General features: G+C 34.3%; 2 protein-coding genes across 6 annotated transcripts; both read left to right on the top strand.

Moving 5' to 3' along the window:
* The first annotated feature begins 5,570 nt into the window (after positions 1-5,570).
* On the top strand, positions 5,571-15,763 carry LOC111707647 (E3 ubiquitin-protein ligase NRDP1). Its single transcript, XM_023480780.1, has 9 exons — positions 5,571-5,769; positions 6,462-6,549; positions 7,500-7,623; positions 8,240-8,284; positions 9,685-9,768; positions 12,011-12,082; positions 12,330-12,424; positions 12,799-12,872; positions 15,627-15,763. The coding sequence occupies exons 1-9, from the start codon at positions 5,649-5,651 to the stop codon at positions 15,746-15,748; spliced, it is 825 nt and encodes a 274-aa protein (XP_023336548.1). The 5' UTR covers positions 5,571-5,648; the 3' UTR covers positions 15,749-15,763.
* On the top strand, positions 14,257-50,429 carry LOC111707646 (snurportin-1). Of its 5 annotated transcripts, none has more exons than XR_002766493.1 (18): positions 14,257-14,313; positions 19,562-19,599; positions 21,165-21,249; positions 21,823-21,879; positions 23,165-23,239; positions 23,857-23,908; positions 24,481-24,548; positions 24,886-24,972; positions 25,194-25,296; positions 29,084-29,194; positions 29,483-29,562; positions 30,724-30,840; positions 34,677-34,752; positions 35,502-35,533; positions 38,109-38,190; positions 47,343-47,428; positions 48,610-48,772; positions 50,309-50,429. XR_002766493.1 is itself a non-coding variant. In XM_023480778.1 (17 exons), the coding sequence occupies exons 2-17, from the start codon at positions 19,566-19,568 to the stop codon at positions 48,674-48,676; spliced, it is 1,212 nt and encodes a 403-aa protein (XP_023336546.1). In that variant the 5' UTR covers positions 14,257-14,313; positions 19,562-19,565; the 3' UTR covers positions 48,677-49,874. The 5 variants fall into 5 exon arrangements, 1 of the variants encoding a protein (XP_023336546.1); XR_002766491.1 differs by having other exon boundaries at positions 48,610-49,239; XR_002766490.1 differs by having other exon boundaries at positions 48,610-49,630.
* Positions 50,430-61,270: the final 10,841 nt, after the last annotated feature.

Raw genomic sequence — 61,270 nt, 5'->3', positions numbered from 1 at the left:
CTCTAGAAAATTGTAATTTTTTAAACATTTTAGACCAGTAACTGCATCCAGATTTCGACATATGTATTAATCCTAACATTGGCGGAAACATTGGCATTTCGGGACTTAATGTTTCAAGTGTTAATCCTAACTTCTGAACAGACATTCTGATTGCAACTTTAATTGACGTAAAACTTAGATTGTCTGGCAGTTCTCCATATCTGTTGTAGAATTCTTCCGAAGATAAAAATGTTAGGCCGTTTTCTGTTAATTTCATAATGTCGTAAGGATAATCAATTAATATTCCTAAATTTCCAAAAGATCCTCTTTTACAAATCTCATGACCTTTAATGAATATGCTCGATCCCCAAATTGGATAGGTAAGAATTTTTTCAGGAGACAGTTTTATTTGCTCCAGCATGAGGGGACTAATTGAGCGTATACATTCAGACCAGAATGAGCTTGGATACTTTTTAGCAACATTATTATAGTCTACTGTTCCTAGAGTACACATGAAAGAGTTCAAGGATAAATTGCAGGTTTTTGAAAGATTAAGAATAAAAATATTTTTCCAGGCAGATTCGCTTGTCATGAGTCTTCTGAACCATGAGAATTTGAATGCTTTCCAACTAGCTGCAATGTCAGGAAAATTTAAGCCACCTTTATCTTCCGGGTATTTCGAGTCAAGTTTTGAAACCTTTTCTTTGCCCTGCCATATAAACTTATATATTTCAGATTCAATTAGTTTAAGTTTTTGTTTATTTAAAGATGGAAGAACAAAGGCAAGGTGTGCCAATTTTGAGAGAACTAGCGTCTTTACTATACATGCTCTGCCTAATGGAGAAATGAATCGATATTGCCATTTTTTCATAACAGTTCTTATATCATCAATTTTTTCATCATAATTAGACTCAATATTAGAAAGAGTCCCATCAAATTTAATACCCAACAGTTTGAAGTTTTGATCCCACTTGAGTCCTAACTCTCTGCATAAGACATAATCAGTTGGAGGAATTTTACCAAATACAACACACTGTGTTTTTTGCATTTGAATTTGCAATCCAGAAGTATGGAAAAAGGAATTCAATATAACAATAACATTTGACAGATTTAATGAATTATATTCTAAAAAGATAGAACAGTCATCTGCGTAAAGTGATAGAAGAAAGTCTTTGTCATGAATTTTAAATCCTTTTACTTCGCTACTGTTTCGCAATTTAATACATAAGATCTCAATTGCCAAAATAAAGAGTGCAGCTGCAATTGGGTCGCCTTGTCGGCAACCCCGAGCAATATTGAATTGGGGCGAAATATTACCAGCATGATTCATACTCGCTTTAAAATTGTGCAATAAAATGTTGACCCATTTAACGTAATTTGGCCCAAATCCAAAAAAAAGCAGTGTTTTTTCAATAAATCTAAAACTAATGGAATCGAATGCTTTTTTAAAATCAATAAGTAAAAGCAGTCCTGTTTTTTTATTGTTTCTAGCCCATTCAATAATATCATATGTAGACCGTAAACAATCTCCAATATATCTCCCTGGGACAAAACCACTTTGATCACTATGAATAATATTTGGGAGAACTTTATTGATTCGGTTGGCTAGAACACCAGATATTAATTTGTAAATGCAGTTTAATAAAGTTATGGGACGCCAGGAGTCTAATAATTCTTTAGGCTTGTCACCCTTAGGAATCAAAGAGATAATGCCTATAGCCTGAGAATCTTGTAATTTGCCAATTTCAAAACTATAAAGTGCTGCTTTCAGAATGAATGGGCCTAATAATCCCCAAAAAAATTTATAAAAACCAAAAGTAAAACCGCTAGAGCCAGGCGAGGAATCATTTCGTGTATGTTTTAAAGTAATAGATAGTTCTTGTAATGTAATCTCCGACTCCAGTTCTGTAATCTGTTCATTTTTAAGTTTATTTTATAAATTTCCAGGCCCTAAAAATTCTTCTACATTCATTGTGAGTAGGTGGTCCTTGTTTTCATATAGGTCTTCATAATATTTTCCTGTTTCCTTATCAATCATTTGTTGGTCTGTAATTATTGTTTCTATCCCGTTTCTAGTTATCTTAAGTTTCGGTATGTATTTCTGTGCATTGAAGTTTTTTTCAAGATTGCAGAAGAATTTTGTGGGTTTCTCTCCATATATTTTAGTTAATGTTTGAAATTTCCGAAAATTTGTAGCCGTTTTAGAGTCAATAAAATCAGTATAATTGGATTCAGCTTCTAAATATTCCTGTTCAGTATAAGTTGGGTCGTGTTTCTCAAGTTTTTCCTGCTGCTTCTTATATTTGTCATAAAGCTCTTTTTCATGGGTCAGTTCAGTCCTATGCTTAGCTGTGGAGTAACTAATTGTTTCATTTCTTATGTCATTCTGTAACATGTCTAGAAGTAAGTGCGGATTAATGCTGTAATTAAGATGGTGAAATGACTCATAGCTATAGATATCATAATTATATACAGGGTGTCCCACATCAAATTAGACCGCATCAATAGGTCTAAATTACGATTTAGGGGACAAATCCGAAAATTTAAGAAGACTGAATCCTTTTGAAAAATTTAATAAGGCTAATAGAAATTTTTTCTTGCAGAAAATGCTAGATTTTTTGAGTATTATATGTGTATTTTGGCGTTAAAGATTGGAGAAAGTCTGTACTTTCTTCACATTTTTGATAGATGGCCCACAGTTTAAAAATAAATATTACCCAACAAACAAAACACAGGTTTAACCTATTGTTCCATAGAGAACACTATATACTTACCTATTGTTCTGTAGAGAAGACTATATACTTACCTTTTGTTCAGTAGCAAACACTATGTACTTACCTATTGTTCTGTAGAGAACACTATGTAATTGCCTATTGCTTTGTAACCAGATGGAAAATTATTCTTTCATTCCACCGTTTTTCTTTTTTCTACTGTGATGAAACTCTTTTTTTATCCGCAAATGTCTTTTAGTGGAGCTCCAGCATCGGATGATTAAAAACCGTCTTTTTTAGTCCTCAATTAATTGCTGTTGGAGTTTGACTCCATTGTTGGATCAAAACTAATTTATCAGTACATCTGAAGAGCTTTGAGGATGAAAAAACAAACTGTTTCTTCCGAAATGAAATCAAAAAGGATGATAAAAAACGAGGGCCCGCTGAAAAGCAAGCTCATTTGTCAAATCTTAGCCAGTTTAATTCATTTCATCAAGGTTTAAGCATACTGCTCAATTTGTTCAGAAAGTTTCTATATGATGAGATCTGCATGACCTGTAACAATTGCGGTCATGGGATGCTCTTACATAATGGGGGGGGGAGGTAGGACGTAGCACCGAGGGGGGGCCTAGGGTTAGTAACAATGGAAGGGAGTCAGGGTGTAGTACGAGTGGGGAAAGGGGGGGTGCTGCAATAGTCGTCCCAACAAACAAAAACCCGTGAAGAACACAAGATTATTTGGTTTATTTCACACAAGTGACCTGTCATTATCCCGTGATAATTCACGTGTTGTCGAGTTGATTGTCGACGATTTGATCACGGGTCTAGGACCGAGTTTTTACATAGCGAAAACTTGAGTTTATTGCACGAGATGAACATGGGATTTTTCCATGGGAAAATATTTTTCTCCCATCTACTTTAATTACATGTTTAAAAACCCCGGGAAAGGGGGGGGATACATAATTGATTTCTGATATATAAATATATTACAAAATATACTGTGTAAAAGTATATAATTATTACAAAATGTTTAGAAACTCTATAGAGAACACTATGTACTTTCCTATTGTTTTGTAGAGAACACTATATACTAACCTATTGTTCTGCTGAGAACACTATATACTTACCTTTTGTTCTGTTATAGAGAAGACTATATACTAACCTTTTGTTCTGTAGCAAACACTATGTACTTACCTAATTGTGCTGTAGAGAACACTATGTACTTACCTATTGTTCTGTAAAGAACACTATATAAAACTTGTCTATTGTTCAGTAGAGAACACTTTATACTTGCCTATTGTTCTGAAAAAAGCACAATATACTTGCCTATTGTCAGGGGCGTATGAGGGGGGGGCGCCCCCCCCCGCCCCCCTCTATGCTTGCCCCCCCTGAGAGGCTGAGAGGGGGCACCCTTGAGGGAGGCTCTTTTAAAATTACATCTGCTTGCATTTCCCTTCCTCAGGCCAGGCACATCAGTGGCGTACCTAGGGGGCAGTAGTCCTGTTGCCCCCCCTGGGAGTTCCAGACGGGGCACTGCCCCCCCTGGAAAATACAAAATTAAAAGGAAACTACGTTTAAAAAGTAACACCTGACAATGACAAAGACTTAGGATTTGTCTGAATTCACTGTTAATACAAGGAGAGAAAAGTTTTAGCCTTCTAAAGAGAATACTTCATTATACAAGATGTACTATGACGGAGAGCAGACTTAACGATCTTGCACTTATAGCTTTGCACCCTATAAGGCTGTCTGAGCTCTCTACTGAAAAAATCATTGAAATGTTTGTGCAAGCAAATCCCAGAAAATTGTAGCTTAAAAGAGTTGGTGAATATGTAGATTGAGTAAATTCTATCTAAAAAATTCAGAAGAAATTTTGTTTATTAGTAAAAATATAATTTTTAATGATGCTGTGATATTGATTTAGTTAGCTGTGATGGAGTTAATTGTGATAATTTTGTAAAGTTAAAAAGTTAGTTTTTCAAGCAAAGGAATAATTTTTAAACTCTATAAGGTTAGTAACATCCAAAATGTAGCAAATTGTGCCCCCCATAAACAAAATGCCCTCGTACGCCCCTGCCTATTGTTCTGAAGAGAACACTTTGTTCTTACCTATTTTTCTGTAGAGAACACTATATACTTGCCTATGTTCTGTAGAGAATACTATAATATACTTATAATCTATCTATCTATCTATCTATCCATGCATGATCGAATCTGAAATCTATTCATAATTGATTGATAGATTTCAATTATACATCCCTTCCCCCCCCCCCTTCCCCAAATCCTCTTGAATTCCCATCACTCCCATTAAAGAAATTGTTCATATAAACTTTAGTTTAGATTTGTACACATGACAAAAACGTTTGAAATTTATATCTTTAGCGTAACATATCGTAGGTTACTTAGAAAGTTGGAAACGTTAGAGAAACATTAATTATAGGAACTGACTACTGAGTTTATTCATAAACCTCTTATTTATGTTAAATAACGCTTGGCCTGCTTAAGATTTTTTTGAGAGAAGTCTTAACCTAACCTAACCCTCCAATAATGCAAAAATAAACAGCTGGCATAGGTCAGATATTGCGGTAGGTCGGAAAGTTAGTAGGTCAGAAGTTCAGTAGGGGGGATGTTGCGTATAGACGATGTAATTGTAATATACCTAACCAATATTTTTCCGTTTTCAGATTTGTTTTAGTTGCATCAGGGGCCCTCAGACAGAAAAAGGACTTGTGTGTACACTTTTGCAAGATCTGGCTCTAAAGTCTAAATTCTGTGGAACGAAAAGACAAATAATTTAACACAACACAATTTAAAACTTATTAAAAAGTTTAATTTGTGTATTGCCTTCAATTTTTTTTCGTTTTCAGTTTTCTGTTTTGTAACATGTTTGTGATCTTTGTCAATTTCAGACAATTTTTAGGTATCATTTAAGATCCGAGTTCGAACTTGTAATTTTGAATGGGGTTCGACGTTACGAGGTTTGAGGGCGAGGTGGACGAAGAACTTGTTTGTCCAATCTGTTCAGCAGTTTTAGAAGATCCTAGGCTAGCGCCTGAATGCGAACACGCTTTTTGTAAAGGTATGATCACAACTGTTGAATTTTTCTTGGTATAAGAATCACTTTATAGATTTTAGTCTTGAATAATTCTTTTATTATGGCTTCAAGTCATTTGATTACTAGCTGGTATTTTTCAAACTGTGAATTAAGTTGATATGGGTCGTGATCTGTCTTAGTATACGATTTTTGGATCCCCCTCCCCTGGGATAGGGCCAACTTTTTGCGACAGTCAGTAAACTTTTAATAGCTGTATGTGTAAATTGGACCTAGGTATTTTTAGAAATTCAAGCAAATAAAAGTTTAAGAATTTGAACCAACATTGCTTTAAAATTAATAAGGGAAACTACTGTTCGATTATTTCATTCGTGAATAATCGTATTGTTTTAAATTGTGTAAATGTTGATTATCTGACATTATCTTAATAATATGTCACCCCTTTCCGGTAATTTCCTAGTATACGAGCAGCGCTCGGCCCCCTAGCCTATCCTAGCCGCAGCGCTCGGCCCAGAAAGTGTCTTAACATATCCTAACCCTAAATATTAAGAAATAAATACTAATTTAGTCATGTACAAAATTGATAGGAGGGGGGGCGGGCCTGGGTGGGGTCCAAAAATCGTTCTCTAGGACAGACCCTAGATCTTTAAAAGAAGTTTCCAAAAATGTCTTTAAATTTTTTCTAGCAAAAATATTGACAATATATTTCCTTGTTTTAGGATGTATAGTAGAATGGATCGGGCACCAGCCCACCTGTCCAGTAGACAGAAGAACTATTTCTGCTCTGGAGCTTAAACCTGTTCCTAGGTCAGTAGTTCAAAGGGACCGTAAGCGTAATTTCTAGAGACTCTACATGCAAAGATGGCAATGTCAGTTTCAAAACGTTCAGGAAATAATAAATTAGTTGTAAAAAACTTTTTAGAAAAACGACATTTTCTTCCACATTATTGATCACATTGAAGTCTCAAGGGTACCGTTGTAAATCTGGCACTGCCTGATTTACTTGAAATAACGTCTATACTTCATTTTATTTTTATAGTTTTACTTCATTAAAATTTTAACTTCTGCCCATAGATTTGATTAAAGGAATTGTGAATTGACTGTGACACTATATTTAAGAGTTTTCATGTCTGATTCACAACGGTACCATTTTATATGAGTCATAAGTCACGACAAGATGTCATCGTTGTTTTCCCTTGAAAAGAGAGCAATTTAATTTCCCTCCTGCATAATTGTGTGCAAGAAACAATTGAATACAAAACGTAAATTGTTTTTCTTTATGCTGTTAGAAAATTTGCCTGAGAGTGATTACTACAGTGGAGTAAAACTTGACTTTAATTAGTTTATTTTATTGTAAATTTACTGTACAGTACTATAATGTAATGTACTTTTAATGTTCTGTTAATGTTCTGTTAATGTTCTGTTAATGTTCTGTTAATGTTCTGTTAATGTTCTGTTAATGTTCTGTTAATGTTCTGTTAAAATGTACTGTGCTGTTTTGTACTATACTGTGCTGTTCTGTATTGTACTGTACTGTACTGTACTGTACTGTACTGTACTGTACTGTACTGTACTGTACTGTACTGTACTGTACTGTACTGTACTGTACTGTACTGCACTGTACTGCACTGTACTGCACTGTGCTTGTACTGTGCTTGTTCTGTGCTTGTACGGCGCTTGTACTGTGATTGTACTGTGCTTGTACTGTGCTTGTACTGTACTGTACTGTACTGTGTAACTGTACTGCGCTGTTGTAGGATACTGAAGAACCTGCTGTACCGTCTGGAGATTCGATGTGACAATGATCAGTACGGTTGTACAGCTGTAGTTAAGTTAGATGTACTGCCAATACACCTTAAAGAATGCGAACACAATCCCAAGGTTTGTTACAAAGTATTAAGTAAAGGACATTGTTAAAATCAGTGCTAAGGATCTGCAACATTTTGGCTTCCTAGATCCGGATCCATGGATCTGGATTCAAGGATCAAAATATCATCAAAAACTGCAAAAAAAAAAATTGTTCTTAAAGCATAGATCTTCACTGTTAAAAATAAGAGGGATTGTCAAAAAAAATATTTTATCTCTACAAGGTTTTTTCAAGTTTCAGCATAAAAATGATGGAAAAACAAAGAAAAACTGATTTTAAAATTTTTCTGTAATAAAAACTCATTAATTCTTCAACAAATGTTCTTTGCCTGGATCCGGTTCGATTTTTTTCCAGTGCGGGTAGAAAATATCTTCTATTTTGTCAATTATTTTAAAGGTTGCTCACTGAGCTCACTGGAAAGGGGGGGGGGGAGCTTGGTCTGCAAGATCCGAGAAATACCTATGAAGCTATATATTCTCGAGCCCTCATCTCTTTATCAAAATAAAGAAAAGTTTTTAAAAAGATCAATTTTATTTTTTATAAGGAAGATAAACAAACTTCATGGAGGGTCGGGTCTTGCTCACTAAAATATTTTCAATTTCAAATTAACAAATTTAATTTTTTTTGTAGAAACCTGTAGCATGTGTCCAGGGCTGCGGACAAACTGTACCTAAGGTATCATTATTAAATTTTTTATTTTTTTATCAATCAATCAACCATTTTCATCGGCTTTAAAACATTCAAGCACTCAAATTTCATAAACTTTGAAATCAATCTAACATTTTTATCGGTCTTTTAAATAAACGTATCATCAGTTTTGATCAGTCAATCAATTTTTTTCAACTTTAAATCAGTCAAAAATGAATCAGTTTTGTCAATGTGAAAGATTAAAAAAAATTCAGTTTCTTAAATTTTGCAAATTCAATCAGTAGTTTTCCATCCGCATTAGATTATCACATGTTTGGACAAGTAAATCAGTGAGTTCCCCCCCCCCCCCCCCTCCTAATCGGTTTTTTCGGTCATACGTCGAATCAATCAATCAAATTTTATCAGCAGTCTTGAATGAAAATATCTATTTTTAGATGTTTTTGTAATATTATCAAACTTGTCCATTATAGTGTTTTAATCGTCCTATGGGCCTTGTGACATTTCATAGAAAGACATTTCAGAGAAAGGACATTTCATAGATAAGACATTTCATAGATAGGACATTTCATAGATAAGACATTTCATAGATAGGACATTTCATAGATAGGAACATAGATAGGAAATTTCAGAGATAGGACATTTCATAGATAGGAAATTTCAGAGATAGTACATTTCATAGATGGGACATTTCATAGATGGGACATTTCATAGATAGGACATTTCTTAGATAGGACATTTCATAGATAGGACATTTCATAGATAGGACATTTCATAGATAAGACATTTCATAGACAGAGAAGATTTTTAAAGACACAGGAGATTTTTCATAGACGGAGAAAATTTTTTTAACAAATGATAATTTTTTTCTTTTTTTTTACTAATGATTTTTTTTCTAAATTTTTTTTTAATTCACATTTTCTCATTCATATTTTTAAAATATTTTTTAAAACTTAAAAATTTAAATAGACAGAAATGTTTTCACAGATGAAATAAGTTTTTAAAAAAAAACAAAAACATTCTTCACATGTAATATTTTCAAAAATTCAAATTTAAATTTTAAAAAAAATTAAAAATTTCGTAGATATAAAAACTCCTTTGTTTATGAAAAATCTTCTCTGTCTATGAAATGTCCTATCTATAAAATTTCCGTCTATGAAATGAATATCTATGAAATGTCCTATCTATGAAATGTCTTTCTCTGATATGTCACAACTCCGTCCTTTGTATTATTTAATCGTCCATTGTTTAAATAAGTCATCCATTTAACTAGTAAAGGCTTTTATTTTATTTTATTTTATTATGAAAGTCGGCTGCATTGTATTATCCAAATCGTCAATTGTAGATTAAAATTGTCCGTTGCATGATTAAAATCGTCCGATGTGTGATTAAAATCGCCAATATTATGATTAAAATGGTCCTTGTCTAAGGACGAGATGAAGGAGCACAACTGTGTCCGTGAACTACGGCTCCAGGTTCGGGAGCAGAATGATAGGATTCAGAAGTTTACTCAGGTATTCAGGTTCTAACTGTTTCAGTCTAGTGCATCATATTTTGATATAAAGTAGTAATCTCTGTTTGTTTGTATATATATATATATACCCTATCATGACTCAAAAATCCTTTGAGCAATTTTCCTCACATTTTGATCAAGGAACTCGTTAGAACCAGTGGAACTCCTGGACCGATTTGCCTCATACTTTTATCCAAGATCTCGTTAAACGTTCCTCGGGAACGTTCTTCGTTTGGTTTGAAAGTTTAAAATTTAGTAGTTCGATTTATTTTGGGAACGTTTTGATTTCCAGGCATAGATCGGTTTCCAACCTAGTTTTTTGGCTAGGTATATTTTTTTCTTAGTTCTTGGTTCTGAGTTGTTTGTTTAGGCGTCTGTGAAATATTTGTTGTCTCTTGTGAGACATTCTTATTAACTTGGATTCCCCCCTCCCCCCATTTTTTTTTAACTTATTGTCTTCGTATTGATATAATTAAAAGAAAATTATGTTGCCCCAATTTACATTGAAAACCTTTAACCTTTATCTGATCAATAATGTAAAAGGTATCGTCTTCTTGCTACCTTAAAAGTTTCTGGTATAAGAAATCTAAAAGTAATTAGTATAGAGAAACCACAAATAAAAATAACTTAAGAAAAGTCATAGATATCTTACTCACTGCTGATCATACATAGCTTTTAATTTAAGGTTACCGTCAGGAATCGTTATTCAGCAATTTATCAAGTGACCAGAATTTCCATCAATGCCGTTCAGTATCTGGTCACGGGGCTCTGTCGGCCATATAACTTTGACACAGTCTAATATCAATATCTCAAAACAGGGATATCATATAGAACTAATAAACTTCCTGAATGTTTAGGAGATGAGTGATATGAGATATGCTCTAACCTCTCTAAATGTTTAGGAGATGAGTGATATGAAATATACTCTAACCTTCCTAAATGTTTAGGAGATGAGTGATATGAATTATTCTCTAACCTCCGTAAATGTTTAGGAGATGAGTGATATGAAATATACTCTAACCTTCCTAAATGTTTAGGAGATGAGTGATATGAAATATACTCTAACCTTCCTAAATGTTTAGGAGATGAGTGATTTGTAATATATTCTAACCTTCCTAAATGTTTAAGAGATGAGTGATATGAGATATGCTCTATCCTTCCTAAATGTTTAGGAGATGAGTGATATGAGATATGCTCTAACCTTACTAAATGTTTAGGAGATGAGTGATATGAGATATGCTCTAACCTTCCTAAATGTTTAGGAGATGAGTTATATGAGATGCTCTAACCTCCCTAAATGTTCAGGAGATGAGTGATATGAGATATGCTCTAACCTTCCTAAATGTTTAGAAGATGAGTGATGATGAGATATGCTCTAATCTTCCTAAATGTTTAGGAGATGAATGATATGAGATATGCTCTAACCTTCCTAAATGTTTAGGAGATGAGTGAAATGAAATATACTCTAACCTTCCTAAATGTTTAAGAGTTGAGTTTTATGAGATATGCACTAACCTCCCTAAATGTTTAGGAGATGAGTGATATGAGATATGCTCTAACCTTCCTAAATGTTTAGGAGATGAGTGATATGAGATACGCTCTAACCTTCCTAAATGTTTAGGAGATGAGTGATATGTGAAATGCACTAACCTCCCTAAATGTTTAGGAGATGAGTGATATGAGATATGCTCTAACCTTCCTAAATGTTTAGGAGATGAGTTATATGAGATATGCTCTAACCTTCCTAAATGTTTAGGAGATGAGTTATATGAGATATGCTCTAACCTTCCTAAATGTTTAGATGAGATATGAGATATGCTCTAACCTTCCTAAATGTTTAGGAGATGAGTTATATGAGATATGCTCTAACCTTCCTAAATGTTTAGATGAGTGATATGAGATATGCTCTAACCTCCCGAAATGTTTAGGAGATGAATGATTTGAGATATGCTCTAACCTCTCTAAATGTTTAGGAGATGAGTGTTATGAAATATGCTCTAACCTCCCTAAATGTTTAGGAGATGAGTGATTTGAGATATGCTCTAACCTCTCTAAATGTTTAGGAGATGAATGATTTGAGATATGCTCTAACCTCTCTAAATGTTTTGGAGATGAATGATTTGAGATATGCTCTAACTTCTCTAAATGTTTAGGAGATGAGTGGTATGAGATATGCTCTAACCTCTCTAAATGTTTAGGAGATGAGTGATATGAGATATGCTCTAACCTCCCTTAATGTTTAGGAGATGAGTGATATGAGATATGCTCTAACGGAACAGAAACGTGAAATACATCTTCTCAAAGAGATTGTAAAGGCAAACAAAAAATACATTATTGGAGCAGAAAAAATTCATGTTGTGTTGATAGAAAATAAGATTTTTTGATATTTTTTAAGCTTTTAGTTTTCTACGTGTCCTTCTTCCTAGTATTAATTTGAGTTTTCAATTACTTTTTACTTATGTAAAATTATAGATTTACGTTTCATTTGTCATATATAAAAAATATTATAAAAAAGAAACGTTTTTTGAGCCATTTTTTACACGTTTTTTTGTCCCGACTCAGGCAATGCGCTCCTCGAATCCGAACGCGCGTGCACTTACAGATCAGATGGAAGACGACGATGTAGTTCGATGGGCGCATACACTACCTAGAGCTAGGTATTCCAGTTAATTGTTTATTAAGAAACCTCTATTATATATATACTTTGTTTATGGATGGTTAGAATTGGAAAACTTTGTCTTTAAAAAATGTTGACTTTTCAAAATCCACGAATAAAATCGATAAAAGAGGAAGAGTTTTAAATCCAAGATGGGCGCGGGCAGCGCTCTAAAACCCTCGTAATAATATATTCAAATGTAACTGGAAGCGTTTTTTAACTTGTTATAATCTGTCGCCCCCAAAAGAAATTAATTTTTTATCAAAGTTCTTTTTTTCCCGGAAAATTAGATATGATTACAATTCAATTTATTCAAAAGTTGTGAACTAACAAACTTGCTTGATTGATTGATTGATTGATTGATTGATTGATCAGGGTGACACGATGGGGAGGAATGATCTCTACGCCTGATGCGGTTCTTCAAGCAATGATCAAACGATCTTTAAAAGGTAGATCAAGTGTTGGAAAAGGTTGCCGTATGTTTGATCCGAACTATCAAATAATATTTTGGAGACCAACATTTCTGATTTTGTGTTCACGTTAAAAAAATGGTCAAATATTAAAAGTTTGTGCGATCGGGGGCCGGGCCCTTTTTAATCTAATTTAATACCATCGTTTCTAAGTTAAAGAATTCAAGGGTACTGCGTTAAATTTTATTTCTATCGGTCAATAAAATAACGATAACAGTCCCTTTCAACAGGGGTCCAACTGAAACCTACTCAGGGTACTGAATAGGACAGAGTACACTTCATATTGCAAACCTACTCTGGGTACTTAATAGGACCAATTAAGCTTCATATTGCAAACCTACTCTGGGTACTGAATAGGACAGAGTACAACTTCAATCTTCATATTGCAGACCTACTCTGGGTACTGAAAAGGACAGAGTACAACTTCATATTGCAGACCTACTCTGGGTACTGAATAGGACAGAGTACAACTTCATATTGCAGACCTACTCTGGGTACTGAATAGGACAGAGTACAACTTCATATTGCAGACCTACTCTGGGTACTGAATAGGACAGAGTACAACTTCATATTGCAGACCTACTCTGGGTACTGAATAGGACAGAGTACAACTTCATATTGCAGACCTACTCTGGGTACTGAATAGGACAGAGTACAACTTCATATTGCAGACCTACTCTGGGTACTGAATAGGACAGAGTACAACTTCATATTGCAGACCTACTCTGGGTACTGAATAGGACAGAGTACAACTTCATATTGCAGACCTACTCTGGGTACTGAATAGGACAGAGTACAACTTCATATTGCAGACCTACTCTGGGTACTGAATAGGACAGAGTACAACTTCATATTGCAGACCTACTCTGGGTACTGAATAGGACAGAGTACAACTTCATATTGCAGACCTACTCTGGGTACTGAATAGGACAGAGTACAACTTCATATTGCAGACCTACTCTGGGTACTGAATAGGACAGAGTACAACTTCATATTGCAGACCTACTCTGGGTACTGAATAGGACAGAGTACAACTTCATATTGCAGACCTACTCTGGGTACTGAATAGGACAGAGTACACTTCATAATGCAGACCTACTCTGGGTACTGAATAGGACAGAGTACAACTTCATATTGCAGACCTACTCTGGGTACTGAATAGAACAGAGTACACTTCATAATGCAGACCTACTCTGGGTACTGAATAGGACAGAGTACAACTTCATATTGCAAACCTACTCTGGGTACTTAATAGGACAGAGTACACTTCATATTGCAGACCTACTCAGGGTACTGAATAGGACAGAGTACAACTTCATATTGCAGACCTACTCTGGGTACTGAATAGGATAGAGTACAACTTCATATTGCAGACCTAAATCAACCAAGCTTATATTTGCTTGATTCACTTATAAAAGAGGTCTTTCATATGCCGAGCTGCTCTTGAAAAATCTGTCTATTTTTCTAAATGACAGCAAGGAGGCCCAAAATGGCAGATCTCAAATAGAAGTGGCACTGGATAAAACTGCACCTCTAAGAAAAAGTTTTGTAAGGAGTTTCTAAAAATCTCCCTCTAATAAAAATTTTTAGAAGTTATAACAAAGTTTTGAAAGGAGTTCCTAAAATCTCCCTCTAATTAAAATTTAGAAGTTTAAAGTTTTAATTGTTTACCAACACTTAATAATAGGAATAATGTTCCTGCAATAATAAAACTAACACTACTAACATATAATCAAAACTATTCAAATCATAAACACTAACTCTGTTTACTAACAACACTGAGATTGTATTGAAAAAAGAGGCTCAAAAAAAANTCTACAAATACCTGGCTATACTATTGAAGAATCGCTAAGAAAGGATAGACAGGACACAGTGAATGGAATTGGTGGTGGTATCATTGTTTATGTTAGGCTAGGCCTAACGGTTTTATCTACTGACAACTTTAACTCTGATTTTAATCAATACTGTAGTTTTAATGTTTTGACAAGTGAAAGTGGTAGTGAATCAATAAATATCACAGCTGTTTACAGATCCCCAAACTCTAGCAACAGTAACTCAAGCAAACTATGTGAATTAGTAAGAAACATGAATAACAATTCAGTAATGATTGGTGACATAAACCTTCCAAAGATAGACTGGGAAAATCTTTCTTCAGATCTTAAGGGAAGAGAATTTCTAGAAGCAACACAGACCAACTTTTTAAGCCAAATGGTAACGTTTCCCACACATCAGCCTAAGAACCACTCGTCAATCTGACAACTATATGAATCTACAAATAAAACCTACTCTGGGTACTGAATAGGACAGAGTACAACTTCATAATGCATACCTACTCTGGGTACTGAATAGGACAGAGTACAACTTCATAATGCAGACCTACTCTGGGTATGGAATAGGACAGAGTACAACTTCATATTGCAGACCTACTCTGGATACTGATTAGGACAGAAAAATATTACCCCTTCGTAAATGGGATCGGGGTTAAAAGTACGCTTAGGGGTTATGAAAATACACTTTCTGTGTCATTCTGTTTACGTAAATATGTACTGCATTTGGGGTGTTGCCGTTAAAAGATGTAAAAATTAGTAATCAATTTTGATAAACACAATTCTTTCTACAACTTGACATCATACTTAATTATTTACAAATCAGCATTGTTAATTTCGTACTATCAATCAATCGACATTTGGGATCGTATTGGATAGACTTGCCTTAAAATTATTTTTATTTTAGAGTCTGGGTGCCCGTCACATATAGTGTCAGAACTGATGGAGAATGCTCATGAGCGACGATGGCCAGCCGGTTTACAAACCTTGGAGACTAGACAGATGAATAGGTATTATTTTCTTACATAAAAAAAACAAAAATTACAAAATATTCCTAATCTTGTCATTTCCAAAATGTGGTTTGCAATTTTTTGCTCTCAAAAATACCAGAGATTTTGAAAATTTGGTTTAAATTTCAATTTATTGAGATAAATCATGAAAATGTCTCATTCTGAACGAAATCATTCATATCTCCGGTAATAATAAAAGCACGAAAATGGCAGACTAAAATCAAGTTACCTATGATACTAAAACCAAGTTACCTATGAGACTAAAATCAAGTTACCTATGAGACTAAAATCAAGTTACCTATGAGGCTTAAATCAAGTTACCTATGTTGAATGACGCAAACTATTTCCAAGGTCAAATGCGATTTTGAAGTCTTCAATCAATTTATATTATTCCTGGCAAAGAGCTGTGTAATATAAAGAGGGGCATTGGGATTTATACGCAAAACAACGTAATTTGCCGTTAGAAATGCATAACTTTATTATCTTTTCAGATAAACTTTATCTTAAAACAGATTGCAATGTAATTGGTTACAAAACTTAAAATCAAGGCTTTTTCGGGCCTTGCTCACGTTACTGGCCTAGAATTCTGCTCTAGACTATTACAAAACTTTACTTAAAGACATCTAACAAATTTTGTTATAAAATATGTGGTATTTTTCATACAAATGAAATGAGATGGGTAACAAAATCACATTTTTAGCTTTTTATGTTAGATTAAGAGCATCCTATCCTATACCTGATTAAAACAAATTTAGAAGTTTATAACTGTGTCATTATTTTCCCACCATTTTTAGCGCCTACAATGATTAATTTGTTTGATAACTAGAGTTTTAATGCTGATTGTTTGAATTTAATATCAATACTGCAGCCAATGACGTCATATAAAAGTTTACAGAGCGCACACACTATTCGGATAAATTCCGAATGCCCTATCTTCTACTATTCTTTTCTTGTTTTATCATTTTCATGAAAGGTACCGACAGGACCTTCATGCATCTGGTAAGTGTGCAGCGGGTTTGTGGCAGTACGCCATTGAACTTGACCCATGCTTGGTGTGAAAGCATTGTACAAAAATTGACTCTTGAGATAAAAATTCGCAAATTTGTTTACGCACCATTGCAGAGCGCCAGCGGGATGTTTTTTACTTTATTGTCCCAAGAGACAGCCCGCTATTGGGTAGCAATGGGTCGGTAATGTTGGCCAAAAAGCAGAAAAATTGAAGCCCTCATCATGGAAACTGGTGTTCTCTTTGAGTGCGCTCACCCGATGGCGGTCCGAGTTCCCCAACCTCCTATTAAGTTAAAATATTGGGTAATGTGGATGGATTTGATCAACTGGTGCTTTTGTTTCTGTTTTGTAACCTTTTATATTCACTGAAATGTTTTCAAGCATCTCAGATATCTTTTGAAACTGGAGTCTAAAGGTTTTAAGTTTAAAATAGATTTTCTCTTTTCTGTAGAATGTAGATATTAGATTCTTTTTGGAACTTGGCTTCTCGAGACATAAGTGTTTATTATTGCTGTCATTTTAGGTGTTAAGTTTTCATTTACAACACAGAAAATACAAACAATCTATAAATTATTTGTTATAGAACACAATTATTTTTAGATATAACTCCCCCCCCCCACACACACTTTCTGTCTGTAAAATGGTTATTATTATTATTGAAGAAAATTGCTAAATTGCTAGGATTATTTTCCTTATAACTCGAAACCAACTCTTTTTTCTTGTATAAGACTCCATTTTGTTTCTGTGACGCCATTTTGTTTTAGTGACGATATGATACTGGAGCCTGGACTTGTAATGATATTTGCGCACGGGATCGAATAGAAGATTATTATTCAAGTTTTCCCATTCTTCTTTACATTGCACAGGACCAGACCAGTCGAATAGAAGATATAAATAGAAGTATAAATAATGCATATGGTGTCACAAAGTGTTTTTCTTTCAGTAATGATGCAACGCTCATGTGGCTTCTCTCCTTGACTTTCATTTTGTTTAAATGTAATTTACATCAATTGATGTTATATCATTTGTTCCAAGCAAGTGAACTCGCTCAAAAAAAAATGTGCAATTCATAGGGATTAAAAAAGTCTTTTCAAATGAAAAAATTCATTTTTGTACATTACAAAAAATTAGCTTTTAATACTTTTTCAACTCATAAGTATATTTTTTAATGTTCATAAATGATGTCGAGTTAAAAATAATTAAAAATTATTAAGAATTGCTTTTGATAAAAATCTCCATTTTTGCTTCCTCTTTTAAATGTTCCTGACTGACTAACCTCTTTTCGTATTCTTCTGCATTTAAACCAGCAATGTGCATTGTGCAACGTATAATCAGTGTTAAGGGTTCATTTAATTCTGATGCGGATCCGTATCCTGGATCCGCACTGGAAAAAATGGATCCGGATCCAGGTCATGAACATTTCCTTAAGATATAATGCTTTATTTTTGATCAATAGAACAATTTTCAAATTATTTTTTTCTCGTTATTTTTTGCTTGCAATGGTCAGTTGATATCTTCTCCCCTTGATCCGGATCCGTGGATCCCCACATGTTGGCAGAGGCGGATCCAGAAAGCCAAAATGTGTTAATCACGGATCTATTTTTTTGTTTAGTATTTTCTATGATCTACTTGTTTGTTAGAATATATGCTGTATTCATTGGACTTTTCGTTTCAATATTTAAATTATTTTAATCGTTTTCCTGTTTAACGGTTAAAAGAACTTTTTTCGCAATGAATTTTAAAAAGTAAGTTTTGATTATCAATTTCCATTTATTGTAACCTCATTTAAACCATTTAAACACGACCATTTATTGTAGACTGTACGGCACATAAAGTTCGCATTGTGCATACTACGTTGATTGTACAATGTACATACCTTGCACTATTTGTTACTCTGTATATCTGTGTAACGTAATACCAATGTGATTTGTATTTTGTGTTTGTTTTACATAATCACAAGCGGGCAAAGTATCACTAATCTTCACTTCTAGATAAGAATGGTTGTCTGGGGGTTTTGTTTACCCTGCAAGAAACAAGATATGTTCTTATTTCAGACAATGAATGGGACCAAAGCACTCAAGAGACCAATAAACAGTATACAGGCCGCTACTATTGATAAAAGGGGCCTGTATACTGTTTATTGGTCTCTTGAGTGCTTTGGTCCCATTCTTAGTCTGAAATAAAAAAAAACATATATTGATTCTTACAGGGTAAACAAAAACCCCCAGCACTTTTATCACTATTTACTACAATTGTTGTACTGCCTAAGCTTTCGCAGTACAACTTTTGTTGTACGTAACTTGCACATTTCATTTTTAGATCTAATTTAGAAAATTTATTATTTTGTGATCATAGTCTTCCTAATTTTTTGATTGATAGTATTTTAGATTTAGTCGTAACATTAGCATTTTGTTATTTTTAACCCATCATTGTATCTGAATGGATTGATAATGTTTTATTTCTATCCGATGTATCTTTAAAGAGAATTGATTTGAGCCGTCCTCCACAGACCAATTTTCCGGGGTGTATATTTTCAGGAGGGGTTATCAATTTCCGTTACAGTGGGTACAGTTATTTCAGATAGAAAAAGGTGCAGAGTTCTCTTCAGAGTGTATTCGCTAATTATGAATCTTTATTTCAACTAGGTTAATTTGTAAAAGTGTTTTCTTAAAGTTGCACAAATTTAAAGAAAAGATTTTATGAAAGAAAGATAATATTGATGAATCATATTTTGTTGTCCACTCTCGTATATTTTTTTTTATTTGTTCCGATAGTAATTTTTAAAGGGATGTATGGCCCCAATTTTGTTATTTTCTATTTTCAGAAAAATGACTACAGAGAATAAACCATTCCAGAATGAAGGTTAGAAAACAATAAGCTTATTTTTAAGTAAAGATGGCAATGCCGATTCACAACGGTTCCTTAAAATCTTTGTCTGATCATGCATGAAATAGATACTATTACTGATGTTTATAATTTTGAAAACTGATTTTTATCCTAGTTAGGGATACTCAGCAAAAGTGATAAGCGCATTTCTACTGCAGGAAAACAAAGGATCTATCAGTATTAAACGTTTTAATTCTAGAAAAATGGCAATATCTCCCACATTATTGAAAAAGGTTTCAAGAGAACCAACTACCGTTATGAGTCGGGCATTGCCATGAAAATAAAATGAACGCTAGAAATAGTTATTTTATTATTTACATCAGGAAAAGTTATCACACAACTTTTCATTTTCAATTTAATCAAATCTGTAAATGAACTTTGTGTAACTGTAGGGGTTTAGCTTTTCTATTCGCTCAATTTGGGAAAATAAATGAATGAATTATATTATTAACTAACTGAGCTGCCCGGTGTTGCCCGTGAAATTTTGGAAACATTCGAAAAAAAATTCAAATTTTGGAATTTAGCCATGATAAGCCGGGAGGTGCCGACCATAGCACTAACGATCGGGATGTGCATCTTCGAGCAAACTCTGTCCTTCTTACAGGATTGAATCCTGGGTACTTTTACGTTAAGTAAAAGGTTTTTTTAAAAATAAAGTTTTTTTAAAGCCCATGTTACCCTTAAAAACCTCAGCCAATTTGGTTCAGCCGTTGGGCTTGGGCAAGTTATAATTAACATGTGTACAAATATATATGAGCCAAGAGCTTTATTATTAGCTCTGGGACAAAATGATTTTTTTTTCAAAACTTTTTTTTATTTTAAATAAAATGGGTCCGCGCAATCTAAACTGCACCTGTAACCACTGAATATGTTGATATGGGTATCTAAACTGCACCTGTAACCACTGAATATGTTGATATGGGTATCTAAACTGCACCTGTAACCACTGAATATGTTGATATGGGTATCTAAAACTGCACCTGTAACCACTGAATATGTTGATATGGGTATCTAAACTGCACCTGTAACCACTGAATATGTTGATATGGGTATCTAAAACTGCACCTGTAACCACTGAATATGTTGATATGGGTATCTAAAACTGCACCTGTAACCACTGAATATGTCCCAGTTTTTGGTTTTTTGATATTGTGAGAATTAGTTAATTTAGAGTCAAAAACTATTATATGGCGGACTTAGGCAAATCTCCGCAAAAGTGTCCGTTTTTTGCCGATAACTTATTCAATTTTGAACCGATTTTTATGATCTTAACATTTTTTGATTCAGTGTTTCAAGACGGATTTGTTGGTACCCATATCGACATATTTAAAAAATATATATTTTTGCTTGCTCTAGTGGTTTATTGTTTACAAAAACGTGATGCGATGCATGACTTTAAAAATGAGAAAAAATGTTAAACACTTGTTTTCCTTTTTTATTATAGAAACTTTCAAGACACATGCTGAAAGGATCTAAATATTTTTATCAAAAAAGTGGTGAATTGTTTCCCCCTTATAATTATATAGATGTAACGTATTCAGGGTCTGTATCTGCCCCTTCTAATGCTCATCAGAAACCGCCAGAATTTGATCTTAACTTGCGCCCAGGGGTTCAAATATCTAACAGGTCAGTTAATTTTCTTATCAGAACTTTTTTCACTTTTCAAAATGGAGGTTGCAACAGTTCTATTCTTATATTTATTAACCCTATTCCAACTGACGTCTTATCTAATGAAAATAGACTGCAGGGATGTGCTGGGAGGAGGGGGAAATGTCTCCAAGGACCTACTATTTCCTTATTACTAATTCATGGGATGTTATACATTTTTGAACAGCGAATTTAAATACGCAAAGAATATCTTTACAATCTGCTTGCTTTTGTCATTGGCTTTCCTAAAAGCAGTAAAATTTAAAATCCAATGACTGTAAGTAAGTCGAATTTTAGATTATAGTAAAACCGGGCATTCAGGCAGTAATAGTTTTAGAAAGCTTGAAAATACAACTTGTGAAATGGGTCTGTGTGAAATGCACAAAGCTGTGTTTCCGTGATTGGGCCTTGACCGATTTGCCTTAAATTATGTCATATAATGTCCTTTGCGTGGTTTAGAAAGTTTTTAATTTACAGGCAAAGCTGGGTTTTACAGCAAATACATAATATTACATCTGATTTAAAAAAGGAAATAATTAACATGTTTTCCAGGGTTGGGCGCAGCCCGCCGGGACTCCAGCAAGTGCACAACAACCCTCCTGGGAGCAGGTGAACTAGAGGGTGTGGGGGCTTTCCCAAAAAATCCAACTCCCCCCCCCCCATCCTTGAAAATTTGCTAATCAGCCCTTTTCGGTTTTTTCCTTTGGGCCAAATATGACCAAAAAGAAAGATAAGTAGCTAAAATGTTAGATGCAGCCCAGAGTTCTTGTAAGCTAAATGAATATTAGAAAATAATTCAGATCTAACATCACAGACCTCAATTTCATCATGCAAATTGTATTTTTTAGTCGGGGTTATGGAGATATATTTCGTACAGATTAATAAAGAAAGAGACTGGGCGGGTATTACCCTTAAATAGATTTTGAAAATCTTTAAATTTTATATGTTTCTGAAATATATGTTTTTCGAATGTTGTTGATCTTATAAACTGATTTAGGGAACCATAAATACAGGGGGTAAACATGGGAGCATAGTAAATGAAGGAACTGATTTTAATCCCAAAATAAAACTATCTTATCCCTTAGTTTTTGTCCCCCGTGACACCCTAATCCTTTATCCACTAGGACACCTTACTGTACAATCCTCCAATTAGTGGTCACCCTTAAAAACAATCCTCTAACTGGAGGTCACTCTTTAAAACAATCCTCTACCGGAGGTCACCCTGTAAAACAAACCTCTAACTGGGGGTCACCCTTTAAAACAACCCTCTAAGTTGAGGTCACCCTTTAAAACAATCCTCTAATTGATTTGGTCACCCTTCAAAACAATCCTACTGGATGTCATACTTTAAAACAATCCTCTAACTGTAGGTCACCCTTTAAAACAATCCTCTAACTGGAGGTCACCCTTTAAACAATCCTTTAATTGGTGGTCACCCTTTAAAACAATTCTCTCTCTGGAGGTCACCCTTTAAAACAATCCTCTTATTGGAGGTCACCCTTTAAAACAATCCTCTAATTGGAGGTCACCATTTAAAACAATCCTCTAATTTGAGGTCACCCTTTAAAACATTCCTTTAACAGGTGGTCACCCTTTAAAACAATCCTCTAACTGGTGGTCACCCTTTAAAACAATCCTCAAACTGGTGGTCACCCTTTAAAACAATCCTCTAACTGGTGGTTACCCTTTAAAACAATCCTCTAACTGGTGGTCATCCTTAAAAATAATTCTCTAACTGGTGGTCACCCTTTAAAACAATCCTCTAACTGGTGGTCACCCTTCAAAACAATCCTCGAACTGGTGGTCACCCTTTAAAACAATCCTCTAACTGGTGGTCACCCTTATAAATAATTCTCTAACTGGTGGTCACCCTTTAAAACAATCCTCTATCTAGAACAAGTTTGGAAGATCTAGCGGACTCCTTTGCCGCAGGATTTACTGTCACAAATACACCGAATGATACAAACAGGTTAGTTACGGACAGGTAGAGTCACATTCACGGTGTACTAGAGACAATTTGAATTCGAACCGGACTAACCCCTTTACTGACCTCTTAGTGATGCATGGCAAGCACCGGCCCGACCCTATGCTGGCTCGGTTTCAACTTTGATGGCGCGGCCCAACTTTTTACAGAACACGTTCTATTATAGGCCTATTTGGTTTACCCCACTAGCTTATTTTTTGTTAAATACAGTATCAACAGAGAAGGCAAATACGGTCAAATGCTGCACTATTATGCACCATCAAAATAAGGTAAAATGCTGCACTATTATGAACCATCAAAATACGGTCAAATGCCGCACTATTATGAACCATGAAAATACGGTCAAATGCCCTTAAATATCGTCAGAACACATTTAAATACTGCTAACTTCAGTCAAATTAGTCAAATACGATCAACAAGAGATAATTTGGCCAAATACATTCATAATCTTCAATTAATCCATAGTTTTGAGGAGAAAAAAACAGGTTTTATGAATTTAATTGCCTCATGACATACAAGTTACAAGTTGTCAACACAGGGCGTAGTTAGTTCCCCTTATGTCAAAGGATCGATAATCTAATGATAATTGTAAATATTTTTAGACCGCATCCAAGATTCGCACAGTTTAAGATGAAAACCAGTACAATTCCACAGGTGATGATGGATAATTTTTCCAGGACGGTTTTTTTCTTATTATTTGTGTTACAGGAGAAATATTAATTAATTCAAATGATAAATCTAGAATAAAAGTTTACCACTGATCGTTTATTATTATATTATTTTGGAATTAAAAACGACGACAGCTCATGGTGTATTGATTAATCTAGGATGAAAAAGACAGCTCATGGTGCATTGATTAATCTAGGATGAAAGACGACAGCTCATAGTGTATTGATTAATCTAGGATGAAAGACGACAGCTCATGGTGTTTTGATTAATCTAGGATGAATGACGACAGCTCATGAAATATTTATTTATTGATCTAGGATGAAAGACGACAGCTCAGGGTGTATTGATTAATCTAGGACCAAAGACGACAGCTCATAAAATATTGATCGATTTAGGATGAAGGACGACAGCTCATGATCTATTGATTGATTTATCTAGGATGAAAGACGACAGCTCATGAATTAATTGATTGATTTAGGATGAACGACAACAGCTCATGAATTGATTGATTATTCTAGGATGAAAGACGACAGCTCATGAAATATTGATTATTTTAGGATGAAAGACGACGGCTTCTTCTGGAATACCAAAAATCTAGAAGAGACGACCTACTTAATCACGCCAGGTCACAACAAGAAATTAAGATCTTTTTATCATTCTCTTTTGTGAAGTGTTAGGTGCTAAGGGTGAAACTCATCGGATTGCTGCACACATACTCGAGAAAGCACCATCGGACCTACGTTACAAAACAACCAGTCTTCAATTGTCCCACTTTATACTGTATCTTAACATTTTTTATTTGATTCAAAAAATTGATACTTTACTAATTTTCACATGTTTGACATTGAAAGTGGTAAAATTTACTAATTGCCTGCAAGTTATTAGTTTAATAACTTATAAATTTTCCGATTTTTTCTTTCACATTTATTTTACAAACACTCCCTTTAATATTGTTAATCTAGATGCCTGGCCCTGGGTGAGTTTGAGGAGGAAGAGGAGGAGGAGGGGGAGGAGGAAGAGATGGATACCACCACGGAGATAAAACCAAGGAACAATAAATATCAAGCGTTTAGCGATATAGAGTTTACACCATAAACCTCTTTTCAAGTAAAATATGGCTCGGAAAAGTAAGAATTTTTTTTTGAGAGACGTGTCTAAGTCGTAGTAATGTTGCATTGAAGTTCTTAAATCCGACGGAAAACTGGTTATATCCATGAAATCTCTGTAAATTGTAATAATTGTGGTTTATTTGTTGTTATTGTCCCCCTAGGCGGTTGTATAAGAGCTATAAGAACCAGCTAATGCTCTCGGAGTGGTTAGTGGAGGTCCCTGACGACCTCGCGTCCTCATGGATTCTTATTCTCTGTCCGGAGGTCAGTTTAATATTCAGACATAACATTTATTGCAAATTTCTCAGTATTCGTATTCGCTATTCAGACACCTTCAGCTTGAGTGTTATATTAGACATATTTTTGGTTGTTTTTTCGAAGTAAGACAAATAAATGTCGGTTAATCAGTTTCGATTTAAGATATTTTTTGATGCATGGTTCGGAAATTTTTGTAAATGGCAACTTTGAACTGTTTTAAAAAAAATCATCTTAAACTTCCTAGGGCTGGTTCCTCAATTATAAGCATAAAAGTAACGGGAAAAAAAGAAGAAAAATGATATGAAAATTCTTCATCTGTTAAAAATTCAGTAAATCTTAAAGAAGTGTTCATTGTCTGTACCTGGATCCGGATCCACTTTTTTCCAGGGCTGATCCAGGTCCGGGAAACTTTATTGCTAGGAAATATAAAAATTAACTGGACAAGTGACCACGTTGAAATTTGAAATTTTTAAAACTTTGTGTGAAGAATATGAATCCTTAGTTTTTAAATTAAACTTTTTAATTAAAAGCTCTGTCTGAGCATTAAGCAAAGTTTTGGCATCGTTTAGCTCTGGAGATATTCTGGAAATATTCTATATGTATGGTGGAAATATTCTATTTATATATTTCAGAGATATTTCAGAAATATTTCAGAGATATTCCAGAGATATTCCATAGATATTCCAGAGATATTCCAGAGATATTTCATAGATATTTCATAGATATTCCGGAGATATTCATTCCGGAGATATTCATTCCGGAGATATTCCTTCCAGAGATATTCCTTCCAAAGATATCCCTTCCAGAGATATCCCTTCCAGAGATATCCCTTCCAGTGATATTCCTTCCAGAGAGATTTATTCCATAGAGATGTATTCCAGAGAGATATATTTCAGAGAGATGTATTCCAGAGAGATGTATTCCAGAGAGATGCATTCCAGAGAGATGTATTCTAGAGAGATGTATTCCAGAGAGATGTATTCCAGAGAGATGTATTCCAGAGAGATGTATTCCAGAGAGATGTATTCCAGAGAGATGTATTCCAGAGAGATGTATTCTAGAGAGATGTATTCAAGAGAGATGTATTCTAGAGAGATGTATTCTAGAGAGATGTATTCTTGATTGATGTATTTTAGAGAGATGTATTCTTAAGAGTTGTATTCTAGAGATGTATTCTAGAGATGTATTCTAGAGATATATTCTAGAAATATATTCTAAAAATATATTCTAGAAATATATATTACAAATATATTCTAGAGATATTCTAGAGATATTCTTGAACCTAAATTGAATAAAATTATATCAACTAACTGTCTGAATAAATAGGCAAAATATATAATAAAGATGGGACAAGAGAAGTTGCATTTGTCGATAACTTCAGATATTTAGGCATGATATTTTTACTAAGATCATGAGCTCTTAATATCCTACTTTAACTTATAACTATCTCTCTATCTTGTATATAAGAAGAGGACTAATAAACTTTGATTACCTTTCTTGTCTTATCTGTATATATTGGACTACTATGACTGTCAGGGTTGTATTTTTTCTCAAAAAGTTCTCCCCCCCCCNTTTTTCTTTTTTTTGGGGGGGGGGCTTGGTCGCTGTATTGCGGAAAAATGGTTTTTATGGGAAAATAACCTTTGGGTAAAAAGTATCGAAAAAAGTGAAAAACTTGCCTTTTGTTGTCCAATTATTTTTCTTTCCCAAATCATCAAAAAAATTGTTTCCTGCTTGTCTTTTCTGTGTAGAATTGATTACTTAAGTATAACTACCTCCCTTGTCTTCTCTGTGTAGATTGGACTACTTAAGTATAACTACCTCCCTTGTCTTATCTGTGTAGATTGGACTACTAAAGTATAACTACCTCCCTTGTCTTATCTTTGTAGAATGGACTACTAAAGTATAACTACCTCCCTTGTTTTATCTGTGTAGAATGGATTACTAAAGTATAACTACCTCCCTTGTCTTATCTGTGTAGATTGGACAACTAAACTATAACTATTTCCCTTGTCTTATCTGTGTAGATTGGACTACTAAACTATGACTATCTTACTTGTCTCATCTGTGTAGATTGGACTATTAAACTATGACTACCTCCATTGTCTTCTCTGTGTAGATCGGACTATTAAACTATAACTACCTCTCTTGTTTCATCTGTGTAGATTGGACTACTAAACTATGACTACCTCCTTTGTCTTCTCTGTGTAGATCGGACTATTAAACTATGACTATCTCTCTTGTCTTATCTGTATAATCTGTATTTTGAATATGTTTGTGTCATACTAAATTAACTAAATGTGTAGACTTTAGAATATAGATGATATTAAAGTACAGTTTCTAGTATTTCTTATTCTTGAATTTCTTCAGTTTAGGTCAAGGGTTGGTAATATTTTATATTATTGCCCCCACCACCCTTCAGCTAGAGAGGAGAGAAGCAAGCTTGAATTTTTTGAGTAAAAGTTTAAACTTACCCTTTCTATAAATATTTTATTTCTAAAATTTCTTTTAAAAAATTATTTTTTAATCGTGTTCGGAAAAAAAGCTGTTGACGTAATTTTTTAAGTGATCTATCCTTTTTTCTAAGTTATTCAAGAGCTAAAAAGATACTCTATTTTCAAACTAATTCAAGAGCAAAAGGGGTCCTTCTAATCTTAAAAATGCTCGCTAATGGTCTTTCTAATAGTTGCAAAAGCTGGAAAAATATCCTTTTTATTAAGTTTAGTTAAAACATAGTTACAAAATAAAAATAGAAAAACACTTAAATATCTGAGAAACATGAAAATATTCTAAGAGATAAGTATTCAGTATAGTTAAAGCAAAGTTACAAAATAAAAATAGAAAAACACTTAAATATATGAGAAACATGAAAATATTCTAAGAGAAAAGTATCAAGTATATTTAAAACAAAGTTATAAAATTGAAATAGAAAAACACTTAAATATCTAAGAAACAAACAAACTACATGAAAATATTCTAAGAGATAAAGGGTGTTAGTAAAAAGGCATATATATAGATTCTATTACGAGAGTTAAAGGGGGAGTGCGCCAAATAATAAACTGAACATGGTTTTTTTTGGTTGTTAGTAGAACTAGCTAACGAAATCTCACTACTGTTAGATCCAAAAAATCGGCCTTTTCATAGTCCCAAAAAAGGAGGGAAGAAGGAACTTTGCGCGAATAATGTTAGGGTTGGGCGGGTTGTCTTGCTTAAAAAATATCGCTTTAGGCTACCCCATAAAAGGTCAAGTTATCTTTTGGCTTGGCTAGGCGTCTTAGTGTTCCTTAGGCTAAACAAACAATATATCTAGAAGGTTCTTACAGGATACATGTTGCATATTTAAATTACATTAGCGTTCTTATCAACAGTATCATAATCATCATCATGAGATGTGTTTTCATCTTCATCAGTTTCCTCATCATCATCATTAGACCCTGCAGGGTGAATCGATCCATCCTGTGAAAAATACATACATATATATACATATATATTTATTCATATATATATATATATATGTGGTTAGAATTGAAAAATTAGGAATCCTATTTACAATTTCATGTTAAATCTTTCTTGGTCAATTTGGTGAATTGTTGAAGCCAGTTCTAAGCTTTGCATTAGATTTCTTTCTAATTTATGTAAAAATGACCTCAACACATTTTCTTTTGGAAACCTGTATTTTCAAAAAATTTATTTAAACAAATTTTAACAACACCATTTATATATGTATTTATATCTTTGTGTGTGAATAAATCTTGATAATATAATAAATTATTTTAAAACTTGACATTTGCAGGGTCGTCGTAATTTCGTGATAGCATCCAATGGGTTAACCAAAGTGTACAGTAAGAGCGGGAAAATGGTGAAGAAATTTCCGTCTAATCTCCCGGGAGGAAACAGAAATCAGGTGAAATTTAGTTAGAAATGTTAACACCAGGTGTCTCTGATCATTAGTTACTTTTGATATTTGTTGTTCGTCATCTCAGTTTGGGTTTTGAGCCAACCGTTAGCGACTGATTGATTGATTGATTGATTTATACATATATTGATTGATTTATAAATATATTGATTGATTTATAAATATATTGATTGATTAATAAATATATTGATTGATTGATTAATTGATGATTGATTGATATTTGTTGATTGATTGATTGATTGATTGATTGATTGATTGATTGACGATTGATTTTAGATGAGAAGAAATTCTTACAGTATCCTGGACTGTATATACTCGGATAAATCCAAAATGTTCTATATACTAGATATGATGTGGTAAGTACAGTGATAACCAAAAAACAATGGAATAGGAAGACGACATTATCACAAAATTTAAGTTTCTTTGATGTTGTTTTGTTAGACACCTATTAAATCATTAATTAAGTGAAATGGGTCTGTTTGCACTGTACAATTGCTGTGACTCGTGTTATTGGACTTAAAGTTAAAGCTTGATTTATGAAAGTCGTCTTCCTATTTCAGAGTTTTCTTGGTGTCACTGTAGAACAACAAAATTTTCTACTTTAGTTTTAAATTTTCATCTTTTCAGTAATATTCGTGGGAAATTTTTTTTTGTGTTAATACGTGTAAATTTCATATATTGCACCGAGTAAGAAGATAATATTAAAAGAAACATTAATTGGCATAGAAAATTTAATCGAAAAGTAATATTTAAAGGAACTGCAAGCATTATTACAAGGGCCGATTAAACTCTTCTTAACCTAGAAAAACATTGTTGAAAAGAAAAAGGTTTCAAGGCCAGGGTACCGTTGTAAATCGTGCATTGTTATCTTTTGTCTGGATGGTTACTGGAAATTACGCTCACGCCACCTTGTAATTAGTGTTTTTTCGAAATGTGTTTCAATTTAAAAAGAGTTATTTTAAATATTTTAGATATTTTAAATATTTTAGAAAGACTTGAATAATATTTGCTAAATACAGTGCTTTTAAGATCCATTTCATTTTGTTGTAGATCCTGTATCCGGAACCAAGTCATCCTGATTTAATTTGATTTAACCATTTAATGGTTTTTAGAGTTTTCGCTTATGTTTATGTTAAAGCTCGACGAACCATTCAGAGATAAGGAAACCAAATTCCGGATCCTAAGCACTTACTTCCTAGAATCGGATCATCAAAAATATGCGGATTCAAGGGGCAAAATATCAATCGAAAACTGCAACAACAAAATACTTTTTTCTCTCAAAACCCAAATCTGAACTGTTGATAAAAATTTCCTGATCTCTGCATGGTTCATCAAGTTTAATGATAAAAATAAGCCAAAAAAGAAGAAAAATTATTTGACAATTCTTTTATATCAAAAAAAAATCAGTAAATGTTAAAGAAATTTTCATGACCTGGAACATTTATTTCCAGTGCGGATCCGCAATTAAATGGATCCTTAGCACTTGCTGAAGTTCTAAAATATTCTATTTGTTTAAGCTGGGATGGATTCCAGTACTATGACTGTGATACTGAGTTTCGTCTTTCCTGGGTTCAACAGAAATTCATCGAGAACAGAGATCTGATGATGGATAGTTCGAGAACTCATCCATACAGGTTAGAGTCATTCATTCATTTATATATCCATCCATCCTGGTCAGATTTAACGATTTTTCCATTCATCCTGGTCAGACCGTCAGATTTATCCATTTTTTCATTTTTCCTGGTCAATACATTTTTCAATTCATCCTGGTCAGATTTATCTATTTTCCATTCATCCTGGTCAGATTAATACATTTTTACATTCATCCTAGTCAGATTTATCCATTTTTCCATTCATCCTGGTCAGATCTATACATTTTTCAATTCATCCTGGTCAGATTAATAAATTATTCCATTCATCCTGGTCACATTTATCCGTATTTCCATTTATCCTGGTCAGATTTATCCATTTTTTCATTCTTCCTGGTCAGATTTATACATTTTTCCAGTCATCCTGGTCAAATTAATACATTTTCATTTCATTCTGGTCAGATTTATCCATTTTTTCATTCATCCTGGTCAGATTTATTCATTTTTCCATTCATCCTGGTCAGATTTATTCATTTTTCCATTCATCCTGGTCAGATTTATACATTATTCAATTCATCCTGGTTAGAGATATCTATTCTTCAATTCATCCTGGTCAGATTCATTCATTATTCCAAATATGATATATAACATCCTTGGTCCAAAGAACGTCATGAGAGTCTAAATCTACAAAATCTATTAAAAATTATGATGTCTCGAAACTGTAAATTGCGTTAGTAACTTGAGTTGCCACAATTGAAAATAATCAAACTTATCTAGTTAAATCAGGATATCTCCTCCATCATGGATGAGACGAAAAGTACTCTTTAACGGTATAATTTTGAATTTGACAATCCACACTACAATTTAAGGGGGCACTCGAAAATATATCTCTAATCCCTTAAAATAATCCTCAAAATAAATTATAATTTGGTTGAAAAATAATAACCGTTGTGGATGTGAGGTTTAAAACTTTAAACAAACATCAAAATTAAACTTAACTTTAATCAGGAATGTATATTAACCCTTTAAAGTATTCTTTAAAATATTTTTCAAAAAAAACTTTTTTTTGACACATATTTTACCTGAAGTGCAATATCTTTTTCTTAAGCCCATTGAAAGTTAATTGATTTAAGAAATAAAATTCTATATATTTAGATTTTTAAAAATATTTTTTTTTTCGTGTAAAATAGGGAAATTGTATAGCCCTGCTGCAGAATTCGCTTGAAGCAATTTCAGAAAGTTTTTAAATAATTTGAGTTTTAAAGCAATCAAATCAAACCTTTCAATAAGTGATTGTTCACACATGTTCAACCTAGTCTTTTGTAAAAAGAAAACTTGTCAAAGAAAATAAAGAACCCTTGAGACAAAATTTGGAATATTTAAATATAATTGTTAAATTTCTAAATCTCTTTTTTCCCGTCCGGAGACAGGCTTCTGTTCTGTCCCTGTTAGTTTATTGCATTTAAGTCACATAACAAACTCATTATCTTGTATTTTACACTTTACTGTACATATGATATTACATACAAGGTTTGAACTGGAATTTCTCAACCAATCGTTATATATCATGAACGCTCCCTTGAAATCTTAGGGAAACCTCGTAATCTGATTAATTAACTGTTTATTTGAACTTAAACCTCAAACATTAATCTCAATTAACTGGATTGATTGATTAATTGATGATTGATTGATATTTGTTGATTGATTGATTGATTGATTGATTGATTGACGATTGATTTTAGATGAGAAGAAATTCTTCTGATTGTACACTAGCCAAAGCGTACAGTGTGAATTCAATGAAGCTGATTGTACACTAGCCAAAGCGTATAGTGTGAATTCAATGAAGCCGATTGTACACTAGCCAAAGCGCACAGTGTGAATTCAATGAAGCTGACTAATATATTTAATACTCTAAAGATGGAAGGTCAGTTAGATTATGCATACAGTTCTGAAAATTAAAATGAACGATATGATTGAGAAAATTAAATGAGCAAAAACAATAATAAAAAATATTCCAAATTGAAAGGTGAAAAAATCTCAAAATATCTGAGAGGAAGGTATTTTTTTACTTAAACTTCTACTCAAAATTTATTTTCCTGAAAATATGTTGTTGGAACAGCAAATAGGATGATAAAGAGTTTTTAAAAAAGTTTTGTTAATTTCCAAAATGTTGTTTTCCTTTATCAATTTACAAGAGAAATAAAAAATTTTGTTCAAAGTGGACAATTTTGGTTTTTCAGACTTTGGATAATATCTGATAAATCTGTCTAATATCTAAACTATGGATAATATCTGAAAAATATGTGTATTATCTAAACTATGGAAAATATCTGAAAAATCTGTGTATTATCTAAACTATGGATAATATCTGAAAAATCTATGTTTTTTCTATACTTTGGATAATATTTGAAAAATCTGTGTATTATCTAAACTATGGATAATATCTGAAAAATCTGTGTTTTATCTAAACTATGGATAATATCGGATAAATCTGTGTAATATGTATATAAACTATAGATAATATCTGATAAATCTGTGTATTATCTTATCTATGGATAATATCTGATAAATCTGTGTATTATCTTATCTATGGATAATATCTGATAAATCTGTGTATTATCTAAACTATGGATAATATCTGAAAAATATGTGTATTATCTAAACTATGGATAATATCTTATAAATCTGTGTATTATCTAAACTATGGATAATATCGGATAAATCCGTGTAATGTATAAACTATAGATAATATCTGATAAATCTGTGTTTTTTCTAAACTTTGGATAATATCTGAAAAATCTGTGTATTATCTAAACTATGGATAATATCTGAAAAATCTGTGTTTTATCTAAACTAAGGATAATATCGGATAAATATGTGTAATATATAAACTATAGATAATATCTGATAAATCTGTGTTTTATTTATACTAAGGATAATATCTGATAAATCTGTGTATTATCTTATCTATGGATAATATCTGATAAATCTGTGTATTTTCTAAACTATGGATAATATCTGAAAAATATGTGTATAATCTAAACTATGGATAATATCTTATACATCTGTGTATTATCTAAACTATGGATAATATCTTATAAATCTGTGTATACTATAAACTATGGTTAATATCTGGAAAATCGGTGTATTATCTTAACTTTGGATAATATCTGATAAATTTGTGTAATATATAAACTATAGATAATATCTGATAAATCTGTGTTTTTTTACTATACTAAGGATAATATCTGATAAATCTGTGTAATATCTAAACTATGGATGATGTCTGATAAAGCTGTTTATTATCTTATCTATGGACCGAACCCTCAGCAGTGGAACTTGTTGTAAACCCTCATATACTTTATTTAACAAATTTGAATAGAAGAATCCTGTTCATTCTTCCATAGAATTTTCAACTAAGGTTGGAAGGGGAAGAGATCTTAAATTCATCCCCCCCTCCCCAACCAAGTAAAAGAAACTTACACCTGATCGATCAAAGCATATTTTGATTTTGTATTCTACGGAAGTTTGGTAAACCATAGTCATATTTTATAGAGTTTAATTAACAATTATTTATTTCCATTCATTTTTTTGTCAAACGTTTAGAATTAGATGTGCAAAATTAATGAGAGAAAAAAGAATGATTTTTTTATTTTTGGAGAATTATTTTTGAGGGAGAAATAGGGTGTAAATATTACTATTAAGACACGGTTTAAATCTTATCTTTGATCTTTGTAAGAACAAAAAACAATAATCATTGAATTCCCATGGTCCTGGCAGTTTCAAAATGTGGTCTGCCATTATTTTCCAGATTACCGGAGGTCATGAACCCAACATAGGAAAATTCATAAATTTTATATTTAGAATAATATTTATTGCAGGTTTATGCCTTTACCTATATATCAGTGTACCCAGGACTCCATCTCATCTGCTCTTAACTCTTCCCTTCCATTCGAGGTGANATATGGGTGGCTGGGGGGCCGGTCATTTTATGTTTATTTAAAATATGGGTTAATGGGGGATAATTGTAGTTTGACAACGAAGAGAATGGGGACTGGGGAGGTTTGGTATTTTTTATTTTTTTATTTTGGTGAAAGTGTTGTAAATCTTTTTTGGTTCGTTTTTTAGAAAAATTGATATACATTTAAGATTTCAAAACTGAAGTTTATGCTTTCTTTTATTAAATTTTACAAAATCTTTAACCTAAAAAACGATCGTAACCCCACAAACGGTTTTGCATTGCTTTTGGATTCTTTTTGGGGCGTTTTTGGGTCGTTTTTGAGTCGTTTTTGGGTCGTTTTGAGTCGTTTTTGACTCATTTTTGATTCATTTTTGAGTCGTTTTTGGGTAACTTTTGCCAGGGTCCAATTTTGACACCGAAAAAACAAATGTTGAGAATGAAGTATATAATATACATTATGCTAAATTTTGACCCGGAAAGAAAAAATTTATATTTATAAACGAAAAGCGACCCAAAAACGTACCAAATGAGAACACATCGCCAGTTGGAGGGAATTCAATGAAGCTGATTGTACACTAGCCAAAGCGTACAGTGTGAATTCATAGAAGCTGATTGTACACTAGCCGATTGATTGATTGATTGATTGATTGATTGACGATTGATTTAGTAATAAGTTGCGGGGGATCATTAGAAGTTTTTTGTCATAAAACTCTTTTACATGTATTTTAATCAGAAACTGTTTCAGGACAAGTTGGACGGACTCCTTATTTACCATAAGTAAGTTATTAGAATCTATTAGTTTTGCTTTTATTTTCCCTCTTTTTTTGTTAAAAAATTGCGCACGTATTTTTACAGATCAATTAGTTTACGGACACGTAAAAAATTGTTCTCTTTACAAAAAAGTGCTGTTATTTTTTAATTATAAGTATGACGATTTGGGTTAAAAGGCACGGCGAAAGGAAATTAAGGATCGAAGAGTGGTTTCGGTTGTGAATGCTAGGAGAAGACGTCATATGAAAACGTTTAACTCATAGAATGATGAATAAACATTAACAATTTAAAGGGACTGAAGACGTAGTTTTATGTAACCTTCCATTTATAGAGTGGCATGTCCGTATCACAACGTTACCATTAAAAACTTTTCTTTTCTGATTTGGATTTAGTTAAATATCCATGTTTTTTTCCTTTAAAAACTGATAATTATCAATTGTGAATTTTATCCAAAAAAACTTGCGCATTTCTTCCTAAAAACCTAGTTTTACGAATTCCGTAGATTCAAGATTGTCAGAAATAGAAACAAATTGGCCTAAATTGAGTTTTGGGAGAAAATCTATATGAGACTTTGGTTTTTTGTAAGTTTTAATTCTTTTTCATAGTTAAAGTGTTCTAGGAAAAGCAATAAAAAATGAAAACTTAACCATTTTCTACAATTTTAATCTGTATACATGCTTCACTACGTTATACACTGTATAGTGTACACTAAACAGTTCATTGTACACTGTCATGTACACAACATTGTACACTGTATAGTGTACACTACTCACTACTCACTACAGCAAATATTATATTAAATAAAACTTCCTTTTTATTCAAAATATGAAAAATGGATGTTTGAAAGCAAATTTTTTATTTTATTTTACGTTGGTCCAGGTGTTGACATTTGCATACAAATGTTGGTAATAAACTATCTGTCAAGTTCAGACTAGTTTCCTTCGAATATATAAAGTTTAATGTTTTGATAAAAATATAAAAATTATCTTTTTTCCCTGATCAACACATTGAATTCAATATTACGGTGAACCCACTCTTCGGCGCCTTTTTTATTTCTTCAGCGTTGTTTTTTACAAGATGTTTTATAGATGTAATTAGGGATTTAAAGGGACTGTATGTGTAGGGTGTTAAAGGGACTAAATATGTAGGGTGTTAAAGGGACTTTATGTGTAGGGTGTTAAAGGGACTGTATGTGTCGGGTGTTAAAGGGACTATATGTGTAGGGTGTTAAAGAGACTATATGTGTAGGGTGTTAAAGGGACTGTATGTGTAGGGTTTTAAAGGGACTGTATGTGTATGGTGTTAAAGGGACTGTATGTGTATGGTGTTAAAGGGACTGTATGTGTAGGGTGTTAAAGGGACTGTATGTGTAGGGTGTTAAAGGGACTAAATGTGTAGGGTGTTAAAGGGACTGTATGTGTAGGGTTTTAAAGGGACTGTATATGTTGGGTGTTAAAGGGACTGTATGTATAGGGTGTTAAAGGGGCTGTATGTGTAGGGTGTTAAAGGGACTGTATATGGAGGGTGTTAAAGGGACTGTATGCGTAATGCCAAGTGACTCGGAATGCAAAGATGGCATTGCCCCGGGCATCTACTAACAAGGATACCCTTAAAGCAATGTCTGATCAAGTATGAATTAAATAACTAAGTTTTTTTTTCTAGGCTGTTTATTTTTTGTTGTGGGTTCTATGAATATGTGAATTTGCATAGAATCTTCTAATTTTTTTATTATATTACAGTTTTTAGGGTACCGTTGTAAATCGGACATTGCTATCTTGGCATGGAGACTCGCTTAAAATTAAGCTTACAGTCCCTTTAAGTGGGGATTGGGTCTAAAACTAAACTGAAATATTCTAAGGCATTCAATTTGGCTAGGTGTACATTCTCAAATTATTGTCAAATTCCCCCCCCCCCCCCCTCCATTCCCCGTTGCACTTATTTTTCTTGGGTTAAAACAGAAAAAAATGATAACATATAAGTTTTCAATGAAAGAGGCAGCTACTGTCGATTTTTAGACGTGATCCTGTTTTTATGTTCCCTAGAACGGCTGATCCGAGTAGTTTGTTTCTAGTTTTAATTCAAATTGGATTTGCTAAAATGGGGAAAATAACTAAACCCCCTTATAAACAGTGGCTTAGTATTTACAAATTCTTATTTAAAATCTTCATTAGGGTTAGGGGGGGGGGGGGTCATCCTCTCTACCAAAAAATTAAGTAAATTTTAAAAATTTAAATCTATATATACACATCTAAAAATGTAAAGTTATAATCTCTATGTTTTTCCGATCATAACTCAGGAACCCTTTAACCGATTTGCCTCTAATTTTTATTGGGGAACTGGGGAGAACCACGGGAATGTTCTTAGCTTGGTTTTAAGATTCTAAGTTGAGTTGGTCAACGTTTAAAGGAAAAATAGCTAAAATTATAATTTACGACCAAGCGCAGGTCTTACTAACTATGAGTACTCTGGGCAACGCTGGTTCTCAAGCTAGTATTACATATATCCCTTGAAAGACATTTTTTAATTACAGCTTTAAAGATTTTTTTAATGTTAATATCTGTTAATTTGTTTACATATTTAGAAATGTGCACTATATGCCCGGAAAGACCCCTCTTGTTGGCTGGTTGAAGGCCTATATGGTGCCCGAGCTTCTTAGTATTCCGGTCAGTAAACAGTATACATTATACACTGTCCAGTCAATATACAGTATACATTATACACTGTCCTGTCAATATACAGTATACATTATACACAGTCCAGTCATTATACAGTATACATTATACACTGTCCAGTCAATATAAGTATACATTATACACTGTCCAGTCATCAAACAGTATACATTATACACTGTCCAGTCATTATACAGCATACATTGTACACTGTCTGGGGGGTAAGAATTTTAGTCAGTTCTTTGTCTGGTAGGGGAGAGAATGGATCCTTATGGAAACACTGGGGACATCTTCTTGCTTAAAATAGTGGCTGGGACTAACCTTATAATAAGTTTTGTGGTGGATGCAAGGAGAGAAGATTTGGAAACAATCAAATGCCTGGCTATAGGGGAAGGGCTGGATGCCATATGGGACGAACTCTCACCAATCAAGGCTGATAGAGTAGCTTATCTGGAGCCATTCGTAATCTCTATTCCAAAGAACCAGAAGCTGGATGTAAACAAGGAGTATTGTGTAGAGGAAGTCCTGCTTGTGTTAATGCACAAGAAATTGCTTGCCAAGGATAGTGTCCCTCAGGCGCTCAAGAATATTGTTGACCAGTGGATGAAGTACAGCAAGGATGAGTCTGTTTTGATATATGGGCCATCTATTCCATTGGGCCAAGGAGATAGGAGGATGTCTGAGATGGATGCTGAAATGGAGCCCCCCAAATCGTACCCTGATGTGGTTATGATAATGGAGAAATTCAAATCTTTGTTGAATGGAGTTGAACGAGTTTGGGATGACACAACTCGAATTATTAATGATATTCAACAGTTGGATGCCAAGGTTCACAAGATTCTTAAGAGGCAGGAGAGTTTTGAGAGGAAACTAGACTCTGTGGACGTGGACTTGAGGAGTGGGCAGGTCAGGATTGAGAAAAAGGTGGACTTGTGCAAGACGGGCATAGGCAAGGGTGTGTTTGACGAAGTAATAATGGTAAAGGACTCGGGAGTGGGAGGGGAGCATGTAGATGGAGCAGACCAAAGAAAGGATAGGAAATATTCATGCCCATATTGTCAGGAGGACAATCATAGGTTTGCAGATTGTGAAGAAAAGACTGAGTGTATGAGATGTGATGTGGAAATAACAACCACAAGTTGGATTATTGTAATTTTAAATCGGACATGAAGTGTTATGTCTGCAAGGAGGTAGGCCATGTTTCTGTGCTCCATTCAGCTGTGAAGGTTGAATTCAGGCTAGCTCTGATTAATCACTATGGATCCAAGTGTTTCAGCCACTTCCTGGAGTCTGAGGAGGAGGTGAGAAGGATGAGGAGTATGGAGCAAGAGGGGTGGCTGGACAGGGAGTAACTGCCTAAATGGCGCGGAGTCAAAAGGAACTCTGTGTATGTGTCACCCTGGAATTAATGACCTATAGAAAGATTGGTTCATGATGATGGCATTTATAAACTGTATGTTCCCTTTTTTACGCTTTTTATATAAGCTATGATTAATAAATGTGAAATAAGCTGTAGAAGGATTGTTTCATGATGATGGCATTTGGGTCTGGAACTAAATGGTATGACTTGTTTTTATTATTACTAGAAATTCAAGGCGCTTCGCGCCCTTCTTTCTAGCCTTAGAGGGCGCTTCGCGCCCATCTTCTAAATTAATTGTAAACATGTTCTCTTTGTGTACATCGTAAAACTAAACAAAAATAATTCGCGGATTTTTACAAAAAATTTCGCGGATTTTCAAAATTTTAAAAAATTTAATGACGATCGAATTTTGATAGAGACAAATATTTGAAATTTTGATGATTCATAAACCTTCCCTGGGCTCCCTAGATGTCCCACAAAAAATTTGGGCCCGATCGGTTCAGCCGTTTTGACGTTTATTGGATACAAACAAACAAACAGACAAACAAACAGACAGACAAACAAGCCAAATTTATATATAGATTTGTAACGAGGTATTTATAAACTGTATGTTTCTTTTTTTTACGCTTTTTCTATAAAACTATGATTAATAAAGGTGAAATATGCTGTAAATATAACTGTTTATTGAAAGTGGTGATTTAATTGATCTATATAATGATTTCAGTAATTGAAAATATGTTATTAGCGATCTTTCCCCTGGTTATTTTCTGTTTGTAAATGGGGAAATAAAGTTGCTTGGAAAAGATGACTTTTATTAGCAGCGCTCAGTTGTTGTGAAAATGAATTAATATAATGACAAGTTGTAACGCCAAATACAAGTTGCAGTGTCCAATATTATGTTTCTTTTCGTTAATTAAATTTACATTATAATGCTCTTTAATACAAGTTGTAGTGTCCAAATATCATGGTTCTGGGCGTTAATTAAATGTACATTATAGTGGTTTCTTAATTGAGACATTTAATCCTACAGTCCCATGATGTCCAGGTTAGTGAGGACTCGGAAGAGGAGGATGACGATCCTCATCAAGAGGTCTTGGCTAGAATTGCAGAAACTAGGGTCGGCTTGCAGGGAGCTGCAAGCAACTATGCGGTAATGCTAGTTTTGAAGGATGTGGTATCCAAACTTAAAGACCAAGGGAAGATGGTGGGGTAACTTGTAACTTCAGTTAATAAATTCCATGAAAAGGTTGATAGAGTGGAGAAGAATTGGAAACAACAGGAGAAGGTGTTGGAAAAGTTAGTAGGAGACAGGGTGGTGAGTGTGGTGCTCCTTCTGTCGTGTTGCCGCTCACCCTTTGGTGGAGTGCAGGTCAAGGAAGGAATGTCTGATATGCTTCCAAGATTCCCACAAACAACTTGTGTGTCCACTCAAGGGACTGGCATGCATGGAGTGTGGAGACCCTAACCATAGTGCTCTTGCCCACAGGGTCAGTGACCCTGTCCTAAAGGAGGTTGTCAAAGCCAAGTTCGGCAAAAATTTCAACTTTGTGTAATTAGGGATTAGTTTTCTAGTTAATTAACATCCATATTTTCAGATTTACAACAAAAGCCACTGAGGACTGGTATGAGGAATAGGTGTTCAGGTGTTGTGGTTTTGTTGCTTTTGGTAGGGAATCTTTTTATAGTGGTGGGTGGGGGGTCAGCGCCAGTTAATTCCAAGATAAGCATGGGTAAGCGTGATGGGTCAAGGGCTGAGAGCCATAGGATTAGCTGTAGAGGTCAGCTTGGAGGGGTGCATACTGAGCTAAGGGTTGGTTACTGGAATTGCAATGGCATAAAAGATGAGAGCAAGCAGCAGGATATAGTGGATGCAATTGAGAAAGGCCACTTAAATGTTATGTTTGTGGATGAGACTCATTTGAAAAGGGGAGGAAACGAGGACATGAGTGCTTTCAGGACATGGAATCTAATGTTTATTGAGAGAGGGTTTGGCCTTAAAAAAGGGGGTGGAAACTTAGTGCTAACTTCAAAAAGATTGAAATGGGCGCTGTGGGATTCGTCTCATGGGGCTAATGAGTGGATTGGTAGTGAGTGAATATGGATCTTAATACATAAAAATGGGTGTAAAGTAGCACTATGCTCTGTTTATATGGCTGCTGAGGTGACAACGAAAGATGATTTTATGGCCTGGAACGATAGTTTGTATGAGGCATTACAAGGGGAATTAAGGACTTTAGAATTAGAGGGTTACCAATGTATGATTATGGGGGTTATGAATACTCATGTTGGAGTTCCTCCAAGGGGTATTGCAGGCAACAGGCAAGGGGTAAATACTAATGGTATAAAGCTGCTAAACTTTATTGACAATAACGACTTAGTGCTAATGAATAAGGAGGCAAATGTGTGCACAGGATTGTTCACAAGAATTACGCCACAGTCATGCTCTATTTTAGACTATGTCCTTGCTACAAGGGACATGGTGCCTAAGGTGAAAAGGATGGTTATTGACGAGGAAGGTATGTGGTGCTCAGGTAGTGATCATGTGGGGATAAGGGTGGACATAACTTTAGAGAAAGCCATGGTGGATGACAGGGGCGCAAGTGGATAAGGGGGTGTTCCTTAAGCAAGACAGGGATGTTAACGTTGCTATGAAAGTGATGGATAAGGCGATTGAGGATACAGATTGGGAGGGATTGGCATTGGATGAGATGGGAAGAAGGATCCAGGAAATACTAGTATCTTCCAATATTGAGGCGTATGGTAATGTTCAGTTGGGTGGTCGTAGGCATAAGAATAGGCCTCTTAAAAGGTTGAGACAGGCCAAAAGACTCGCGGACAGGGAGGAGCGTAAACTATCAGTTTTAAAAGCTACAAGGATTTTAAACAGCTTAGAATGGTCTGAGGAGGATCAGGAACGGTTGGTGGCAGCTGCTGCGACTTGTGATGACTTTGGTGCTGAAATTAAGCGTAAAAGGATTGAATTGTCTGCTTCTGATTATAAAAGAAGGAAGGTGAAAGGTTTATCCAGAAATGAGAATTTCTGGAAATTTGCTCGTAGGGTGGAGAAGAATAAGGGTAAACTTGATGCGTTAAAGGACTCAGATGGAAATCTAGTGACAGAGTATAGCAAGCTTAAGGACTTAGTCGCCACGGAATTGGCTAAGGTTTCCCTAGGGATGAAGTCAAAATTATTCACTTGCAGGGGGGAGCAGGTAATAAAAGAAGTTCTGGTCATAAATGGTTGTAACTAAGAAAGGTGGATCCCTACTGTGCAGGGGGAGTTTGAGTATGAAAAGGAGGTGTGTAATCCAGTGTCAGTAAGTGATGTGCAGGAGTCCATTAAAGGCCTAAAACTCAACAGGGCAGCAGGATTGGATATGGTGTCAACAACTATGCTTAAAAACGCAAGTCGTAGTATGGTCTGCTTGATAACTAAAATGTTCAATGAAGTTTTAAAGACAGGGGTGGTTCCAGAGGACCTGCAGATTGGCAAAATGACTTTAATTGATAAGAAGGAACCGTCTTTGGAGGTCATTAAGAAACGTCCCCTAACAGTGTCCAGTGGAGTCTTGAGTGTGCTTACCAAAATATTGCACAAATGCATGAATGAAATCTGTGAGAGAGAGGGGTTCTATGGTTTAGTTCAATACGGATTTAGGAAAAACAGATCGACTTCAGATTATGTTTTCCTGATCCTAGCCGCTTTGAGGTTGGCCAAAAGGAAAAAGCAACGGAATTCACTTGCTTTCTGTGACATTGCCAAAGTGTATGATTCTGTATGTAGAGAGCTATTGTACACAAAGTTAAGGAGTATAGGTTTCGGAGGTAGGGTGGTGGCTATAATTAGAGCTATGCACTTTAATGATTGCGTCAAGGTAAGTCTTAAGGGAGGGCTATCTGATCCAGTGTATTTCACACAGGGGGTGAGGGGGTGAAACAGGGGTGTAGTTTATCCCCTATGCTGTTTGCTCTGTTTGTTGCATCATTAGGAGTAGCTCTTGATGACACAAAGCTTGGGGTGAAGTTAAAGGAGAAGGTGTTAACTGCTTTATTCTTTGCTGATGATTTATTGCTTTTGTCAAGATCCCTGAAGAGAGGTATGAATAGACTGTTGAGGATTGTTTCACAGTTCTGCTTGGACATGAAGATGAAGCTGTTGTCTTCTAAAACATACATCCTTACCAATACTGGGTATGTGGGGTCATGGAAAGTAGAGGAAGACGTTGGTCCGCAGAGCTACAAACCAGGCCTATGCAATAATGAACTTGTTGCGGGGGGTGCTGGATAGATCTTTTGTGGCTCGGAGATTGTGGGAATCCTGTGCCATTCCGGCAATTTTGTACTGTGCTGAGGTGTGTGTGTTTAAAAAGAGTACAATAAAGGAGTTGGAGAGAATGCAGTGTATGGTTGGAAGGTTCATCCTTCAGGTCCCTGCCGCTTCTTCATGGGTAATGTCATGGGTGGATGCGGGTCTTATGCCTTTGGAACACAGGATTCAGAAACGTCAAGCTCTGTTTATTTGGGCAGTAGTCAGGTCGAAACACAATGAAGTGCTAATTAAGGTACTGGGCGAGCTTCTTGACAACAGATGTGATCCATGGGTTAAGTCTTGGATGAGCATCCAAAGGGATATTGGTGTCATCTCGGATTTTGAAAGGAGACAGGATTTAGTCAAGGCTATGGCGGACAGAGCAGTTAAGTTTGTGATGAAGGTGAAGAGGTCTCATCCCTCAGTGGGTGCGATACCCCAACCGTGGAAGTGGTTCCAACTACAGGCGCATGTAAACAATTCCAAGGCAAGTAAATTGTTGAGCCAAATACGAGGTGGTAATGCCCAGCTGGGAAATAGATATAGGAATAGGTATGGTATAATGTATGAGCTATGTCCATTCTGTGAGGACTTAGGCGTTCGGGTAAGACTAGGTGAGTCACATGTCGTACTAAGGTGCCCAGTGGTGGCAGCCCAAAGAAGGGCACTAGGTATTTCCAGGTATGTGTTTTTAGCGAAGGCTAGAGGGCTTCATGGTAATCAGGCAATTCTAAGGGCTTATCTTGGGGGTGATTGGGCTGACAAGGGGGTGTTGCTTAATCGAGGCAGAAAGCTGGCTGTCCTTATCAAGGCCTGGATGACATCAGTTCATGCTGGTATCAATGAGGACGAATAAAGGTAATGGGTTTGGCTTTATCTATTTTTATCTCTATTTTTTATGATTCAATTATCTACCTTTTATTGCCATCCCCATATGTATCTATCTGCTATTTATGTCTAAACCTCTATTCTGGCTGGTACCAACAGGACCAGTCAGGCTATGGAGAGTGTGCTAACGGTTTTAAGGCAGCCCGCCTTTTAACTTGACTCTTGTCTGGCCCTCCACACTTTGTTTCATTGAAACATGGACCAGTGACGCCCTGCCAACCAATATGGTGGTACGGTTTGATGAGAGCTTAACCCTGACTCCCATGGGATGATGGTTGACCATGTTATTTATTTATTTACAGTATACATTATTTACTGGCCAGTCAATACACAGAACACATTATACAGTATACATTGTATACTGTCCAGTCATTATACAGTATACATTATACACTGTCTGGTCATTATACAGAATACATTATACACTGTCCGGTCATATACAGTATACATTATACACTGTCCAGTCATTATACAGTATACATTATTCACTGTCCTGTTATTATTCACAGCAGTATACAAACAGCTGCCAGTATAGTATTCTGGTCAGTATACAGTATAGTATTCTGGTCAGTATGCAGTTTAGTATTCTGGTCAGTATACAATAAAGTATTCTGGTCAGTATACAGTATAGTATTCTGGTCAGTATGCAGTTTAGTATTCTGTTCAGTATACATTATAGTATACTGGTCAAGATACAGTTTAGTATTCTGGTCAGTATACAGATTAGTATTCTGGTCAGTATACAGTTTAGTATTCTGTTCAGTATACAGTCTAGTATTCTGGTCAGTATACAGTTTAGTATTCTTTTCAGTATACAGTTTAGTATTCTGTTCAGTATACAGTTTAGTATTCTGTTCAGTATACAGTATAGTATTCTGGTCAGTATACTGTATAATATTCTGGTCAGTATACAGTTTAGTATGCTGGTCAGTATACAGTTTAGTATTCTGTTCAGCATACAGTCTAGTATTCTGGTCAGTATACAGTTTAGTATGCTGGTCAATATACAGTTTAGTATTCTGGTCAAGATACAGTTTAGTATTCTGGTCAGTATACAGTTTAGTATTCTGTTCAGTATACATTATAGTATACTGGTCAGTATACAGTTTAGTATTCTGGTCAGTATACAGTTTAGTATTCTGGTCAGTATACAGTTTAGTATTCTGTTCATTCAGGTCAGTATACAGTTTAGTATTCTGGTCAGTATACAGTTTAGTATTCTGGTCAGTATACAGATTAGTATTCTGGTCAGTATACAGTTTAGTATTCTGTTCAGTATACAGTCTAGTATTCTGATCAGTATACAGTTTAGTATTCTATTCAGTATACAGTATAGTATTCTGGTCAGTATACAGTATAGTATTCTGTTCAGTATACAGTTTAGTATTCTATTCAGTATACAGTTTAGTATTCTGGTCAGTATACAGTATAGTATTCTGGTCAGTATACAGTTTAGTATTCTGTTCAGTATACAGTCTAGTATTCTGGTCATTATACAGTTTAGTATTCTGTTCAGTATACAGTATAGTATTCTGGTCAGTATACAGTATAATATTCTGGTCAGTATACAGTTAAGTATTCTGGTCAGTATACAGTATAGTATTCTGGTCAGTATACAGTATAATATTCTGGTCAGTATACAGTATAGTATTCTGTTCAGTATACAGTTTAGTATTCTATTCAGTATACAGTATAATATTCTGGTCAGTATACAGTTAAGTATTCTGGTCAGTATACAGTATAGTATTCTGGTCAGTATACAGTATAATATTCTGTTCAGTATACAGTCTAGTATTCTGTTCAGTATACAGTTTAGTATTCTGTTCAGTATACAGTTTAGTATTCTGGTCAGTATACAGTATAGTATTCTGGTCAGTATACAGTATAATATTCTGGTCAGTATACAGTTTAGTATTCTGGTCAGTATACAGTTTAGTATTCTGTTCAGTATACAGTTTAGTATTCTGGTCAGTATACAGTTTAGTATTCTGGTCGATAAGTGTACATTGCCCCTATTTTATATTTGTAATGAACTGATAGTTTCCTACATATTTGTATTAAATGGACTAGCGATGTATTTTGTGTCAATGAGTGTACATTGTATTTTTTCCTTACATTTTGGTATTTGGTCGGCGTTCGGAAAAAATTTCATTTTTTATCTCTATCGAGCTCTTGCTTATTTGTACAAATCCAGTTATCTATTGGTTAGAAAAATATATAGTTTACGTTTATTGGGTATATATATATATGGAATATATCGAAATTCTACGAGTACCTAATATCTCGTATCATTTGAACACCCAAACCTAAACAACAAATAAAGCCGACTCACATGTCGAGCACACTTTATACTAAAACGACTATTTCCTTCTCAAATTCCTAATATATTCATATATATATATATACCCCCTAGTGTTTAAAATGGAAAAGTATATACTCATACTCAGATCTAATCCTGTTGATGGTTTCTTGAATAATGACAGTTTGGTTTGGTTATATTTTTCTAGACACACTTATATAACAGGATGTGACGTCATAGCAGATCTCGTATGCCGATAAAAATTAACAACATTTCCCCTACTATTTTAGATTTGTAATGAACTAATGGTGCAGCGCCCCCCTGACTATGCAGGGATGAAGGTGTTTTTAAAGAAAACCTACGACAAGGTCGAAAGGTGAGCTCAACGAATAGCGATTGCAAAATATAGCAGTTTTATACAAGTATAATTTACATACCATGGTTTTCATACTGATTTGGAATCGCCTTGCATGAAAGCTTTGTTATTAATAGGTTGATAAAAGACCGTTTGAAACCATTATCAATGATTATGGTGAAAATTGATCCCGAATCAATTCTTCATTTTTCTTCATTAATAAAATAATGCAAGAACAAAAATAGTTTTGTTTAAAGAATGCCGTAAGTATAAGACTACCGCTTGAGGGGAGGGGGAGGGTAGGGAGTCATATAAATTCTATATCAGAGTCCGAGTCACATATTCATTATTTTTTCCTCAAAGTCACTTATATTTACTCACTGCTAATGGTGTCTTTGGAAACTCTTTTTTAAAAAGGGGATGACCCTATTCATTTAACAACGCCCAGCTTCTTCTTTTTTTGATGCTTCTGTATTCCCTGGGTTCATAGCTTTTGATTTATATACATACATGTACAAACATTTTCATTTTGGAGGTCATTTTAGGACATTAGATGATCAAACACTGGATCCATTGCTGCTACTGTATTTCCTGGGTTCCTAGCTTTCGTTTGATATGCATAAAGCCATAGTTGAAACATTTTCATTTTTGGAGGTCATTTAGTTCATTTAGATGGTCAAACACTTAATTCATTGCTGCTACTGTATTCCCTGGGTTCCTATCATTTGTTTGATATGCATAAAGCCATAGTTAAAACATTTTCATTTTTGGAGGTCATTTAGGTCATTAGACCTAACTACGACATAATAAAGCTCCGATCTAAACGGAAAAGTTTGAAAAACTTAAAATATTAAATACTCATAAGAATTGTTTAAATGACGTCTGCCTATTCCACAATGTTATGGGTCCCATTGTATATTTATATATATATAAAGTTGTTATCTCTGTTTGTTTGTTTGTCCGATCATAACTCAGGAACCTCTGGACTGATTTGCCTCAAATTTGGATAGGAGAACTCGGGAGAGCCGCGGGAATGTTCTTAGCTTGGTTTTGAGATTCTAAGTTGAGTGGGTTACCTTTAAACGGGAAAAATAGCTAAATCGTAATTTACGACCAAGTGCGGGTAATCGGTGGGACTAACTATGACTCCCCTGGGAGGCTGGGCATCGGTGGGTTCTCAAGCTAGTAATTAAATAATTTAGGTTGAAGAAGAATGATGAAGAGGCTGCATCACGTGATACTGAGCAAGAAATGGGCGAGATGGCATAATTAAATGCGTATGCGCGCAAACTGGAAATCAAAATGGCTGACTCAAAACAAATTTAGACACGAATCAAGATAACTTATTTTTAAAATATTTCTCTGGTAGGATGGGATAAGAAAAGTATCACAAAATCAAAGGAGTGTTAAACATTTAAATTTTTTATATTCTATGAGATGAACGGATTCAAAACCAAGGATGTATTGTAACTCTAGAGAAGCTTGGACAGTTGTGAACAATTTTATTGATTCGGGGTAATTGTAAAGTTTAGTACGGGGCATATATTTGTAGAAAACTTATTTCAAAAATCCATTTTCAAAATATTTTATGGGTCTTTGACTAAATTAGGGGAAACAATTGAATTTAGATTTAATAAGATGTGAAATTACATAATATATGTACACGGTGCATGTTACATTTCTGTTTTATAGAGATAAATCATGCTTTTTGAGATGAGTGTTAAAATATTTAGAATCCCGCTGTTAGTGCAGACCCAAGAAACCTACCTAAATAATTCTTTCAAATATTAAAACAAAATGTTTGCTGAAGTATTTTAACCCCTTTTTCTTGTGTATGTATTAAATTATATATTTTGAAAATAAGAGAAAATGAACCGTTTAAATAAGTGTTGCTGCAAATTTTACGTATTTTTAACTTCTTCTTTAATTTTTGATTTTGAGTCAAAATCACAACATTTTTTCTTTAAAAACTACCATACACCCAAATTCTAACTCCTTTTGTTGATTATTATATTTATTTTTTTAAATCCACTTTATTTAATCTGTATTTAGTTTTACAGTTATGTTCGTGTTTTCTAGATTCTATTTGTTTATACTCTAGTCTTACGTGCTGTATCATTCAGATTCCTTCGTGTACACAGTTTGTTTACTGTGTACAGTTTACAGTAATAATTTATACAGTGTAAACTACAGTACACATCATTAGAATCGTAGACAAGAAAGGTACACCAGTAACCCCCATACAACTGTTTACAAAATTAAGTGTAGTGCAGTGACCATCACTGAGTTTGTTTACTTTCCTACCAGAGTCTGCAGTACGCTTTTTATGTAAACAAAGATATATTTGGTTTCCTGGAGTATCTGTTTTGGATTCATTTGGAAAGAAAATAGTTGTTAATCCTCTTGTCCTACACTTCTTACAGATTATAAATCTTTAAACTAGATTCTAGACCCCCCCCCCCCTCAATCAATCATACATGCTTTTCATCCATCCGGAAGTCTCGATCCTTTCACTTATCCGGCCGTCTCGATCCTTTCATCCATCCGGCAGTCTCGATCCTTTCACCCATCCGGCAGTCTCGATCCTTTCATCCATCTGGCAGTCTCGATCCTTTCATCCATCTGGCAGTCTCGATCCTTTCATCCATCTGGCAGTCTCGATCCTTTCATCCATCTGGCAGTTCTCGATCCTTTCATCCATCTGGCAGTCTCGATCCTTTAATAAACTCATTCCAATTTCCAAAAACATTCCTCCTTTTTTAGGTTTGCCTTTTGAATCTGATTCAGATCTTTTTATCCTTCAATTCTTTTAAAAAGAAGTAATTCTTGCTGGAGACATCTTTAAAGTTTGAAATCCGGATCTGAAAATTTTGAAATTATAAATTTGTCTCCTTTTTTAAGATCTTAATCCAACTCATTTCTCACTTTTTGTTGTTAAATCTTCGCCATTTTTGTTTTGTTAGTCCTGTGTTGTGATAATTCTCATAATAAGAGAGTATTTGAAATATATTCCATTCTTTAACCTATTGTTTACATTATTTTATTAAAGAGACTATGAACTGAATTTTGAATAAACCTCCATTTGAAGAGATGTTTTGTCCGTTAATTATGTTGAGTTCTGACATTTTCCTTCATCGACTCTGCAGCAAAAATTCTCAAGTCGCCTGTAGAGAAATTGCAATTATGACAATAGTCAATTTTCAGCTCTTTAGACAAGGAAATCTTATTCATTCTAAATGAGAAAAAGTTGTGCATCCAACCTACTAATTAGTTGTGCATCTGACCTACAAAAGAAAGTAAGCAACTTAAAGGGAGTGACCGGCTATGTAAGGTAGTTGAACGCAGTGTTGTGGAAAACTTCTTTAGGATTCATTTGAGACATATTAAACGTTTTAAAGATCTGTAAATCCTGAGTTTAAGTGCAAATTCGACGTTCAAAACTCCTGATTTGGGGGTGGATACGCATTCAGAATTATTTTTTTTTTAAATTATTAATTAACGACGACATAAAGTGTAAAAATATTCTACAATAAACTACAGACGTCATGTTTAGGAACATTTTGAGAAAATAAAAATTAATCTTATCATCGAAAATAGGTAATCTTGTTCAATTATTAGTTTCTATTATCTCATTATTCGAGTTTCTCGTTATTCACAAAGATGTTCGCAGATTTTCTATAATTATTTTTGAAAAGACGACATTTAAAGAATTTGAAGAAATCTGCGAATAAATTCAAAGAAAATTAGAAATTCAAAATAATAATGAAAACGAAATAATCGATTTTAGCATTGATTAATTGACAAATTTCTTTTGTGAAATATGTTCCTAGCCATCTAATTAGATTACTGTATAATTTTTACTTTATTTTTCGTTGTCGTTATTTAATAATTTAAAAAAAAACTAATTCTGAAAGCGTATCCACCCCCAAATCAGGAGTTTTGAACGTCGAATTTGCGCTCAAACTCAGGATTTACAGATCTTTAAAAAGTGAAATATGTCTCAAATGAATCCTGGAGAAGTTTTCGACAACACTGCATACTCAGTTCAATTACCTTACATAGCCGGTCACTCCCTTTAAGAAAAGCTGTGCAACCGACCTACAGTAGATCGAATTCACTTTTTTTCAATGAAGTGTGTATCCGACCTACAGTACATCGGACCAACAGCAGCTTGAAGCTGCTGAAAAACTATGTGTGGGTAGTATTGTAGGACGGCTGTAAAGTTGGGCAGATGTTATACAATCGTTAAAGGGAGTGACCAGGGAATAGAAATAAAGGAGAAGGAAATGGCGCTGGTCTGGCATGAGAAAGTCAGTCGCACTGCTTTGCAGACAAGTTCGGTAAACTTTACTCACACTCTTTCGGTACAGACACACAACACGACTACAGTCAAGGAAATAGTACGAATTGATAATATGACTACGAGCACTACATTTTATAAACATGCAATTTACATTTTGATATTAACAAATAACTAATACATAACACTAAGTCATTTAAAAAGAAAAGGTAAAAGATGAAAGGAAACAAAATGGGGTTAATTTTAAGGAAAGGTATGGTATGATTGGTGAACAGTAGAGAGGTAAAGCATGTATGGTGAACAGAAGAGGGGTAAAGTAAGGAAAGAAAGTAAGAAACCCCAACACTTAAAAATCCAATTTTGATTGTATATTTTACTGCAGCGTGAGTTACAAGACTTACAAATAACATGTTCTTAATCCTTTGTTCAAATTTATGTTTAAAAATCTTTTTTATTATACACGAACTCAAATATTTACTTTGGTCTTTGATTAAAGATATTAAAACGATTTTTTTATACGATGTGCAAACTCTACTTTATTATCCATCCAAAGTTTGAAATGTTGAAATATTTTAAGCTCAAATCCTGAATTCCTTGTTCAAGTTGACAAAGACTAAATAAAATCATGTTACACTTTGTCTATTTCAGCACTTTAGTTCTTGATTCTAAAAGGATTTTAGAACATGCATTTATTTCCTTAGAATCCTGGACATACCATTAGACTTCACATACATTTTGATCTTACTGCTGCAGCCAAACTATTCATTAATACACTCTCTTGTATCTATCAATACATTCACAGATAATGATGATAAATTAAACTGATCGATTCTACCATGTCGCGTTGTTAGATAATTTTATCCTTTGATAAAGCTTGGAACAAAATATATTCCAAAAAAGCTGGAACCTTTTTGATAAAAAGAAAACTTCTGTACAAAAGCATTTTATCACTTCGGACTAAAACAATAGCGTTTTGAAAAGGGTTTCCATCGAACGAAAATTTTCACGAAAAATTGTGAAAATGATGCGAAATTTTGCGATAACAATTTTTGCAAACAAAAATTCCGCGAAAACTTTAATGAAGAGAATTTAACTATCTAATAATAGTAAATGACTCAATATAAAGCACCAGCATTGATCGTTATAGAACCAGTGTGGGTACTTGCAGAAGATGCTAATACTAAGTTAGTGACATACATGATATACATGCAAGTAAATTCACCAGTAGGTTCTGAGAACTATAAAACTCAATAAATACTGTAAACCCAAATAATAGAGGAGATTCAAGAGATATCCATGGTAAAGGCTATCAAACTAATGTTATGGGAGATTTCAACGGTCATGTGGAAAGGCTTATTTACTTTTGACTTCATTATCGCTACCCTAATCCCCCCAACATCAACGGCAAGTTGTTGATGGAATTTGCAGAGCAAAACGACCAGTATTGTATAAATCTTTTATCTTGGAATGGAGTAGTGGTGGAGGAATTCACGTTACAAAGAGACATGGGAAATAATGTGATTCGTTCAATTATATATGATTATGGGATCGCCTCCAAAGGAGTGTTGGCAGCCACCATGAACTTCAGGATCATTGATGAATAGGGCAAAGCTGTAGAATCTGATCATATCACGCTTTTATGGGAGTTCAAGATGACACAGTCTAGACAGCAAGAATGTGACAAGGAAAGAAACCCATTTAAATACATTAAGAAATGGTCCTCATTTACTAACACCCTTGAGAAGAGGCGAAAGCCCAAGAATTCATTCTTTGAACGTCTTATAGGAGCTTAGCAGTGTACATTCATAACTGATGAGTTGCGAGGTTTTTCAGTGTCTCCAGGAGTCCAGGAGAGTAGGAAGAAGAAATCCCTAATAAGCTCAAAGTTAGGTCGTCTTTTGTCAATAAAGAAGAAGGTCAGGAAACAGATGAAAGGGCTTAAGCATACAAGGAATAGCTGGATTATTGACAACATAGGAAAGAATGAAGGAATATCTTTGTTTAAGTGAGAACACAGAGCTTCAAGGATTTGCTGAGAAGGAAAGTGAGAATGAAATCTTTGTTGTCAAAAAATGATCTAAAAGCAAGCAAACTATTTTGGTCTTTAAAAAAACAGGAAACCTAGGAGTACTACATTAATAGAGAGGGGTAGGGCTGGGCACCGTCTGAATTTTTTGAAATCATTCCGTTCCGGTCTAGAACGAGGGCCTTCAGCTAAATCGTTCCGTTCTCATTCTTTTTTATCATTCCATTCCGTCCCGTTCCGCAGTTGTATATGGAAAAATTTAATTTGACTTAAATGCACAAAGAGCTCTGAATTTAAAATCCCTGATATTTGCCTTGTATTTGAAGTTTAGGTGCAGAGAGAGATGAATCTGGAAAGTTAGTCCCACCAGATCCTGTGCAATGTGCAATAAAATAACACTTGTGCAAAACGTGCAAATTTTCTGCACATTTATTGTTGCTTAATACGAGGAATTGAGTCATGGACACTAACTTAAATTTTCTCATCACTGCAACTTTGCAACCTGTTGGTGCCTTTGATATTTTAAACTTAGATCATTTGATCCAACAGAATTCATAGTTTGAAATATCTAAGGTCTACAACATAGGATTGCAAAGATATATGGACGGGGGTCAGGTGATTAAATAAAAAAAATCTTTAACTATTTCTAGATGATTTAGAACACATTCCTGATTTAAAATGCGTTCCCAACTTAGAACGCGTTCTTGATAATAAGAACGCGTTACCGATTTTAACCGTTCTTTTACTAATCCTTCCAATATTTTTAAGAACGCGTTCTAAGCGTTTTTTTCTGGAACAATGGGATCGTTCTTGATTGTTCCGTTTGTTCTCGGTAAAGAACGATTGTTCCACCAGGAACGCGCCCAGCCCTAGCCTAGAGAAGGTAATATATTAAAATTATAAAACCTGAAATGCTGTTTCATCTCCTTAATTTATCACATAAAATATTTAACTGGTAGTTCAAGATCTGCCTTCCAATCAATTTTACAAAGATCTCAGAAGCCTGATGTCTAGTTTCCGCCCCTTCCCTGCTCGCCATAATATTCCAACAGCTTCAGATCTTCCAGAGCAAATACTCTCTTGTCCTGTCCCATGGTTTTTGTACGCAAGGATGGGCATGTTCCTCCTCTGGCTCCTCTCTATTCAGGCCCTTACAAGGTTTTATCTCGTTCCCTAAGAACCTTCCGCCTTTAGATTGGAAACAGAACAGAGGTGATTTCAGATCAACCTCTTAAGCCTACCATCACCACTTCTGTACAAANCACGGAAAATACTTGCAAAACGAATAAACATATACTGAATATAAATATCACTACTACTCCGCTAGAAATCTTGCGTCTGCGCAGTCGGACTGTAAACAGTTCCTAAACTAGTTTTTTCACAATACATTCCGTACAGATCTTCAGGAGAAACTCAGAAATACGCAGGGACGACAAACAGACTTTCTATACGCAGCATGGCTCGCGTAACACGCTGGTTGTAGTCTATTATAGAAGCCAATGTGCTTGGGACTCAATCTAGTGGCTGATATCGGAAATCTGGCACAATGTCGGATGTCCACTGTAGTGGTTTAACTTTATCTTCTTTAAACGAACCATTATCCTTAACTATTTTCTGGTTTGTAAAGAAACAAAAAATCCAGGAAAATTATCAAAATCAGGGCAAATATAGAACCATACTTGTCTACAAGCTATAAGACCTTTCTCCAGACATGACTTAGTATTATTCAGTTCAAGTTTGGGGAGTGGAAGGAGGACACTATGAGAGTCTGATTTGATTTGATTTGATCCCCCTAAACAGACAATCCGGAAGAATTTTAAAGATTAAATTTCCGCTCTTATTCTGAAATTTAACACTGTCAAAACGTCGTATAGGTCTCAAATGAATCCTAAATAATGTATACAATACTACACTCTCAGCACAGCTCAACTACCATAGCTTTATGTGCCTTCAGATCATTCATGTTGTTCGTATTTGGGTTGTTGATGCTTACATTTTCTTTCAGGGTCAAATTTAGCAAAGCGCAAGAAAAACAAAAATTTTAATTGTTTATTCTAAATATTTGTTTCATGCAATGTCAAATGTTGACCTTAGCTGCATAAAGTTATATGCAAAGAAATCAAAAACCGAAGCAAAAATGTTGTAACATAGTTTTTACACTTTTTCTGTCAAAAAACGCTCCAAAACGATAAACAAAACTAATGTCAACCATTAATAATAGGTCTCCGTCTAATGTCGTCTTTAACTTAAATCCCCTCTCTGAGAGGCGTGGGGCGTAGCTTGGCGGAGGGGGGGATAGATAAAACTCCTAAGAATGCGCGAATACCGGATAATATTTCTTTAATTCTCTCTCTCTATGACAGCTTGCCATGACAGCTTGTTTCTATAGATAGTACGGGTTAAGGATGGCTGTTGAAAAGGTTGGATATGAATGTTATTAATTTGGTATAGGTTGGGTTTGATTGTTTATCTGTTCTTATAATCGGGAAATATTGATACTGATTCCAGCGGGCCAATTTGTCATTTCATCGTTTTCTAGCCGTCTACAACTAACCATATCTTGCCGCTCACTCCCTTGAAATCTCGTCTTCAACAGTTTAATGGATCTCACTGTATCACAAGTATCACAAGCAACAATTAGATGTGTAACTATTTTCCCGCTGTATAATGTGTATCTCTGTTTTCATGTGGATTAAACTGTAATTGGACGGGATTATTTAAATCCCAATGTTTTCTCCGAATACAACCCTCCTCACCCTTTATCCTCTATTATACAAGGTGTCCCAATAAACATGGGATTTAAGTGACAACTTTCTTTTTTTCACGCGGCATCATTTCTTAAACAAAATTATTGTGGTAATACTGTTTTCACAATTGCCTCATAAAACTACTAGTCTCGCAAGAATTCCAAAATGTGGTCTACCATTTGTATTTCTTCATAAATTTTAAAGAGATATTGATTAATTGAATTTATAAAAAAAAAGTTCAAATGTTTAATATCTACATTTATTTAAAATCTTATTAATTAAAAGGTGCAAACTGTGTAGACATCTTTTTGAAAATCTGACAAGACATATACCGATTTTATTTTGCAATCTTTGTCATTTATTCACGATCGGAAATCTAAGACTGTCTTTAGTGTCTCTAATTTTCCATGCTTATATGGACACCCTGAATTAAGATTGGATGTATTGTTTTTATCGTATTAAGTAGCTGTGCACCTATGTATTTATGCAGTGAATATCTCCTTTCTATTTGTGTATGTCCGATTATAACTCAGGAACCCCTGCAAGACTGATTTGACTCAAATATTTCTCGGAGAACTCGGTAGAACCGCTGGTGCAGAGAAAGACTTAGCTTGGTTTAAAATTTCTGATTTTATAGAGAAAACTTAGTTTCCAGACACAGCTGGGTGCCGTAACTACAGACAAGATTTTTGCATTCATTGTTTGTTCATTTCTACTAAATATAACAAACACTCTAGCTCTAGTGACGCAAGTAACAGATCAGCCGTTAGAGTTCAGACTGTACACAGCGTACAGTCGCATTTAAAAGGAATTTGAGTGGGTTTCGATATGTTTAAACTGAAAGATCACTCTACTCTAGTATATAGCCTAAGGTTAAAAGGGTACAGTTGTGAATCAGGCATTGCCCTCTTTGCTTGGAGAATCGCTTTAAATTACGCTTAGTGTCCCACTGAAGCAAGAATGCTTTGGAGGGACTTAATGCATAAAAAGGTTTTTAATTGAATAATTGTAAGGAACTCTGTAGAACTGTTCCCTCATGCATGGCTCTTTATTTATTTTTACTATTTCTGAGATTAAGGTAAAATAGTATAAAAACCATTTCAAAATTTACAAGAAGGCATTTTATAAAGTCTTTCAATGGCTCCCAAGCTGTCACGAATGTCGTGTCAATTGATAGTTTTTTCTCAAACTAAGGTTTAAGTTTTACAAGAATGCACGAATATAACAAAAAAAAATTGTAGGTAATACTTAAATGTTTTACAACTGGCGTTAATAATATTATTTGTTATTTTATAATTCATCAAAATTGTTTTTTTTCCTAAGCTTAACATTTGTAAGATTAAAAACTTCTTCAATTTATTGTTAATTAATTCAGTTTAAATTAGCTGGAGGGAAACTGTTAGAATTCACTTGAGCTAGATTAGAAATGTTTTGTCTTATCACCAGGCTTTTTCTTCTCTCAATGTTGATATTGTATTAGTATTAGTTATTTACAAATACTTTACAGGGAAGTTAAAGGAATTTTACTTTATCAAGGGTTCCAAGGACCATTTTTGTCTACAAAACATCCAGAGCGCAGCAAGGGATGTTTTTCAGGCATAATTGGTCAAGGGAACCCGTTGTTTCAATTTAATCGTTTTTTTGAGATGAAAATGCGCAATTTTTTCCACAAAACTTCGCAGAGCGGGTAGTTAATTTACTTTATTGTCCCAGGGGACGAACAGTAAATTAACCTCCCTTTGATGGGGACTCAAAGGTCATTTATATTAGTAAAAAGGCGGTAAAAAAAACGATATCAGAGTTCACAAAGTACTATAGTAATTGACTAGTAAATTTGGTTTCTTCAATCATATAATGATGAATATATGTGAAGTGTGGAAAGAAAAAAATATGTTGTGCAAATAAACACGTTTGCAATTTTCTCATTCTTGATCTGAAACGAAATCTGAGGTCAAAAAGTTGCACGAGTAATTCCGCATAAAATTAAAATTTTCGATCTGCAGAGACCGACATAAATTTAGGAATTAAAAAAAATATTTCTAGTTTGTTCTTTTTTAAACATTGAGTGTTTTTGCTTAGAAATATGAAGTAATGTTAAGGGCGTATACCTGGGGGAGGTGGCTATACTGGCTATAGGGGGGGCGGTGGTTTAGACCCCCCCTGGACAAAAGGGGGGGGGGCGTGGTGACTAGGACCCCTGGATAAGTGAAAACTATATAGTATACAGAGTTACAGAAACTAACCATTTATATATATTTCCCGTCGTAACTTTGTAATTTTTGGTTGAAATTTCAACCAAAAAAGTATAAGATTAAATTTAATCGTTAGATTTGAATTCTTAATGAGTTTCAAGTCTCATGAAAGTTTCATCTTTTGTGGATAACTTACATGTATATGAATAATTCAAATGAATATCAATATGAATTTATACAAAATGTTAAAAAATCTTGTTTAGAGTGACCCCCCCCCCTCCCCCTTATACTGAGACCAACATAGGGAAAAGTTTACCAAGTTTTAAAGTTTGACTAAAAGTTTTCCGCGGTAATCAAAAAACATTTAAGAAAATCTGAAAACAAATCTTAAAGAATAGAAAATTGCCATTCTATTTCCATGTTACGTGGTATCAGTGATAACCAGTAAACTCCGAAATAAGAAGACGACTTTGATGTTGTTAGAAAGCAAAAAATTTTACTAGACACATATTAAATCACAAATCAAGGGAAATGGCTCGGTTTAAACTGATTAATTTTTGTTTTCCGTGCTTATTGGACAATCATAAAGTCATAATTTAAATTAAAAGTCGTCTTTCTATTCCAAAGTTTTATAGTTATCACTATGGTTTATGGTTATATTTTATGCAAAAGAATATATCAGAATACTCCTGGATATATAAAAACAGAAACAATTTGTTTACTAACGAATTGGTAAATATTGGTAAATGTTGGAACAATAGGTCCCAAATATCAATTGAACTTGAACTAACAATTAACCCTCTCCCAATCTTAAAACTTAAATTGCCCGAAAATTCTGTTATTTTCCCTGCTTCATAAATAAAACAACAAACCATTATAATTCTTCAATTTCTGCAGGAAAATGGGGTTTGATGATCTAGAGAATACTTTCCTGGATCCTTATATTTTTCCAAACTGATGTATTTTTTCTATATAATAAAGCAAGACATTCGTATATATATATGTTGTCTATAGCCGGTCAAACGGTTGAACCGATTGGGCTGATTTTTTTTTGTGGACACTCATGGGTGGCCGGTGGGTGTTACAGGCTAAAAAATCGAAAAAAAATTTCTCAACTTTTTTTATTTTTTTTTAATATTTATTTTTCCACGTACAACGCCGGGCCCTTTCAGATACTATTTTATATTTTTTGATTTTTTAAAATAAAGAAGACTGGAGGAAGGAAAAATGTTGGGGCCTGGGCATAGAGAACGAATGAAATTTTTTGTGAACAATGTTGTCGTCCAAAAAACCGAACGATGGACGAACTATTTGGATCGTTCAGAGAAATGAAAGATCGATCGAACGAACTTGAAAAATTATCTTTATTTACTGATGAAAAAAAATTGTTCACGAGCGATGTATAAAACTTACGCGGTTTTAGATGGAAGATCTCAACATTCGGAAAGTCCTCCATTCTCATAATTTCTGAAAAATGAATTTATATAAGCATTAGTTTTAAAGTCGAAAGTCGTCGTGGAAGTGAGCTTCTCAGGGCTCACCAGAACCGAGCTGAACTCGGTGCCGCGCTCTACTCGTCTACAGCGCCCTCTCTTCATCCGCGTTCGTACTCGTACCAGGCGCGTTTTAAAGTTCAAAAGGGAATATACCTGACAATTTTAGATGAAGCTTGTGTATCAAAAATTGCTGTACTAAGAGAAACGAATTTGCAGGATTGTAATCCGGCGCAGAGATGAAGTGGCAAAATTTTCTTATAGAATAAGTTTCATTTTATGAAATGTTACACTGAAAACTACCGAACTAACTTTCTGGCAGCTAAAGCAAAGTGCACAGTGTACATGATGTACATGATGTACATATCAGACTAAACGGTCAAGCCTGTTTTTTCTTATTAATCTAATAAAGCTCTTCGCTCATGTATTGATTTGTATTTGTCTGTTATAGCTGTCCAAACGACTGAACCAAAATGGTTGGATTTATTTGGGGTAACCCGGGATTTATTGTAGGGAAAAAATCGATTTGAAAGAAAAAAATAACATGCTTTTATACATGTACCGCTGCAGCGGCTGCAGCTTAACAAAATTCTTGGGCCAATTTCTTAAAATATAAGAAACAATCGGCCGGAATTATTTTGAATTTTTTTCTTTCTTACATTCCAAAAATGTAAAAGAAAAGATAAAATAAGGTCGTCTCTATAAAGTCTCATCCTTTGTGTTTAGCGTGTGCAAAAGAAAAATAAAACAATATGTTTCATCAAATCCTTAAGTTTTATGTTGACTATTTACAAGTTGTCAATGTTTCCCAGCAGTTACCACCATTACAGATATATATCTAATATTAAACTTATATTTGCTTCGATAAGGGAGGGAAGACCCCGCTGCCATGAGCCTCTCAGAAAGAGAGCCTCTCAGCAAGAGAGCCTCTCAGATTTGCAGGTGTCTGTTTCTATACTGTATTGAGGAGGCTTGTATAGAAAATTTGGGAAGCTCACAGTCATAGGTGCCAGGGTTTTATGATGTTGAGTCATTTCATAGAAAGACATTTTATAGATGGACATATCATACATAAAAAAAATCATAGATAGGATATTTCATTGAT

The sequence above is a fragment of the Eurytemora carolleeae genome, unplaced genomic scaffold (assembly GCF_000591075.1).
Source record: "Eurytemora carolleeae unplaced genomic scaffold, Eaff_2.0 scaffold790, whole genome shotgun sequence".
Lineage (NCBI taxonomy): Eukaryota > Metazoa > Arthropoda > Copepoda > Calanoida > Temoridae > Eurytemora > Eurytemora carolleeae.
Note: the sequence above shows the minus strand (reverse complement) of the source record. Positions and strands in the feature narration are given on the sequence as shown.

What these genes read in the sequence shown, in the direction of transcription:
- LOC111707646 (XM_023480778.1), top strand. Translation starts at nt 19,566, where the DNA reads ATGACTACAGAGAATAAACCATTCCAGAATGAAG. An exon ending in AAACCAGTACAATTCCACAG is followed by an intron (nt 23,909 to 24,480) that starts GTGATGATGGAT and finishes TGATTATTTTAG; the next exon opens with GATGAAAGACGACGGCTTCT. An exon ending in CGGGAGGAAACAGAAATCAG is followed by an intron (nt 29,195 to 29,482) that starts GTGAAATTTAGT and finishes GATTGATTTTAG; the next exon opens with ATGAGAAGAAATTCTTACAG.
- LOC111707647 (XM_023480780.1), top strand. Translation starts at nt 5,649, where the DNA reads ATGGGGTTCGACGTTACGAGGTTTGAGGGCGAGGTGGACGAAGAACTT. An exon ending in GAGCTTAAACCTGTTCCTAG is followed by an intron (nt 6,550 to 7,499) that starts GTCAGTAGTTCA and finishes GCGCTGTTGTAG; the next exon opens with GATACTGAAGAACCTGCTGT. An exon ending in TTCTCAAAGAGATTGTAAAG is followed by an intron (nt 12,083 to 12,329) that starts GCAAACAAAAAA and finishes GTCCCGACTCAG; the next exon opens with GCAATGCGCTCCTCGAATCC.